Genomic DNA, 72,089 nt, shown 5'->3' with positions numbered 1-72,089 from the left:
TTGGCCATTTTCATTCACTTTTACCCATTCCTCAAATCTTGTGTTTAAGGCCCCTGGAAGCATGAAAATCACTTTAAACATCTAATTTTATCTCTAAAAGTGATTATCCACGTACAAATGTGAATTGTAGTTCAAAGACGCAACATTTGAAAATGGACCTTTTTTTTCGTTTCTGAAGCATGTCGTAAGGGGGGGTGGTTATCTCTTTCACCAAAAAACGGCGTTTTTGGTTGAACAATAAAGGCCTCCAAATGTTATTTAATTCACTTCCCATGGAGGAGAAACACTTTTTAAGGCCTCAGAGTGAGTATATTGGCCATTTTCATTCACTTTTACCCATTTCTCAAATCTTGTGTTTAGGGCCCCTGGAAACTTGAAAATCACTTTAAACATCTAATGTTATCTCTAAAAGTGATTATCCACGTACAAATGTGAATTGTCGTTCAAAGACGCAACATTTGAAAATGGACCATTTTTTTCGTTTCTGAAGCATGTCGTAAGGGGGGGTGGTTATCTCTTTCACCAAAAAACGGGCATTTTTGATTGAACAATAAATGCCTCCAAATGTTATTTTTTTCACTTCCCGTGGAGGAGAAACACTTTTAAGGCCGCAGAGTGAGTAAATTGGCCATTTTCATTCCCTTTTACCCATTCCTCAAATCTTGTGTTTAAGGCCCCCGGAAGCATGAAAATCACTTTAAACATCTCATTTTATGTTTAAAAGTGATTTTCCACCTACAAATGTGAATTGTAGTTCAAAGAGGCAACATTTGAAAATGGACCATTTTTTTAGTTTCTGAAGCATGTCGTAAGGGGGGTGGTTATCTCTTTCATCAAAAATCAGGCGTTTTTGATTGAACAATAAAGGCCTACAAATGTTATTTAATTCACTTTCTGGGGTGGAGAAAAACTTTTTAAGGCCTCAGAGTGAATAAATTGGCCATTTTCATTCACATTTACCCATTCCTCAAATCTTGTGTTTAGGGCCCCTGGAAGCTTGAAAATCACTTTAAACATCTAATTTTTTCTCTAAAAGTGATTATCCACGTACAAATGTGAATTGTAGTTCAAAGACGCAACATTTGAAAATGGACCTTTTTTTCGTTTCTGAAGCATGTCGTAAGGGGGGTGGTTATCGCTTTCATCAAAAATCAGGCGTTTTTGATTGAACAATAAAGGCCTACAAATGTTATTTAATTCACTTTCTGGGGTGGAGAAAAACTTTTTAAGGCCTCAGAGTGAATAAATTGGCCATTTTCATTCACATTTACCCATTCCTCAAATCTTGTGTTTAAGGCCCCTGGAAGCATGAAAATCACTTTAAACATCTCATTTTATGTTTAAAAGTGATTTTCCACGTACAAATGTGAATTGTAGTTCAAAGAGGCAACATTTGAAAATGAACCATTTTTTTAGTTTCTGAAGCATGTCGTAAGGGGGGTGTTATCTCTTTCATCAAAAATCGGGCGTTTTTGATTGAACAATAAAGGCCTACAAATGTTATTTAATTCACTTTCTGGGGTGGAGAAAAACTTTTTAAGGCCTCAGAATGAGTAAATTGGCAATTTTCATTCACTTTTACCCATTCCTCAAATCTTGTGTTTAGGGCCCCTGGAAGCTTGAAAATCACTTTAAACATCTAATTATATCTCTAAAAGTGATTATCCACGTACAAATGTGAATTGTAGTTCAAAGACGCAACATTTGAAAATGGACCTTTTTTTTGTTTCTGAAGCATGTCGTCAGGGGAGGTGGTTATCTCTTTCACCAAAAAACAGGCGTTTTTGATTGAACAATAAATGCCTCCAAATGTTATTTTTTTCACTTCCCGTGGAGGAGAAACACTTTTTAAGGCCGCAGAGTGAGTAAATTGGCCTTTTTCATTCACTTTTACCCATTCCTCAAATCTTGTGTTTAAGGCCCCTGGAAGCATGAAAATCACTTTAAACATCTCATTTTATGTTTAAAAGTGATTTTCCACGCACAAATGTGAATTGTGGTTCAAAGAGGCAATATTTGAAAATGGACCTTTTTTTTTGTTTCTGAAGCATGTCGTAAGGGGGGGTGGTTATCTCTTTCACCAAAAAACAGGCGTTTTTGATTGAACAATAAATGCCTCCAAATGGTATTTAATTCACTTCCCATGGAGGAGAAACACTTTTTAAGGCCTCAGAGTGAGTAAATTGGCCATTTTCATTCACATTTACCCATTCCTCAAATCTTGTGTTTAGGGCCCCTGGAAGCTTGAAAATCACTTTAAACATCTAATTTTATCTCTAAAAGTGATTATCCACGTACAAATGTGAATTGTAGTTCAAAGAGGCAACATTTGAAAATGGACCATTTTTTTAGTTTCTGAAGCATGTCGTAAGGGGGGATGGTTATCTCTTTCATCAAAAATCGGGCGTTTTTGATTGAACAATAAAGGCCTACAAATGTTATTTAATTCACTTTCTGGGGTGGAGAAAAACTTTTTAAGGCTTCAGAGTGAATAAATTGGCCATTTTCATTCACATTTACCCATTCCTCAAATCTTGTGTTTAGGGCCCCTGGAAGCTTGAAAATCACTTTAAACATCTAATTTTATCTCTAAAAGTGATTATCCACGTACAAATGTGAATTGTAGTTCAAAGACGCAACATTTGAAAATGGACCTTTTTTTTCGTTTCTGAAGCATGTCGTAAGGGGGGGTGGTTATCTCTTTCACCAAAAAACGGCGTTTTTGGTTGAACAATAAAGGCCTCCAAATGTTATTTAATTCACTTCCCATGGAGGAGAAACACTTTTTAAGGCCTCAGAATGAGTAAATTGGCCATTTTCATTCACTTTTACCCATTCCTCAAATCTTGTGTTTAGGGCCCCTGGAAGCTTGAAAATCACTTTAAACATCTAATGTTATCTCTAAAAGTGATTATCCACGTACAAATGTGAATTGTCGTTCAAAGACGCAACATTTAAAAATGGACCATTTTTTTCGTTTCTGAAGCATGTCGTAAGGGGGGGTGGTTATCTCTTTCACCAAAAAACGGGCATTTTTGATTGAACAATAAATGCCTCCAAATGTTATTTTTTTCACTTCCCGTGGAGAAGAAACACTTTTTAAGGCCGCAGAGTGAGTAAATTGGCCATTTTCATTCACTTTTACCCATTCCTCAAATCTTGTGTTTAGGGCCCCTGGAAGCTTGAAAATCACTTTAAACATCTAATTTTATCTCTAAAAGTGATTATCCACGTACAAATGTGAATTGTAGTTCAAAGACGCAACATTTGAAAATGGACCTTTTTTTCGTTTCTGAAGCATGTCGTAAGGGGGGGTGGTTATCGCTTTCATCAAAAATCAGGCGTTTTTGATTGAACAATAAAGGCCTACAAATGTTATTTAATTCACTTTCTGGGGTGGAGAAAAACTTTTTAAGGCCTCAGAGTGAATAAATTGGCCATTTTCATTCACATTTACCCATTCCTCAAATCTTGTGTTTAAGGCCCCTGGAAGCATGAAAATCACTTTAAACATCTCATTTTATGTTTAAAAGTGATTTTCCACGTACAAATGTGAATTGTAGTTCAAAGAGGCAACATTTGAAAATGAACCATTTTTTTAGTTTCTGAAGCATGTCGTAAGGGGGGGTGTTATCTCTTTCATCAAAAATCGGGCGTTTTTGATTGAACAATAAAGGCCTACAAATGTTATTTAATTCACTTTCTGGGGTGGAGAAAAACTTTTTAAGGCCTCAGAATGAGTAAATTGGCAATTTTCATTCACTTTTACCCATTCCTCAAATCTTGTGTTTAGGGCCCCTGGAAGCTTGAAAATCACTTTAAACATCTAATTATATCTCTAAAAGTGATTATCCACGTACAAATGTGAATTGTAGTTCAAAGACGCAACATTTGAAAATGGACCTTTTTTTTGTTTCTGAAGCATGTCGTAAGGGGGGGTGGTTATCTCTTTCACCAAAAAACAGGCGTTTTTGATTGAACAATAAATGCCTCCAAATGGTATTTAATTCACTTCCCGTGGAGGAGAAACACTTTTTAAGGCCTCAGAATGAGCAAATTGGCCATTTTCATTCACTTTTACCCATTCCTCAAATCTTGTGTTTAAGGCCCCTGGAAGCATGAAAATCACTTTAAACATCTAATTTTATCTCTAAAAGTGATTATCCACGTACAAATGTGAATTGTAGTTCAAAGACGCAACATTTGAAAATGGACCTTTTTTTTCGTTTCTGAAGCATGTCGTAAGGGGGGGTGGTTATCTCTTTCACCAAAAAACGGCGTTTTTGGTTGAACAATAAAGGCCTCCAAATGTTATTTAATTCACTTCCCATGGAGGAGAAACACTTTTTAAGGCCTCAGAGTGAGTATATTGGCCATTTTCATTCACTTTTACCCATTTCTCAAATCTTGTGTTTAGGGCCCCTGGAAACTTGAAAATCACTTTAAACATCTAATGTTATCTCTAAAAGTGATTATCCACGTACAAATGTGAATTGTCGTTCAAAGACGCAACATTTGAAAATGGACCATTTTTTTCGTTTCTGAAGCATCTCGTAAGGGGGGGTGGTTATCTCTTTCACCAAAAAACGGGCATTTTTGATTGAACAATAAATGCCTCCAAATGTTATTTTTTTCACTTCCCGTGGAGGAGAAACACTTTTAAGGCCGCAGAGTGAGTAAATTGGCCATTTTCATTCCCTTTTACCCATTCCTCAAATCTTGTGTTTAAGGCCCCCGGAAGCATGAAAATCACTTTAAACATCTCATTTTATGTTTAAAAGTGATTTTCCACCTACAAATGTGAATTGTAGTTCAAAGAGGCAACATTTGAAAATGGACCATTTTTTTAGTTTCTGAAGCATGTCGTAAGGGGGGGTGGTTATCTCTTTCATCAAAAATCAGGCGTTTTTGATTGAACAATAAAGGCCTACAAATGTTATTTAATTCACTTTCTGGGGTGGAGAAAAACTTTTTAAGGCCTCAGAGTGAATAAATTGGCCATTTTCATTCACATTTACCCATTCCTCAAATCTTGTGTTTAGGGCCCCTGGAAGCTTGAAAATCACTTTAAACATCTAATTTTTTCTCTAAAAGTGATTATCCACGTACAAATGTGAATTGTAGTTCAAAGACGCAACATTTGAAAATGGACCTTTTTTTCGTTTCTGAAGCATGTCGTAAGGGGGGTGGTTATCGCTTTCATCAAAAATCAGGCGTTTTTGATTGAACAATAAAGGCCTACAAATGTTATTTAATTCACTTTCTGGGGTGGAGAAAAACTTTTTAAGGCCTCAGAGTGAATAAATTGGCCATTTTCATTCACATTTACCCATTCCTCAAATCTTGTGTTTAAGGCCCCTGGAAGCATGAAAATCACTTTAAACATCTCATTTTATGTTTAAAAGTGATTTTCCACGTACAAATGTGAATTGTAGTTCAAAGAGGCAACATTTGAAAATGAACCATTTTTTTAGTTTCTGAAGCATGTCGTAAGGGGGGTGTTATCTCTTTCATCAAAAATCGGGCGTTTTTGATTGAACAATAAAGGCCTACAAATGTTATTTAATTCACTTTCTGGGGTGGAGAAAAACTTTTTAAGGCCTCAGAATGAGTAAATTGGCAATTTTCATTCACTTTTACCCATTCCTCAAATCTTGTGTTTAGGGCCCCTGGAAGCTTGAAAATCACTTTAAACATCTAATTATATCTCTAAAAGTGATTATCCACGTACAAATGTGAATTGTAGTTCAAAGACGCAACATTTGAAAATGGACCTTTTTTTTGTTTCTGAAGCATGTCGTCAGGGGGGGTGGTTATCTCTTTCACCAAAAAACAGGCGTTTTTGATTGAACAATAAATGCCTCCAAATGTTATTTTTTTCACTTCCCGTGGAGGAGAAACACTTTTTAAGGCCGCAGAGTGAGTAAATTGGCCTTTTTCATTCACTTTTACCCATTCCTCAAATCTTGTGTTTAAGGCCCCTGGAAGCATGAAAATCACTTTAAACATCTCATTTTATGTTTAAAAGTGATTTTCCACGCACAAATGTGAATTGTGGTTCAAAGAGGCAATATTTGAAAATGGACCTTTTTTTTTGTTTCTGAAGCATGTCGTAAGGGGGGGTGGTTATCTCTTTCACCAAAAAACAGGCGTTTTTGATTGAACAATAAATGCCTCCAAATGGTATTTAATTCACTTCCCATGGAGGAGAAACACTTTTTAAGGCCTCAGAGTGAGTAAATTGGCCATTTTCATTCACATTTACCCATTCCTCAAATCTTGTGTTTAGGGCCCCTGGAAGCTTGAAAATCACTTTAAACATCTAATTTTATCTCTAAAAGTGATTATCCACGTACAAATGTGAATTGTAGTTCAAAGAGGCAACATTTGAAAATGGACCATTTTTTTAGTTTCTGAAGCATGTCGTAAGGGGGGATGGTTATCTCTTTCATCAAAAATCGGGCGTTTTTGATTGAACAATAAAGGCCTACAAATGTTATTTAATTCACTTTCTGGGGTGGAGAAAAACTTTTTAAGGCTTCAGAGTGAATAAATTGGCCATTTTCATTCACATTTACCCATTCCTCAAATCTTGTGTTTAGGGCCCCTGGAAGCTTGAAAATCACTTTAAACATCTAATTTTATCTCTAAAAGTGATTATCCACGTACAAATGTGAATTGTAGTTCAAAGACGCAACATTTGAAAATGGACCTTTTTTTTCGTTTCTGAAGCATGTCGTAAGGGGGGGTGGTTATCTCTTTCACCAAAAAACGGCGTTTTTGGTTGAACAATAAAGGCCTCCAAATGTTATTTAATTCACTTCCCATGGAGGAGAAACACTTTTTAAGGCCTCAGAATGAGTAAATTGGCCATTTTCATTCACTTTTACCCATTCCTCAAATCTTGTGTTTAGGGCCCCTGGAAGCTTGAAAATCACTTTAAACATCTAATGTTATCTCTAAAAGTGATTATCCACGTACAAATGTGAATTGTCGTTCAAAGACGCAACATTTAAAAATGGACCATTTTTTTCGTTTCTGAAGCATGTTGTAAGGGGGGGTGGTTATCTCTTTCACCAAAAAACGGGCATTTTTGATTGAACAATAAATGCCTCCAAATGTTATTTTTTTCACTTCCCGTGGAGGAGAAACACTTTTTAAGGCCGCAGAGTGAGTAAATTGGCCATTTTCATTCACTTTTACCCATTCCTCAAATCTTGTGTTTAAGGCCCCTGGAAGCATGAAAATCACTTTAAACATCTCATTTTATGTTTAAAAGTGATTTTCCACGTACAAATGTGAATTGTAGTTCAAAGAGGCAACATTTGAAAATGGACTATTTTTTTAGTTTCTGAAGCATGTCGTAAGGGGGGGGTGGCTATCTCTTTCATCAAAAATCGGGCGTTTTTGATTGAACAATAAAGGCCTACAAATGTTATTTAATTCACTTTCTGGGGTGGAGAAAAACTTTTTAAGGCCTCAGAGTGAATAAATTGGCCATTTTCATTCACATTTACCCATTCCTCAAATCTTGTGTTTAGGGCCCCTGGAAGCTTGAAAATCACGTTAAACATCTAATTTTATCTCTAAAAGTGATTATCCACGTACAAATGTGAATTGTAGTTCAAAGACGCAACATTTGAAAATGGACCTTTTTTTTCGTTTCTGAAGCATGTCGTAAGGGGGGGTGGTTATCTCTTTCACCAATAAACGGCGTTTTGGTTGAACAATAAAGGCCTCCAAATGTTATTTAATTCACTTCCCATGGAGGAGAAACACTTTTTAAGGCCTCAGAGTGAGTATATTGGCCATTTTCATTCACTTTTACCCATTTCTCAAATCTTGTGTTTAGGGCCCCCGGAAGCATGAAAATCACTTTAAACATCTCATTTTATGTTTAAAAGTGATTTTCCACGTACAAATGTGAATTGTAGTTCAAAGAGGCAACATTTGAAAATGGACCATTTTTTTAGTTTCTGAAGCATGTCGTAAGGGGGGGTGGTTATCTCTTTCATCAAAAATCAGGCGTTTTTGATTGAACAATAACGGCCTACAAATGGTATTTAATTCACTTTCTGGGGTGGAGAAAAACTTTTTAAGGCCTCAGAGTGAATAAATTGGCCATTTTCATTCACATTTACCCATTCCTCAAATCTTGTGTTTAGGGCCCCTGGAAGCTTGAAAATCACTTTAAACATCTAATTTTTTCTCTAAAAGTGATTATCCACGTACAAATGTGAATTGTAGTTCAAAGATGCAACATTTGAAAATGGACCTTTTTTTCGTTTCTGAAGCATGTCGTAAGGGTGGGGGGTTATCTCTTTCACCAAAAAACAGGCGTTTTTGATTGAACAATAAATGCCTCCAAATGGTATTTAATTCACTTCCCATGGAGGAGAAACACTTTTTAAGGCCTCAGAGTGAGTAAATTGGCCATTTTCATTCACATTTACCCATTCCTCAAATCTTGTGTTTAAGGCCCCTGGAAGAATGAAAATCACTTTAAACATCTCATTTTATGTTTAAAAGTGATTTTCCACGTACAAATGTGAATTGTAGTTCAAAGAGGCAACATTTGAAAATGGACCATTTTTTTAGTTTCTGAAGCATGTCGTAAGGGGGGGTGGTTATCTCTTTCACCAAAAAACAGGCGTTTTTGATTGAACAATAAATGCCTCCAAATGGTTTTTTTTTCACTTCCCGTGGAGGAGAAACACTTTTTAAGGCCGCAGAGTGAGTAAATTGGCCATTTTCATTCACTTTTACCCATTCCTCCAATCTTGTGTTTAAGGCCCCTGGAAGCATGAAAATCACTTTAAACATCTCATTTTATGTTTAAAAGTGATTTTCCACGTACAAATGTGAATTGTAGTTCAAAGAGGCAACATTTGAAAATGGACCATTTTTTTAGTTTCTGAAGCATGTCGTAAGGGGGGGTGTTTATCTCTTTCATCAAAAATCGGGCGTTTTTGATTGAACAATAAAGGCCTACAAATGTTATTTAATTCACTTTCTGGGGTGGATAAAAACTTTTTAAGGCCTCAGAGTAAATAAATTGGCCATTTTCATTCACATTTACCCATTCCTCAAATCTTGTGTTTAGGGCCCCTGGAAGCTTGAAAATCACTTTAAACATCTAATTATATCTCCAAAAGTGATTATCCACGTACAAATGTGAATTGTAGTTCAAAGACGCAACATTTGAAAATGGACCTTATTTTTTTGTTTCTGAAGCATGTCGTAAGGGGGGGTGGTTATCTCTTTCACCAAAAAACAGGGTTTTTGATTGAACAATAAATGCCTCCAAATGTTATTTTTTTCACTTCCCGTGGAGGAGAAACACTTTTTAAGGCCGCAGAGTGAGTAAATTGGCCATTTTCATTCACTTTTACCCATTCCTCCAATCTTATGTTTAAGGCCCCTGGAAGCATGAAAATCACTTTAAACATCTCATTTTATGTTTAAAAGTGATTTTCCACGTACAAATGTGAATTGTAGTTCAAAGAGGCAACATTTGAAAATGGACCATTTTTTTAGTTTCTGAAGCATGTCGTAAGGGGGGATGGTTATCTCTTTCATCAAAAATCGGGCGTTTTTGGTTGAACAATAAAGGCCTCCAAATGTTATTTAATTCACTTCCCATGGACGAGAAACACTTTTTAAGGCCTCAGAGTGAGTAAATTGGCCATTTTCATTCACTTTTACCCATTTCTCAAATCTTGTGTTTAGGGCCCCTGGAAGCTTGAAAATCACTTTAAACATCTAATGTTATCTCTAAAAGTGATTATCCACATACAAATGTGAATTGTATTTCAAAGACGCAACATTTGAAAATGGACCATTTTTTTAGTTTCTGAAGCATGTCGTAAGGGGGGGATGGTTATCTCTTTCATCAAAAATCGGGCGTTTTTGATTGAACAATAAAGGCCTACAAATGTTATTTAATTCACTTTCTGGGGTGGAGAAAAACTTTTTAAGGCTTCAGAGTGAATAAATTGGCCATTTTCATTCACTTTTACCCATTCCTCAAATCTTGTGTTTAAGGCCCCTGGAATCATGAAAATCACTTTAAACATCTAATTTTATCTCTAAAAGTGATTATCCACGTACAAATGTGAATTGTAGTTCAAAGACGCAACATTTGAAAATGGACCTTTTTTTTCGTTTCTGAAGCATGTCGTAAGGGGGGGTGGTTATCTCTTTCACCAAAAAACGGCGTTTTTGGTTGAACAATAAAGGCCTCCAAATGTTATTTAATTCACTTCCCATGGAGGAGAAACACTTTTTAAGGCCTCAGAGTGAGTATATTGGCCATTTTCATTCACTTTTACCCATTTCTCAAATCTTGTGTTTAGGGCCCCTGGAAGCTTGAAAATCACTTTAAACATCTAATGTTATCTCTAAAAGTGATTATCCACGTACAAATGTGAATTGTCGTTCAAAGACGCAACATTTGAAAATGGACCATTTTTTTCGTTTCTGAAGCATGTCGTAAGGGGGGGTGGTTATCTCTTTCACCAAAAAACGGGCATTTTTGATTGAACAATAAATGCCTCCAAATGTTATTTTTTTCACTTCCCGTGGAGGAGAAACACTTTTAAGGCCGCAGAGTGAGTAAATTGGTCATTTTCATTCCCTTTTACCCATTCCTCAAATCTTGTGTTTAAGGCCCCCGGAAGCATGAAAATCACTTTAAACATCTCATTTTATGTTTAAAAGTGATTTTCCACCTACAAATGTGAATTGTAGTTCAAAGAGGCAACATTTGAAAATGGACCATTTTTTTAGTTTCTGAAGCATGTCGTAAGGGGGGGTGGTTATCTCTTTCATCAAAAATCAGGCGTTTTTGATTGAACAATAAAGGCCTACAAATGTTATTTAATTCACTTTCTGGGGTGGAGAAAAACTTTTTAAGGCCTCAGAGTGAATAAATTGGCCATTTTCATTCACATTTACCCATTCCTCAAATCTTGTGTTTAGGGCCCCTGGAAGCTTGAAAATCACTTTAAACATCTAATTTTATCTCTAAAAGTGATTATCCACGTACAAATGTGAATTGTAGTTCAAAGAGGCAACATTTGAAAATGGACCATTTTTTTAGTTTCTGAAGCATGTCGTAAGGGGGGGTGGTTATCTCTTTCATCAAAAATCAGGCGTTTTTGATTGAACAATAAAGGCCTACAAATGTTATTTAATTCACTTTCTGGGGTGGAGAAAAACTTTTTAAGGCCTCAGAGTGAATAAATTGGCCATTTTCATTCACATTTACCCATTCCTCAAATCTTGTGTTTAAGGCCCCTGGAAGCATGAAAATCACTTTAAACATCTCATTTTATGTTTAAAAGTGATTTTCCACGTACAAATGTGAATTGTAGTTCAAAGAGGCAACATTTGAAAATGAACCATTTTTTTAGTTTCTGAAGCATGTCGTAAGGGGGGGTGTTATCTCTTTCATCAAAAATCGGGCGTTTTTGATTGAACAATAAAGGCCTACAAATGTTATTTAATTCACTTTCTGGGGTGGAGAAAAACTTTTTAAGGCCTCAGAATGAGTAAATTGGCAATTTTCATTCACTTTTACCCATTCCTCAAATCTTGTGTTTAGGGCCCCTGGAAGCTTGAAAATCACTTTAAACATCTAATTATATCTCTAAAAGTGATTATCCACGTACAAATGTGAATTGTAGTTCAAAGACGCAACATTTGAAAATGGACCTTTTTTTTGTTTCTGAAGCATGTCGTCAGGGGGGGTGGTTATCTCTTTCACCAAAAAACAGGCGTTTTTGATTGAACAATAAATGCCTCCAAATGTTATTTTTTTCACTTCCCGTGGAGGAGAAACACTTTTTAAGGCCGCAGAGTGAGTAAATTGGCCTTTTTCATTCACTTTTACCCATTCCTCAAATCTTGTGTTTAAGGCCCCTGGAAGCATGAAAATCACTTTAAACATCTCATTTTATGTTTAAAAGTGATTTTCCACGCACAAATGTGAATTGTGGTTCAAAGAGGCAATATTTGAAAATGGACCTTTTTCTTTGTTTCTGAAGCATGTCGTAAGGGGGGGTGGTTATCTCTTTCACCAAAAAACAGGCGTTTTTGATTGAACAATAAATGCCTCCAAATGGTATTTAATTCACTTCCCATGGAGGAGAAACACTTTTTAAGGCCTCAGAGTGAGTAAATTGGCCATTTTCATTCACATTTACCCATTCCTCAAATCTTGTGTTTAGGGCCCCTGGAAGCTTGAAAATCACTTTAAACATCTAATTTTATCTCTAAAAGTGATTATCCACGTACAAATGTGAATTGTAGTTCAAAGAGGCAACATTTGAAAATGGACCATTTTTTTAGTTTCTGAAGCATGTCGTAAGGGGGGATGGTTATCTCTTTCATCAAAAATCGGGCGTTTTTGATTGAACAATAAAGGCCTACAAATGTTATTTAATTCACTTTCTGGGGTGGAGAAAAACTTTTTAAGGCTTCAGAGTGAATAAATTGGCCATTTTCATTCACATTTACCCATTCCTCAAATCTTGTGTTTAGGGCCCCTGGAAGCTTGAAAATCACTTTAAACATCTAATTTTATCTCTAAAAGTGATTATCCACGTACAAATGTGAATTGTAGTTCAAAGACGCAACATTTGAAAAAGGACCATTTTTTTCGTTTCTGAAGCATGTCGTAAGGGGGGGTGGTTATCTCTTTCACCAAAAAACGGGCATTTTTGATTGAACAATAAATGCCTCCAAATGTTATTTTTTTCACTTCCCGTGGAGGAGAAACACTTTTTAAGGCCGCAGAGTGAGTAAATTGGCCATTTTCATTCACTTTTACCCATTCCTCAAATCTTGTGTTTAAGGCCCCTGGAAGCATGAAAATCACTTTAAACATCTCATTTTATGTTTAAAAGTGATTTTCCACGTACAAATGTGAATTGTAGTTCAAAGAGGCAACATTTGAAAATGGACTATTTTTTTAGTTTCTGAAGCATGTCGTAAGGGGGGGGTGGTTATCTCTTTCATCAAAAATCGGGCGTTTTTGATTGAACAATAAAGGCCTACAAATGTTATTTAATTCACTTTCTGGGGTGGAGAAAAACTTTTTAAGGCCTCAGAGTGAATAAATTGGCCATTTTCATTCACATTTACCCATTCCTCAAATCTTGTGTTTAGGGCCCCTGGAAGCTTGAAAATCACGTTAAACATCTAATTTTATCTCTAAAAGTGATTATCCACGTACAAATGTGAATTGTAGTTCAAAGACGCAACATTTGAAAATGGACCTTTTTTTTCGTTTCTGAAGCATGTCGTAAGGGGGGGTGGTTATCTCTTTCACCAATAAACGGCGTTTTGGTTGAACAATAAAGGCCTCCAAATGTTATTTAATTCACTTCCCATGGAGGAGAAACACTTTTTAAGGCCTCAGAGTGAGTATATTGGCCATTTTCATTCACTTTTACCCATTTCTCAAATCTTGTGTTTAGGGCCCCCGGAAGCATGAAAATCACTTTAAACATCTCATTTTATGTTTAAAAGTGATTTTCCACGTACAAATGTGAATTGTAGTTCAAAGAGGCAACATTTGAAAATGGACCATTTTTTTAGTTTCTGAAGCATGTCGTAAGGGGGGGTGGTTATCTCTTTCATCAAAAATCAGGCGTTTTTGATTGAACAATAATGGCCTACAAATGTTATTTAATTCACTTTCTGGGGTGGAGAAAAACTTTTTAAGGCCTCAGAGTGAATAAATTGGCCATTTTCATTCACATTTACCCATTCCTCAAATCTTGTGTTTAGGGCCCCTGGAAGCTTGAAAATCACTTTAAACATCTAATTTTTTCTCTAAAAGTGATTATCCACGTACAAATGTGAATTGTAGTTCAAAGATGCAACATTTGAAAATGGACCTTTTTTTCGTTTCTGAAGCATGTCGTAAGGGGGGGTGGTTATCGCTTTCATCAAAAATCAGGCGTTTTTGATTGAACAATAAAGGCCTACAAATGTTATTTAATTCACTTTCTGGGGTGGAGAAAAACTTTTTAAGGCCTCAGAATGAGTAAATTGGCAATTTTCATTCACTTTTACCCGTTCCTCAAATCTTGTGTTTAGGGCCCCTGGAAGCTTGAAAATCACTTTAAACATCTAATTATATCTCCAAAAGTGATTATCCACGTACAAATGTGAATTGTAGTTCAAAGACGCAACATTTGAAAATGGACCTTATTTTTTTGTTTCTGAAGCATGTCGTAAGGGGGGGTGGTTATCTCTTTCACCAAAAAACAGGCGTTTTTGATTGAACAATAAATGCCTCCAAATGTTATTTTTTTCACTTCCCGTGGAGGAGAAACACTTTTTAAGGCCGCAGAGTGAGTAAATTGGCCATTTTCATTCACTTTTACCCATTCCTCCAATCTTGTGTTTAAGGCCCCTGGAAGCATGAAAATCACTTTAAACATCTCATTTTATGTTTAAAAGTGATTTTCCACGTACAAATGTGAATTGTAGTTCAAAGAGGCAACATTTGAAAATGGACCATTTTTTTAGTTTCTGAAGCATGTCGTAAGGGGGGGTGGTTATCTCTTTCATCAAAAATCGGGCGTTTTTGATTGAACAATAAAGGCCTACAAATGTTATTTAATTCACTTTCTGGGGTGGATAAAAACTTTTTAAGGCCTCAGAGTGAATAAATTGGCCATTTTCATTCACATTTACCCATTCCTCAAATCTTGTGTTTAGGGCCCCTGGAAGCTTGAAAATCACTTTAAACATCTAATTATATCTCCAAAAGTGATTATCCACGTACAAATGTGAATTGTAGTTCAAAGACGCAACATTTGAAAATGGACCTTATTTTTTTGTTTCTGAAGCATGTCGTAAGGGGGGGTGGTTATCTCTTTCACCAAAAAACAGGCGTTTTTGATTGAACAATAAATGCCTCCAAATGTTATTTTTTTCACTTCCCGTGGAGGAGAAACACTTTTTAAGGCCGCAGAGTGAGTAAATTGGCCATTTTCATTCACTTTTACCCATTCCTCCAATCTTGTGTTTAAGGCCTCTGGAAGCATGAAAATCACTTTAAACATCTCATTTTATGTTTAAAAGTGATTTTCCACGTACAAATGTGAATTGTAGTTCAAAGAGGCAACATTTGAAAATGGACCATTTTTTTAGTTTCTGAAGCATGTCGTAAGGGGGGATGGTTATCTCTTTCATCAAAAATCGGGCGTTTTTGATTGAACAATAAAGGCCTACAAATGTTATTTAATTCACTTTCTGGGGTGGAGAAAAACTTTTTAAGGCTTCAGAGTGAATAAATTGGCCATTTTCATTCACATTTACCCATTCCTCAAATCTTGTGTTTAGGGCCCCTGGAAGCTTGAAAATCACTTTAAACATCTAATTTTATCTCTAAAAGTGATTATCCACGTACAAATGTGAATTGTAGTTCAAAGACGCAGCATTTGAAAATGGACCTTTTTTTCGTTTCTGAAGCATGTCGTAAGGGGGGGTGGTTATCCCCTTCACCAAAAACTGGCGTTTTTGGTTGAACAATAAAGGCCTCCAAATGTTATTTAATTCACTTCCCGTGGAGGAGAAACACTTTTTAAGGCCTCAGAATGAGTAAATTGGCCATTTTCATTCACTTTTACCCATTCCTCCAATCTTGTGTTTAAGGCCCCTGGAAGCATGAAAATCACATTAAACATCTCATTTTATGTTTAAAAGTGATTTTCCACGTACAAATGTGAATTGTAGTTCAAAGAGGCAACATTTGAAAATGGACCATTTTTTTCGTTTCTGAAGCATGTCGTAAGGGGGGGTGGTTATCTCTTTCATCAAAAATCAGGCATTTTTGATTGAACAATAAAGGCCTACAAATGTTATTTAATTCACTTTCTGGGGTGGAGAAAAACTTTTTAAGGCCTCAGAGTGAATAAATTGGCCATTTTCATTCACATTTACCCATTCCTCAAATCTTGTGTTTAGGGCCCCTGGAAGCTTGAAAATCACTTTAAACATCTAATTTTTTCTCTAAAAGTGATTATCCACGTACAAATGTGAATTGTAGTTCAAAGACGCAACATTTGAAAATGGACCTTTTTTTCGTTTCTGAAGCATGTCGTAAGGGGGGGTGGTTATCGCTTTCATCAAAAATCAGGCGTTTTTGATTGAACAATAAAGGCCTACAAATGTTATTTAATTCACTTTCTGGGGTGGAGAAAAACTTTTTAAGGCCTCAGAGTGAATAAATTGGCCATTTTCATTCACATTTACCCATTCCTCAAATCTTGTGTTTAAGGCCCCTGGAAGCATGAAAATCACTTTAAACATCTCATTTTATGTTTAAAAGTGATTTTCCACGTACAAATGTGAATTGTAGTTCAAAGAGGCAACATTTGAAAATGAACCATTTTTTTAGTTTCTGAAGCATGTCGTAAGGGGGGGTGTTATCTCTTTCATCAAAAATCGGGCGTTTTTGATTGAACAATAAAGGACTACAAATGTTATTTAATTCACTTTCTGGGGTGGAGAAAAACTTTTTAAGGCCTCAGAATGAGTAAATTGGCAATTTTCATTCACTTTTACCCATTCCTCAAATCTTGTGTTTAGGGCCCCTGGAAGCTTGAAAATCACTTTAAACATCTAATTATATCTCTAAAAGTGATTATCCACGTACAAATGTGAATTGTAGTTCAAAGACGCAACATTTGAAAATGGACCTTTTTTTTGTTTCTGAAGCATGTCGTAAGGGGGGTGGTTATCTCTTTCACCAAAAAACAGGCGTTTTTGATTGAACAATAAATGCCTCCAAATGGTATTTAATTCACTTCCCATGGAGGAGAAACACTTTTTAAGGCCTCAGAGTGAGTAAATTGGCCATTTTCATTCACATTTACCCATTCCTCAAATCTTGTGTTTAAGGCCCCTGGAAGAATGAAAATCACTTTAAACATCTCATTTTATGTTTAAAAGTGATTTTCCACGTACAAATGTGAATTGTAGTTCAAAGAGGCAACATTTGAAAATGGACCATTTTTTTAGTTTCTGAAGCATGTCGTAAGGGGGGGTGGTTATCTCTTTCACCAAAAAACAGGCGTTTTTGATTGAACAATAAATGCCTCCAAATGTTATTTTTTTCACTTCCCGTGGAGGAGAAACACTTTTTAAGGCCGCAGAGTGAGTAAATTGGCCATTTTCATTCACTTTTACCCATTCCTCCAATCTTGTGTTTAAGGCCCCTGGAAGCATGAAAATCACTTTAAACATCTCATTTTATGTTTAAAAGTGATTTTCCACGTACAAATGTGAATTGTAGTTCAAAGAGGCAACATTTGAAAATGGACCATTTTTTTAGTTTCTGAAGCATGTCGTAAGGGGGGGTGTTTATCTCTTTCATCAAAAATCGGGCGTTTTTGATTGAACAATAAAGGCCTACAAATGTTATTTAATTCACTTTCTGGGGTGGATAAAAACTTTTTAAGGCCTCAGAGTAAATAAATTGGCCATTTTCATTCACATTTACCCATTCCTCAAATCTTGTGTTTAGGGCCCCTGGAAGCTTGAAAATCACTTTAAACATCTAATTATATCTCCAAAAGTGATTATCCACGTACAAATGTGAATTGTAGTTCAAAGACGCAACATTTGAAAATGGACCTTATTTTTTTGTTTCTGAAGCATGTCGTAAGGGGGGGTGGTTATCTCTTTCACCAAAAAACAGGGTTTTTGATTGAACAATAAATGCCTCCAAATGTTATTTTTTTCACTTCCCGTGGAGGAGAAACACTTTTTAAGGCCGCAGAGTGAGTAAATTGGCCATTTTCATTCACTTTTACCCATTCCTCCAATCTTATGTTTAAGGCCCCTGGAAGCATGAAAATCACTTTAAACATCTCATTTTATGTTTAAAAGTGATTTTCCACGTACAAATGTGAATTGTAGTTCAAAGAGGCAACATTTGAAAATGGACCATTTTTTTAGTTTCTGAAGCATGTCGTAAGGGGGGATGGTTATCTCTTTCATCAAAAATCGGGCGTTTTTGGTTGAACAATAAAGGCCTCCAAATGTTATTTAATTCACTTCCCATGGACGAGAAACACTTTTTAAGGCCTCAGAGTGAGTAAATTGGCCATTTTCATTCACTTTTACCCATTTCTCAAATCTTGTGTTTAGGGCCCCTGGAAGCTTGAAAATCACTTTAAACATCTAATTTTATCTCTAAAAGTGATTATCCACGTACAAATGTGAATTGTAGTTCAAAGACGCAACATTTGAAAATGGACCTTTTTTTTCGTTTCTGAAGCATGTCGTAAGGGGGGGTGGTTATCTCTTTCACCAAAAAACGGCGTTTTTGGTTGAACAATAAAGGCCTCCAAATGTTATTTAATTCACTTCCCATGGAGGAGAAACACTTTTTAAGGCCTCAGAGTGAGTATATTGGCCATTTTCATTCACTTTTACCCATTTCTCAAATCTTGTGTTTAGGGCCCCTGGAAGCTTGAAAATCACTTTAAACATCTAATGTTATCTCTAAAAGTGATTATCCACGTACAAATGTGAATTGTCGTTCAAAGACGCAACATTTGAAAATGGACCATTTTTTTCGTTTCTGAAGCATGTCGTAAGGGGGGGTGGTTATCTCTTTCACCAAAAAACGGGCATTTTTGATTGAACAATAAATGCCTCCAAATGTTATTTTTTTCACTTCCCGTGGAGGAGAAACACTTTTAAGGCCGCAGAGTGAGTAAATTGGTCATTTTCATTCCCTTTTACCCATTCCTCAAATCTTGTGTTTAAGGCCCCCGGAAGCATGAAAATCACTTTAAACATCTCATTTTATGTTTAAAAGTGATTTTCCACCTACAAATGTGAATTGTAGTTCAAAGAGGCAACATTTGAAAATGGACCATTTTTTTAGTTTCTGAAGCATGTCGTAAGGGGGGGTGGTTATCTCTTTCATCAAAAATCAGGCGTTTTTGATTGAACAATAAAGGCCTACAAATGTTATTTAATTCACTTTCTGGGGTGGAGAAAAACTTTTTAAGGCCTCAGAGTGAATAAATTGGCCATTTTCATTCACATTTACCCATTCCTCAAATCTTGTGTTTAGGGCCCCTGGAAGCTTGAAAATCACTTTAAACATCTAATTTTATCTCTAAAAGTGATTATCCACGTACAAATGTGAATTGTAGTTCAAAGAGGCAACATTTGAAAATGGACCATTTTTTTAGTTTCTGAAGCATGTCGTAAGGGGGGGTGGTTATCTCTTTCATCAAAAATCAGGCGTTTTTGATTGAACAATAAAGGCCTACAAATGTTATTTAATTCACTTTCTGGGGTGGAGAAAAACTTTTTAAGGCCTCAGAGTGAATAAATTGGCCATTTTCATTCACATTTACCCATTCCTCAAATCTTGTGTTTAAGGCCCCTGGAAGCATGAAAATCACTTTAAACATCTCATTTTATGTTTAAAAGTGATTTTCCACGTACAAATGTGAATTGTAGTTCAAAGAGGCAACATTTGAAAATGAACCATTTTTTTTAGTTTCTGAAGCATGTCGTAAGGGGGGGTGTTATCTCTTTCATCAAAAATCGGGCGTTTTTGATTGAACAATAAAGGCCTACAAATGTTATTTAATTCACTTTCTGGGGTGGAGAAAAACTTTTTAAGGCCTCAGAATGAGTAAATTGGCAATTTTCATTCACTTTTACCCATTCCTCAAATCTTGTGTTTAGGGCCCCTGGAAGCTTGAAAATCACTTTAAACATCTAATTATATCTCTAAAAGTGATTATCCACGTACAAATGTGAATTGTAGTTCAAAGACGCAACATTTGAAAATGGACCTTTTTTTTGTTTCTGAAGCATGTCGTCAGGGGGGGTGGTTATCTCTTTCACCAAAAAACAGGCGTTTTTGATTGAACAATAAATGCCTCCAAATGTTATTTTTTTCACTTCCCGTGGAGGAGAAACACTTTTTAAGGCCGCAGAGTGAGTAAATTGGCCTTTTTCATTCACTTTTACCCATTCCTCAAATCTTGTGTTTAAGGCCCCTGGAAGCATGAAAATCACTTTAAACATCTCATTTTATGTTTAAAAGTGATTTTCCACGCACAAATGTGAATTGTGGTTCAAAGAGGCAATATTTGAAAATGGACCTTTTTCTTTGTTTCTGAAGCATGTCGTAAGGGGGGGTGGTTATCTCTTTCACCAAAAAACAGGCGTTTTTGATTGAACAATAAAGGCCTACAAATGTTATTTAATTCACTTTCTGGGGTGGAGAAAAACTTTTTAAGGCCTCAGAGTGAATAAATTGGCCATTTTCATTCACATTTACCCATTCCTCAAATCTTGTGTTTAAGGCCCCTGGAAGCATGAAAATCACTTTAAACATCTCATTTTATGTTTAAAAGTGATTTTCCACGTACAAATGTGAATTGTAGTTCAAAGAGGCAACATTTGAAAATGAACCATTTTTTTAGTTTCTGAAGCATGTCGTAAGGGGGGGTGTTATCTCTTTCATCAAAAATCGGGCGTTTTTGATTGAACAATAAAGGCCTACAAATGTTATTTAATTCACTTTCTGGGGTGGAGAAAAACTTTTTAAGGCCTCAGAATGAGTAAATTGGCAATTTTCATTCACTTTTACCCATTCCTCAAATCTTGTGTTTAGGGCCCCTGGAAGCTTGAAAATCACTTTAAACATCTAATTATATCTCTAAAAGTGATTATCCACGTACAAATGTGAATTGTAGTTCAAAGACGCAACATTTGAAAATGGACCTTTTTTTTGTTTCTGAAGCATGTCGTAAGGGGGGGTGGTTATCTCTTTCACCAAAAAACAGGCGTTTTTGATTGAACAATAAATGCCTCCAAATGGTATTTAATTCACTTCCCATGGAGGAGAAACACTTTTTAAGGCCTCAGAGTGAGTAAATTGGCCATTTTCATTCACATTTACCCATTCCTCAAATCTTGTGTTTAAGGCCCCTGGAAGAATGAAAATCACTTTAAACATCTCATTTTATGTTTAAAAGTGATTTTCCACGTACAAATGTGAATTGTAGTTCAAAGAGGCAACATTTGAAAATGGACCATTTTTTTAGTTTCTGAAGCATGTCGTAAGGGGGGGTGGTTATCTCTTTCACCAAAAAACAGGCGTTTTTGATTGAACAATAAATGCCTCCAAATGTTATTTTTTTCACTTCCCGTGGAGGAGAAACACTTTTTAAGGCCGCAGAGTGAGTAAATTGGCCATTTTCATTCACTTTTACCCATTCCTCCAATCTTGTGTTTAAGGCCCCTGGAAGCATGAAAATCACTTTAAACATCTCATTTTATGTTTAAAAGTGATTTTCCACGTACAAATGTGAATTGTAGTTCAAAGAGGCAACATTTGAAAATGGACCATTTTTTTAGTTTCTGAAGCATGTCGTAAGGGGGGGTGTTTATCTCTTTCATCAAAAATCGGGCGTTTTTGATTGAACAATAAAGGCCTACAAATGTTATTTAATTCACTTTCTGGGGTGGATAAAAACTTTTTAAGGCCTCAGAGTAAATAAATTGGCCATTTTCATTCACATTTACCCATTCCTCAAATCTTGTGTTTAGGGCCCCTGGAAGCTTGAAAATCACTTTAAACATCTAATTATATCTCCAAAAGTGATTATCCACGTACAAATGTGAATTGTAGTTCAAAGACGCAACATTTGAAAATGGACCTTATTTTTTTGTTTCTGAAGCATGTCGTAAGGGGGGGTGGTTATCTCTTTCACCAAAAAACAGGGTTTTTGATTGAACAATAAATGCCTCCAAATGTTATTTTTTTCACTTCCCGTGGAGGAGAAACACTTTTTAAGGCCGCAGAGTGAGTAAATTGGCCATTTTCATTCACTTTTACCCATTCCTCCAATCTTATGTTTAAGGCCCCTGGAAGCATGAAAATCACTTTAAACATCTCATTTTATGTTTAAAAGTGATTTTCCACGTACAAATGTGAATTGTAGTTCAAAGAGGCAACATTTGAAAATGGACCATTTTTTTAGTTTCTGAAGCATGTCGTAAGGGGGGATGGTTATCTCTTTCATCAAAAATCGGGCGTTTTTGGTTGAACAATAAAGGCCTCCAAATGTTATTTAATTCACTTCCCATGGACGAGAAACACTTTTTAAGGCCTCAGAGTGAGTAAATTGGCCATTTTCATTCACTTTTACCCATTTCTCAAATCTTGTGTTTAGGGCCCCTGGAAGCTTGAAAATCACTTTAAACATCTAATTTTATCTCTAAAAGTGATTATCCACGTACAAATGTGAATTGTAGTTCAAAGACGCAACATTTGAAAATGGACCTTTTTTTTCGTTTCTGAAGCATGTCGTAAGGGGGGGTGGTTATCTCTTTCACCAAAAAACGGCGTTTTTGGTTGAACAATAAAGGCCTCCAAATGTTATTTAATTCACTTCCCATGGAGGAGAAACACTTTTTAAGGCCTCAGAGTGAGTATATTGGCCATTTTCATTCACTTTTACCCATTTCTCAAATCTTGTGTTTAGGGCCCCTGGAAGCTTGAAAATCACTTTAAACATCTAATGTTATCTCTAAAAGTGATTATCCACGTACAAATGTGAATTGTCGTTCAAAGACGCAACATTTGAAAATGGACCATTTTTTTCGTTTCTGAAGCATGTCGTAAGGGGGGGTGGTTATCTCTTTCACCAAAAAACGGGCATTTTTGATTGAACAATAAATGCCTCCAAATGTTATTTTTTTCACTTCCCGTGGAGGAGAAACACTTTTAAGGCCGCAGAGTGAGTAAATTGGTCATTTTCATTCCCTTTTACCCATTCCTCAAATCTTGTGTTTAAGGCCCCCGGAAGCATGAAAATCACTTTAAACATCTCATTTTATGTTTAAAAGTGATTTTCCACCTACAAATGTGAATTGTAGTTCAAAGAGGCAACATTTGAAAATGGACCATTTTTTTAGTTTCTGAAGCATGTCGTAAGGGGGGGTGGTTATCTCTTTCATCAAAAATCAGGCGTTTTTGATTGAACAATAAAGGCCTACAAATGTTATTTAATTCACTTTCTGGGGTGGAGAAAAACTTTTTAAGGCCTCAGAGTGAATAAATTGGCCATTTTCATTCACATTTACCCATTCCTCAAATCTTGTGTTTAGGGCCCCTGGAAGCTTGAAAATCACTTTAAACATCTAATTTTATCTCTAAAAGTGATTATCCACGTACAAATGTGAATTGTAGTTCAAAGAGGCAACATTTGAAAATGGACCATTTTTTTAGTTTCTGAAGCATGTCGTAAGGGGGGGTGGTTATCTCTTTCATCAAAAATCAGGCGTTTTTGATTGAACAATAAAGGCCTACAAATGTTATTTAATTCACTTTCTGGGGTGGAGAAAAACTTTTTAAGGCCTCAGAGTGAATAAATTGGCCATTTTCATTCACATTTACCCATTCCTCAAATCTTGTGTTTAAGGCCCCTGGAAGCATGAAAATCACTTTAAACATCTCATTTTATGTTTAAAAGTGATTTTCCACGTACAAATGTGAATTGTAGTTCAAAGAGGCAACATTTGAAAATGAACCATTTTTTTAGTTTCTGAAGCATGTCGTAAGGGGGGGTGTTATCTCTTTCATCAAAAATCGGGCGTTTTTGATTGAACAATAAAGGCCTACAAATGTTATTTAATTCACTTTCTGGGGTGGAGAAAAACTTTTTAAGGCCTCAGAATGAGTAAATTGGCAATTTTCATTCACTTTTACCCATTCCTCAAATCTTGTGTTTAGGGCCCCTGGAAGCTTGAAAATCACTTTAAACATCTAATTATATCTCTAAAAGTGATTATCCACGTACAAATGTGAATTGTAGTTCAAAGACGCAACATTTGAAAATGGACCTTTTTTTTGTTTCTGAAGCATGTCGTCAGGGGGGGTGGTTATCTCTTTCACCAAAAAACAGGCGTTTTTGATTGAACAATAAATGCCTCCAAATGTTATTTTTTTCACTTCCCGTGGAGGAGAAACACTTTTTAAGGCCGCAGAGTGAGTAAATTGGCCTTTTTCATTCACTTTTACCCATTCCTCAAATCTTGTGTTTAAGGCCCCTGGAAGCATGAAAATCACTTTAAACATCTCATTTTATGTTTAAAAGTGATTTTCCACGCACAAATGTGAATTGTGGTTCAAAGAGGCAATATTTGAAAATGGACCTTTTTCTTTGTTTCTGAAGCATGTCGTAAGGGGGGGTGGTTATCTCTTTCACCAAAAAACAGGCGTTTTTGATTGAACAATAAATGCCTCCAAATGGTATTTAATTCACTTCCCATGGAGGAGAAACACTTTTTAAGGCCTCAGAGTGAGTAAATTGGCCATTTTCATTCACATTTACCCATTCCTCAAATCTTGTGTTTAGGGCCCCTGGAAGCTTGAAAATCACTTTAAACATCTAATTTTATCTCTAAAAGTGATTATCCACGTACAAATGTGAATTGTAGTTCAAAGAGGCAACATTTGAAAATGGACCATTTTTTTAGTTTCTGAAGCATGTCGTAAGGGGGGATGGTTATCTCTTTCATCAAAAATCGGGCGTTTTTGATTGAACAATAAAGGCCTACAAATGTTATTTAATTCACTTTCTGGGGTGGAGAAAAACTTTTTAAGGCTTCAGAGTGAATAAATTGGCCATTTTCATTCACATTTACCCATTCCTCAAATCTTGTGTTTAGGGCCCCTGGAAGCTTGAAAATCACTTTAAACATCTAATTTTATCTCTAAAAGTGATTATCCACGTACAAATGTGAATTGTAGTTCAAAGACGCAACATTTGAAAATGGACCATTTTTTTCGTTTCTGAAGCATGTCGTAAGGGGGGGTGGTTATCTCTTTCACCAAAAAACGGGCATTTTTGATTGAACAATAAATGCCTCCAAATGTTATTTTTTTCACTTCCCGTGGAGGAGAAACACTTTTTAAGGCCGCAGAGTGAGTAAATTGGCCATTTTCATTCACTTTTACCCATTCCTCAAATCTTGTGTTTAAGGCCCCTGGAAGCATGAAAATCACTTTAAACATCTCATTTTATGTTTAAAAGTGATTTTCCACGTACAAATGTGAATTGTAGTTCAAAGAGGCAACATTTGAAAATGGACTATTTTTTTAGTTTCTGAAGCATGTCGTAAGGGGGGGTGGTTATCTCTTTCATCAAAAATCGGGCGTTTTTGATTGAACAATAAAGGCCTACAAATGTTATTTAATTCACTTTCTGGGGTGGAGAAAAACTTTTTAAGGCCTCAGAGTGAATAAATTGGCCATTTTCATTCACATTTACCCATTCCTCAAATCTTGTGTTTAGGGCCCCTGGAAGCTTGAAAATCACGTTAAACATCTAATTTTATCTCTAAAAGTGATTATCCACGTACAAATGTGAATTGTAGTTCAAAGACGCAACATTTGAAAATGGACCTTTTTTTTCGTTTCTGAAGCATGTCGTAAGGGGGGGTGGTTATCTCTTTCACCAATAAACGGCGTTTTGGTTGAACAATAAAGGCCTCCAAATGTTATTTAATTCACTTCCCATGGAGGAGAAACACTTTTTAAGGCCTCAGAGTGAGTATATTGGCCATTTTCATTCACTTTTACCCATTTCTCAAATCTTGTGTTTAGGGCCCCCGGAAGCATGAAAATCACTTTAAACATCTCATTTTATGTTTAAAAGTGATTTTCCACGTACAAATGTGAATTGTAGTTCAAAGAGGCAACATTTGAAAATGGACCATTTTTTTAGTTTCTGAAGCATGTCGTAAGGGGGGGTGGTTATCTCTTTCATCAAAAATCAGGCGTTTTTGATTGAACAATAATGGCCTACAAATGTTATTTAATTCACTTTCTGGGGTGGAGAAAAACTTTTTAAGGCCTCAGAGTGAATAAATTGGCCATTTTCATTCACATTTACCCATTCCTCAAATCTTGTGTTTAGGGCCCCTGGAAGCTTGAAAATCACTTTAAACATCTAATTTTTTCTCTAAAAGTGATTATCCACGTACAAATGTGAATTGTAGTTCAAAGATGCAACATTTGAAAATGGACCTTTTTTTCGTTTCTGAAGCATGTCGTAAGGGGGGGTGGTTATCGCTTTCATCAAAAATCAGGCGTTTTTGATTGAACAATAAAGGCCTACAAATGTTATTTAATTCACTTTCTGGGGTGGAGAAAAACTTTTTAAGGCCTCAGAATGAGTAAATTGGCAATTTTCATTCACTTTTACCCGTTCCTCAAATCTTGTGTTTAGGGCCCCTGGAAGCTTGAAAATCACTTTAAACATCTAATTATATCTCCAAAAGTGATTATCCACGTACAAATGTGAATTGTAGTTCAAAGACGCAACATTTGAAAATGGACCTTATTTTTTTGTTTCTGAAGCATGTCGTAAGGGGGGGTGGTTATCTCTTTCACCAAAAAACAGGCGTTTTTGATTGAACAATAAATGCCTCCAAATGTTATTTTTTTCACTTCCCGTGGAGGAGAAACACTTTTTAAGGCCGCAGAGTGAGTAAATTGGCCATTTTCATTCACTTTTACCCATTCCTCCAATCTTGTGTTTAAGGCCCCTGGAAGCATGAAAATCACTTTAAACATCTCATTTTATGTTTAAAAGTGATTTTCCACGTACAAATGTGAATTGTAGTTCAAAGAGGCAACATTTGAAAATGGACCATTTTTTTAGTTTCTGAAGCATGTCGTAAGGGGGGGTGGTTATCTCTTTCATCAAAAATCGGGCGTTTTTGATTGAACAATAAAGGCCTACAAATGTTATTTAATTCACTTTCTGGGGTGGATAAAAACTTTTTAAGGCCTCAGAGTGAATAAATTGGCCATTTTCATTCACATTTACCCATTCCTCAAATCTTGTGTTTAGGGCCCCTGGAAGCTTGAAAATCACTTTAAACATCTAATTATATCTCCAAAAGTGATTATCCACGTACAAATGTGAATTGTAGTTCAAAGACGCAACATTTGAAAATGGACCTTATTTTTTTGTTTCTGAAGCATGTCGTAAGGGGGGGTGGTTATCTCTTTCACCAAAAAACAGGCGTTTTTGATTGAACAATAAATGCCTCCAAATGTTATTTTTTTCACTTCCCGTGGAGGAGAAACACTTTTTAAGGCCGCAGAGTGAGTAAATTGGCCATTTTCATTCACTTTTACCCATTCCTCCAATCTTGTGTTTAAGGCCTCTGGAAGCATGAAAATCACTTTAAACATCTCATTTTATGTTTAAAAGTGATTTTCCACGTACAAATGTGAATTGTAGTTCAAAGAGGCAACATTTGAAAATGGACCATTTTTTTAGTTTCTGAAGCATGTCGTAAGGGGGGATGGTTATCTCTTTCATCAAAAATCGGGCGTTTTTGATTGAACAATAAAGGCCTACAAATGTTATTTAATTCACTTTCTGGGGTGGAGAAAAACTTTTTAAGGCTTCAGAGTGAATAAATTGGCCATTTTCATTCACATTTACCCATTCCTCAAATCTTGTGTTTAGGGCCCCTGGAAGCTTGAAAATCACTTTAAACATCTAATTTTATCTCTAAAAGTGATTATCCACGTACAAATGTGAATTGTAGTTCAAAGACGCAGCATTTGAAAATGGACCTTTTTTTCGTTTCTGAAGCATGTCGTAAGGGGGGGTGGTTATCCCCTTCACCAAAAACTGGCGTTTTTGGTTGAACAATAAAGGCCTCCAAATGTTATTTAATTCACTTCCCGTGGAGGAGAAACACTTTTTAAGGCCTCAGAATGAGTAAATTGGCCATTTTCATTCACTTTTACCCATTCCTCCAATCTTGTGTTTAAGGCCCCTGGAAGCATGAAAATCACATTAAACATCTCATTTTATGTTTAAAAGTGATTTTCCACGTACAAATGTGAATTGTAGTTCAAAGAGGCAACATTTGAAAATGGACCATTTTTTTCGTTTCTGAAGCATGTCGTAAGGGGGGGTGGTTATCTCTTTCATCAAAAATCAGGCATTTTTGATTGAACAATAAAGGCCTACAAATGTTATTTAATTCACTTTCTGGGGTGGAGAAAAACTTTTTAAGGCCTCAGAGTGAATAAATTGGCCATTTTCATTCACATTTACCCATTCCTCAAATCTTGTGTTTAGGGCCCCTGGAAGCTTGAAAATCACTTTAAACATCTAATTTTTTCTCTAAAAGTGATTATCCACGTACAAATGTGAATTGTAGTTCAAAGACGCAACATTTGAAAATGGACCTTTTTTTCGTTTCTGAAGCATGTCGTAAGGGGGGGTGGTTATCGCTTTCATCAAAAATCAGGCGTTTTTGATTGAACAATAAAGGCCTACAAATGTTATTTAATTCACTTTCTGGGGTGGAGAAAAACTTTTTAAGGCCTCAGAGTGAATAAATTGGCCATTTTCATTCACATTTACCCATTCCTCAAATCTTGTGTTTAAGGCCCCTGGAAGCATGAAAATCACTTTAAACATCTCATTTTATGTTTAAAAGTGATTTTCCACGTACAAATGTGAATTGTAGTTCAAAGAGGCAACATTTGAAAATGAACCATTTTTTTAGTTTCTGAAGCATGTCGTAAGGGGGGGTGTTATCTCTTTCATCAAAAATCGGGCGTTTTTGATTGAACAATAAAGGCCTACAAATGTTATTTAATTCACTTTCTGGGGTGGAGAAAAACTTTTTAAGGCCTCAGAATGAGTAAATTGGCAATTTTCATTCACTTTTACCCATTCCTCAAATCTTGTGTTTAGGGCCCCTGGAAGCTTGAAAATCACTTTAAACATCTAATTATATCTCTAAAAGTGATTATCCACGTACAAATGTGAATTGTAGTTCAAAGACGCAACATTTGAAAATGGACCTTTTTTTTGTTTCTGAAGCATGTCGTAAGGGGGGGTGGTTATCTCTTTCACCAAAAAACAGGCGTTTTTGATTGAACAATAAATGCCTCCAAATGGTATTTAATTCACTTCCCGTGGAGGAGAAACACTTTTTAAGGCCTCAGAATGAGTAAATTGGCCATTTTCATTCACTTTTACCCATTCCTCAAATCTTGTGTTTAAGGCCCCTGGAAGCATGAAAATCACTTTAAACATCTAATTTTATCTCTAAAAGTGATTATCCACGTACAAATGTGAATTGTAGTTCAAAGACGCAACATTTGAAAATGGACCTTTTTTTTCGTTTCTGAAGCATGTCGTAAGGGGGGGTGGTTATCTCTTTCACCAAAAAACGGCGTTTTTGGTTGAACAATAAAGGCCTCCAAATGTTATTTAATTCACTTCCCATGGAGGAGAAACACTTTTTAAGGCCTCAGAGTGAGTATATTGGCCATTTTCATTCACTTTTACCCATTTCTCAAATCTTGTGTTTAGGGCCCCTGGAAACTTGAAAATCACTTTAAACATCTAATGTTATCTCTAAAAGTGATTATCCACGTACAAATGTGAATTGTCGTTCAAAGACGCAACATTTGAAAATGGACCATTTTTTTCGTTTCTGAAGCATGTCGTAAGGGGGGGTGGTTATCTCTTTCACCAAAAAACGGGCATTTTTGATTGAACAATAAATGCCTCCAAATGTTATTTTTTTCACTTCCCGTGGAGGAGAAACACTTTTAAGGCCGCAGAGTGAGTAAATTGGCCATTTTCATTCCCTTTTACCCATTCCTCAAATCTTGTGTTTAAGGCCCCCGGAAGCATGAAAATCACTTTAAACATCTCATTTTATGTTTAAAAGTGATTTTCCACCTACAAATGTGAATTGTAGTTCAAAGAGGCAACATTTGAAAATGGACCATTTTTTTAGTTTCTGAAGCATGTCGTAAGGGGGGGTGGTTATCTCTTTCATCAAAAATCAGGCGTTTTTGATTGAACAATAAAGGCCTACAAATGTTATTTAATTCACTTTCTGGGGTGGAGAAAAACTTTTTAAGGCCTCAGAGTGAATAAATTGGCCATTTTCATTCACATTTACCCATTCCTCAAATCTTGTGTTTAGGGCCCCTGGAAGCTTGAAAATCACTTTAAACATCTAATTTTTTCTCTAAAAGTGATTATCCACGTACAAATGTGAATTGTAGTTCAAAGACGCAACATTTGAAAATGGACCTTTTTTTCGTTTCTGAAGCATGTCGTAAGGGGGGTGGTTATCGCTTTCATCAAAAATCAGGCGTTTTTGATTGAACAATAAAGGCCTACAAATGTTATTTAATTCACTTTCTGGGGTGGAGAAAAACTTTTTAAGGCCTCAGAGTGAATAAATTGGCCATTTTCATTCACATTTACCCATTCCTCAAATCTTGTGTTTAAGGCCCCTGGAAGCATGAAAATCACTTTAAACATCTCATTTTATGTTTAAAAGTGATTTTCCACGTACAAATGTGAATTGTAGTTCAAAGAGGCAACATTTGAAAATGAACCATTTTTTTAGTTTCTGAAGCATGTCGTAAGGGGGGGTGTTATCTCTTTCATCAAAAATCGGGCGTTTTTGATTGAACAATAAAGGCCTACAAATGTTATTTAATTCACTTTCTGGGGTGGAGAAAAACTTTTTAAGGCCTCAGAATGAGTAAATTGGCAATTTTCATTCACTTTTACCCATTCCTCAAATCTTGTGTTTAGGGCCCCTGGAAGCTTGAAAATCACTTTAAACATCTAATTATATCTCTAAAAGTGATTATCCACGTACAAATGTGAATTGTAGTTCAAAGACGCAACATTTGAAAATGGACCTTTTTTTTGTTTCTGAAGCATGTCGTCAGGGGGGGTGGTTATCTCTTTCACCAAAAAACAGGCGTTTTTGATTGAACAATAAATGCCTCCAAATGTTATTTTTTTCACTTCCCGTGGAGGAGAAACACTTTTTAAGGCCGCAGAGTGAGTAAATTGGCCTTTTTCATTCACTTTTACCCATTCCTCAAATCTTGTGTTTAAGGCCCCTGGAAGCATGAAAATCACTTTAAACATCTCATTTTATGTTTAAAAGTGATTTTCCACGCACAAATGTGAATTGTGGTTCAAAGAGGCAATATTTGAAAATGGACCTTTTTTTTTGTTTCTGAAGCATGTCGTAAGGGGGGGTGGTTATCTCTTTCACCAAAAAACAGGCGTTTTTGATTGAACAATAAATGCCTCCAAATGGTATTTAATTCACTTCCCATGGAGGAGAAACACTTTTTAAGGCCTCAGAGTGAGGAAATTGGCCATTTTCATTCACATTTACCCATTCCTCAAATCTTGTGTTTAGGGCCCCTGGAAGCTTGAAAATCACTTTAAACATCTAATTTTATCTCTAAAAGTGATTATCCACGTACAAATGTGAATTGTAGTTCAAAGAGGCAACATTTGAAAATGGACCATTTTTTTAGTTTCTGAAGCATGTCGTAAGGGGGGATGGTTATCTCTTTCATCAAAAATCGGGCGTTTTTGATTGAACAATAAAGGCCTACAAATGTTATTTAATTCACTTTCTGGGGTGGAGAAAAACTTTTTAAGGCCTCAGAATGAGTAAATTGGCAATTTTCATTCACTTTTACCCGTTCCTCAAATCTTGTGTTTAGGGCCCCTGGAAGCTTGAAAATCACTTTAAACATCTAATTATATCTCCAAAAGTGATTATCCACGTACAAATGTGAATTGTAGTTCAAAGACGCAACATTTGAAAATGGACCTTATTTTTTTGTTTCTGAAGCATGTCGTAAGGGGGGGTGGTTATCTCTTTCACCAAAAAACAGGCGTTTTTGATTGAACAATAAATGCCTCCAAATGTTATTTTTTTCACTTCCCGTGGAGGAGAAACACTTTTTAAGGCCGCAGAGTGAGTAAATTGGCCATTTTCATTCACTTTTACCCATTCCTCCAATCTTGTGTTTAAGGCCCCTGGAAGCATGAAAATCACTTTAAACATCTCATTTTATGTTTAAAAGTGATTTTCCACGTACAAATGTGAATTGTAGTTCAAAGAGGCAACATTTGAAAATGGACCATTTTTTTAGTTTCTGAAGCATGTCGTAAGGGGGGGTGGTTATCTCTTTCATCAAAAATCGGGCGTTTTTGATTGAACAATAAAGGCCTACAAATGTTATTTAATTCACTTTCTGGGGTGGATAAAAACTTTTTAAGGCCTCAGAGTGAATAAATTGGCCATTTTCATTCACATTTACCCATTCCTCAAATCTTGTGTTTAGGGCCCCTGGAAGCTTGAAAATCACTTTAAACATCTAATTATATCTCCAAAAGTGATTATCCACGTACAAATGTGAATTGTAGTTCAAAGACGCAACATTTGAAAATGGACCTTATTTTTTTGTTTCTGAAGCATGTCGTAAGGGGGGGTGGTTATCTCTTTCACCAAAAAACAGGCGTTTTTGATTGAACAATAAATGCCTCCAAATGTTATTTTTTTCACTTCCCGTGGAGGAGAAACACTTTTTAAGGCCGCAGAGTGAGTAAATTGGCCATTTTCATTCACTTTTACCCATTCCTCCAATCTTGTGTTTAAGGCCTCTGGAAGCATGAAAATCACTTTAAACATCTCATTTTATGTTTAAAAGTGATTTTCCACGTACAAATGTGAATTGTAGTTCAAAGAGGCAACATTTGAAAATGGACCATTTTTTTAGTTTCTGAAGCATGTCGTAAGGGGGGATGGTTATCTCTTTCATCAAAAATCGGGCGTTTTTGATTGAACAATAAAGGCCTACAAATGTTATTTAATTCACTTTCTGGGGTGGAGAAAAACTTTTTAAGGCTTCAGAGTGAATAAATTGGCCATTTTCATTCACATTTACCCATTCCTCAAATCTTGTGTTTAGGGCCCCTGGAAGCTTGAAAATCACTTTAAACATCTAATTTTATCTCTAAAAGTGATTATCCACGTACAAATGTGAATTGTAGTTCAAAGACGCAGCATTTGAAAATGGACCTTTTTTTCGTTTCTGAAGCATGTCGTAAGGGGGGGTGGTTATCCCCTTCACCAAAAACTGGCGTTTTTGGTTGAACAATAAAGGCCTCCAAATGTTATTTAATTCACTTCCCGTGGAGGAGAAACACTTTTTAAGGCCTCAGAATGAGTAAATTGGCCATTTTCATTCACTTTTACCCATTCCTCCAATCTTGTGTTTAAGGCCCCTGGAAGCATGAAAATCACATTAAACATCTCATTTTATGTTTAAAAGTGATTTTCCACGTACAAATGTGAATTGTAGTTCAAAGAGGCAACATTTGAAAATGGACCATTTTTTTCGTTTCTGAAGCATGTCGTAAGGGGGGGTGGTTATCTCTTTCATCAAAAATCAGGCATTTTTGATTGAACAATAAAGGCCTACAAATGTTATTTAATTCACTTTCTGGGGTGGAGAAAAACTTTTTAAGGCCTCAGAGTGAATAAATTGGCCATTTTCATTCACATTTACCCATTCCTCAAATCTTGTGTTTAGGGCCCCTGGAAGCTTGAAAATCACTTTAAACATCTAATTTTTTCTCTAAAAGTGATTATCCACGTACAAATGTGAATTGTAGTTCAAAGACGCAACATTTGAAAATGGACCTTTTTTTCGTTTCTGAAGCATGTCGTAAGGGGGGGTGGTTATCGCTTTCATCAAAAATCAGGCGTTTTTGATTGAACAATAAAGGCCTACAAATGTTATTTAATTCACTTTCTGGGGTGGAGAAAAACTTTTTAAGGCCTCAGAGTGAATAAATTGGCCATTTTCATTCACATTTACCCATTCCTCAAATCTTGTGTTTAAGGCCCCTGGAAGCATGAAAATCACTTTAAACATCTCATTTTATGTTTAAAAGTGATTTTCCACGTACAAATGTGAATTGTAGTTCAAAGAGGCAACATTTGAAAATGAACCATTTTTTTAGTTTCTGAAGCATGTCGTAAGGGGGGGTGTTATCTCTTTCATCAAAAATCGGGCGTTTTTGATTGAACAATAAAGGCCTACAAATGTTATTTAATTCACTTTCTGGGGTGGAGAAAAACTTTTTAAGGCCTCAGAATGAGTAAATTGGCAATTTTCATTCACTTTTACCCATTCCTCAAATCTTGTGTTTAGGGCCCCTGGAAGCTTGAAAATCACTTTAAACATCTAATTATATCTCTAAAAGTGATTATCCACGTACAAATGTGAATTGTAGTTCAAAGACGCAACATTTGAAAATGGACCTTTTTTTTGTTTCTGAAGCATGTCGTAAGGGGGGGTGGTTATCTCTTTCACCAAAAAACGGCGTTTTTGGTTGAACAATAAAGGCCTCCAAATGTTATTTAATTCACTTCCCATGGAGGAGAAACACTTTTTAAGGCCTCAGAGTGAGTATATTGGCCATTTTCATTCACTTTTACCCATTTCTCAAATCTTGTGTTTAGGGCCCCTGGAAACTTGAAAATCACTTTAAACATCTAATGTTATCTCTAAAAGTGATTATCCACGTACAAATGTGAATTGTCGTTCAAAGACGCAACATTTGAAAATGGACCATTTTTTTCGTTTCTGAAGCATGTCGTAAGGGGGGGTGGTTATCTCTTTCACCAAAAAACGGGCATTTTTGATTGAACAATAAATGCCTCCAAATGTTATTTTTTTCACTTCCCGTGGAGGAGAAACACTTTTAAGGCCGCAGAGTGAGTAAATTGGCCATTTTCATTCCCTTTTACCCATTCCTCAAATCTTGTGTTTAAGGCCCCCGGAAGCATGAAAATCACTTTAAACATCTCATTTTATGTTTAAAAGTGATTTTCCACCTACAAATGTGAATTGTAGTTCAAAGAGGCAACATTTGAAAATGGACCATTTTTTTAGTTTCTGAAGCATGTCGTAAGGGGGGGTGGTTATCTCTTTCATCAAAAATCAGGCGTTTTTGATTGAACAATAAAGGCCTACAAATGTTATTTAATTCACTTTCTGGGGTGGAGAAAAACTTTTTAAGGCCTCAGAGTGAATAAATTGGCCATTTTCATTCACATTTACCCATTCCTCAAATCTTGTGTTTAGGGCCCCTGGAAGCTTGAAAATCACTTTAAACATCTAATTTTTTCTCTAAAAGTGATTATCCACGTACAAATGTGAATTGTAGTTCAAAGACGCAACATTTGAAAATGGACCTTTTTTTCGTTTCTGAAGCATGTCGTAAGGGGGGTGGTTATCGCTTTCATCAAAAATCAGGCGTTTTTGATTGAACAATAAAGGCCTACAAATGTTATTTAATTCACTTTCTGGGGTGGAGAAAAACTTTTTAAGGCCTCAGAGTGAATAAATTGGCCATTTTCATTCACATTTACCCATTCCTCAAATCTTGTGTTTAAGGCCCCTGGAAGCATGAAAATCACTTTAAACATCTCATTTTATGTTTAAAAGTGATTTTCCACGTACAAATGTGAATTGTAGTTCAAAGAGGCAACATTTGAAAATGAACCATTTTTTTAGTTTCTGAAGCATGTCGTAAGGGGGGGTGTTATCTCTTTCATCAAAAATCGGGCGTTTTTGATTGAACAATAAAGGCCTACAAATGTTATTTAATTCACTTTCTGGGGTGGAGAAAAACTTTTTAAGGCCTCAGAATGAGTAAATTGGCAATTTTCATTCACTTTTACCCATTCCTCAAATCTTGTGTTTAGGGCCCCTGGAAGCTTGAAAATCACTTTAAACATCTAATTATATCTCTAAAAGTGATTATCCACGTACAAATGTGAATTGTAGTTCAAAGACGCAACATTTGAAAATGGACCTTTTTTTTGTTTCTGAAGCATGTCGTCAGGGGGGGTGGTTATCTCTTTCACCAAAAAACAGGCGTTTTTGATTGAACAATAAATGCCTCCAAATGTTATTTTTTTCACTTCCCGTGGAGGAGAAACACTTTTTAAGGCCGCAGAGTGAGTAAATTGGCCTTTTTCATTCACTTTTACCCATTCCTCAAATCTTGTGTTTAAGGCCCCTGGAAGCATGAAAATCACTTTAAACATCTCATTTTATGTTTAAAAGTGATTTTCCACGCACAAATGTGAATTGTGGTTCAAAGAGGCAATATTTGAAAATGGACCTTTTTTTTTGTTTCTGAAGCATGTCGTAAGGGGGGGTGGTTATCTCTTTCACCAAAAAACAGGCGTTTTTGATTGAACAATAAATGCCTCCAAATGGTATTTAATTCACTTCCCATGGAGGAGAAACACTTTTTAAGGCCTCAGAGTGAGGAAATTGGCCATTTTCATTCACATTTACCCATTCCTCAAATCTTGTGTTTAGGGCCCCTGGAAGCTTGAAAATCACTTTAAACATCTAATTTTATCTCTAAAAGTGATTATCCACGTACAAATGTGAATTGTAGTTCAAAGAGGCAACATTTGAAAATGGACCATTTTTTTAGTTTCTGAAGCATGTCGTAAGGGGGGATGGTTATCTCTTTCATCAAAAATCGGGCGTTTTTGATTGAACAATAAAGGCCTACAAATGTTATTTAATTCACTTTCTGGGGTGGAGAAAAACTTTTTAAGGCTTCAGAGTGAATAAATTGGCCATTTTCATTCACATTTACCCATTCCTCAAATCTTGTGTTTAGGGCCCCTGGAAGCTTGAAAATCACTTTAAACATCTAATTTTATCTCTAAAAGTGATTATCCACGTACAAATGTGAATTGTAGTTCAAAGACGCAACATTTGAAAATGGACCTTTTTTTTCGTTTCTGAAGCATGTCGTAAGGGGGGGTGGTTATCTCTTTCACCAAAAAACGGCGTTTTTGGTTGAACAATAAAGGCCTCCAAATGTTATTTAATTCACTTCCCATGGAGGAGAAACACTTTTTAAGGCCTCAGAATGAGTAAATTGGCCATTTTCATTCACTTTTACCCATTCCTCAAATCTTGTGTTTAGGGCCCCTGGAAGCTTGAAAATCACTTTAAACATCTAATGTTATCTCTAAAAGTGATTATCCACGTACAAATGTGAATTGTCGTTCAAAGACGCAACATTTAAAAATGGACCATTTTTTTCGTTTCTGAAGCATGTCGTAAGGGGGGGTGGTTATCTCTTTCACCAAAAAACGGGCATTTTTGATTGAACAATAAATGCCTCCAAATGTTATTTTTTTCACTTCCCGTGGAGGAGAAACACTTTTTAAGGCCGCAGAGTGAGTAAATTGGCCATTTTCATTCACTTTTACCCATTCCTCAAATCTTGTGTTTAAGGCCCCTGGAAGCATGAAAATCACTTTAAACATCTCATTTTATGTTTAAAAGTGATTTTCCACGTACAAATGTGAATTGTAGTTCAAAGAGGCAACATTTGAAAATGGACTATTTTTTTAGTTTCTGAAGCATGTCGTAAGGGGGGGGTGGTTATCTCTCATCAAAAATCGGGCGTTTTTGATTGAACAATAAAGGCCTACAAATGTTATTTAATTCACTTTCTGGGGTGGAGAAAAACTTTTTAAGGCCTCAGAGTGAATAAATTGGCCATTTTCATTCACATTTACCCATTCCTCAAATCTTGTGTTTAGGGCCCCTGGAAGCTTGAAAATCACGTTAAACATCTAATTTTATCTCTAAAAGTGATTATCCACGTACAAATGTGAATTGTAGTTCAAAGACGCAACATTTGAAAATGGACCTTTTTTTTCGTTTCTGAAGCATGTCGTAAGGGGGGGTGGTTATCTCTTTCACCAATAAACGGCGTTTTGGTTGAACAATAAAGGCCTCCAAATGTTATTTAATTCACTTCCCATGGAGGAGAAACACTTTTTAAGGCCTCAGAGTGAGTATATTGGCCATTTTCATTCACTTTTACCCATTTCTCAAATCTTGTGTTTAGGGCCCCCGGAAGCATGAAAATCACTTTAAACATCTCATTTTATGTTTAAAAGTGATTTTCCACGTACAAATGTGAATTGTAGTTCAAAGAGGCAACATTTGAAAATGGACCATTTTTTTAGTTTCTGAAGCATGTCGTAAGGGGGGGTGGTTATCTCTTTCATCAAAAATCAGGCGTTTTTGATTGAACAATAACGGCCTACAAATGTTATTTAATTCACTTTCTGGGGTGGAGAAAAACTTTTTAAGGCCTCAGAGTGAATAAATTGGCCATTTTCATTCACATTTACCCATTCCTCAAATCTTGTGTTTAGGGCCCCTGGAAGCTTGAAAATCACTTTAAACATCTAATTTTTTCTCTAAAAGTGATTATCCACGTACAAATGTGAATTGTAGTTCAAAGATGCAACATTTGAAAATGGACCTTTTTTTCGTTTCTGAAGCATGTCGTAAGGGGGGGTGGTTATCTCTTTCACAAAAAACAGGCGTTTTTGATTGAACAATAAATGCCTCCAAATGTTATTTTTTTCACTTCCCGTGGAGGAGAAACACTTTTTAAGGCCGCAGAGTGAGTAAATTGGCCATTTTCATTCACTTTTACCCATTCCTCAAATCTTGTGTTTAGGGCCCCTGGAAGCTTGAAAATCACTTTAAACATCTAATTATATCTCCAAAAGTGATTATCCACGTACAAATGTGAATTGTAGTTCAAAGACGCAACATTTGAAAATGGACCTTAGTTTTTTTGTTTCTGAAGCATGTCGTAAGGGTGGGGGGTTATCTCTTTCACCAAAAAACAGGCGTTTTTGATTGAACAATAAATGCCTCCAAATGGTATTTAATTCACTTCCCATGGAGGAGAAACACTTTTTAAGGCCTCAGAGTGAGTAAATTGGCCATTTTCATTCACATTTACCCATTCCTCAAATCTTGTGTTTAAGGCCCCTGGAAGAATGAAAATCACTTTAAACATCTCATTTTATGTTTAAAAGTGATTTTCCACGTACAAATGTGAATTGTAGTTCAAAGAGGCAACATTTGAAAATGGACCATTTTTTTAGTTTCTGAAGCATGTCGTAAGGGGGGGTGGTTATCTCTTTCACCAAAAAACAGGCGTTTTTGATTGAACATAAATGCCTCCAAATGTTATTTTTTTCACTTCCCGTGGAGGAGAAACACTTTTTAAGGCCGCAGAGTGAGTAAATTGGCCATTTTCATTCACTTTTACCCATTCCTCAAATCTTGTGTTTAGGGCCCCTGGAAGCTTGAAAATCACTTTAAACATCTAATTATATCTCCAAAAGTGATTATCCACGTACAAATGTGAATTGTAGTTCAAAGACGCAACAATTGAAAATGGACCTTATTTTTTTGTTTCTGAAGCATGTCGTAAGGGGGGGTGGTTATCTCTTTCACCAAAAAACAGGCGTTTTTGATTGAACAATAAATGCCTCCAAATGTTATTTTTTTCACTTCCCGTGGAGGAGAAACACTTTTTAAGGCCGCAGAGTGAGTAAATTGGCCATTTTCATTCACTTTTACCCATTCCTCCAATCTTGTGTTTAAGGCCCCTGGAAGCATGAAAATCACTTTAAACATCTCATTTTATGTTTAAAAGTGATTTTCCACGTACAAATGTGAATTGTAGTTCAAAGAGGCAACATTTGAAAATGGACCATTTTTTTAGTTTCTGAAGCATGTCGTAAGGGGGGGTGTTTATCTCTTTCATCAAAAATCGGGCGTTTTTGATTGAACAATAAAGGCCTACAAATGTTATTTAATTCACTTTCTGGGGTGGATAAAAACTTTTTAAGGCCTCAGAGTAAATAAATTGGCCATTTTCATTCACATTTACCCATTCCTCAAATCTTGTGTTTAGGGCCCCTGGAAGCTTGAAAATCACTTTAAACATCTAATTATATCTCCAAAAGTGATTATCCACGTACAAATGTGAATTGTAGTTCAAAGACGCAACATTTGAAAATGGACCTTATTTTTTTGTTTCTGAAGCATGTCGTAAGGGGGGGTGGTTATCTCTTTCACCAAAAAACAGGGTTTTTGATTGAACAATAAATGCCTCCAAATGTTATTTTTTTCACTTCCCGTGGAGGAGAAACACTTTTTAAGGCCGCAGAGTGAGTAAATTGGCCATTTTCATTCACTTTTACCCATTCCTCCAATCTTATGTTTAAGGCCCCTGGAAGCATGAAAATCACTTTAAACATCTCATTTTATGTTTAAAAGTGATTTTCCACGTACAAATGTGAATTGTAGTTCAAAGAGGCAACATTTGAAAATGGACCATTTTTTTAGTTTCTGAAGCATGTCGTAAGGGGGGATGGCTATCTCTTTCATCAAAAATCGGGCGTTTTTGGTTGAACAATAAAGGCCTCCAAATGTTATTTAATTCACTTCCCATGGACGAGAAACACTTTTTAAGGCCTCAGAGTGAGTAAATTGGCCATTTTCATTCACTTTTACCCATTTCTCAAATCTTGTGTTTAGGGCCCCTGGAAGCTTGAAAATCACTTTAAACATCTAATGTTATCTCTAAAAGTGATTATCCACATACAAATGTGAATTGTATTTCAAAGACGCAACATTTGAAAATGGACCATTTTTTTAGTTTCTGAAGCATGTCGTAAGGGGGGGATGGTTATCTCTTTCATCAAAAATCGGGCGTTTTTGATTGAACAATAAAGGCCTACAAATGTTATTTAATTCACTTTCTGGGGTGGAGAAAAACTTTTTAAGGCTTCAGAGTGAATAAATTGGCCATTTTCATTCACTTTTACCCATTCCTCAAATCTTGTGTTTAAGGCCCCTGGAATCATGAAAATCACTTTAAACATCTAATTTTATCTCTAAAAGTGATTATCCACGTACAAATGTGAATTGTAGTTCAAAGACGCAACATTTGAAAATGGACCTTTTTTTTCGTTTCTGAAGCATGTCGTAAGGGGGGGTGGTTATCTCTTTCACCAAAAAACGGCGTTTTTGGTTGAACAATAAAGGCCTCCAAATGTTATTTAATTCACTTCCCATGGAGGAGAAACACTTTTTAAGGCCTCAGAGTGAGTATATTGGCCATTTTCATTCACTTTTACCCATTTCTCAAATCTTGTGTTTAGGGCCCCTGGAAGCTTGAAAATCACTTTAAACATCTAATGTTATCTCTAAAAGTGATTATCCACGTACAAATGTGAATTGTCGTTCAAAGACGCAACATTTGAAAATGGACCATTTTTTTCGTTTCTGAAGCATGTCGTAAGGGGGGGTGGTTATCTCTTTCACCAAAAAACGGGCATTTTTGATTGAACAATAAATGCCTCCAAATGTTATTTTTTTCACTTCCCGTGGAGGAGAAACACTTTTAAGGCCGCAGAGTGAGTAAATTGGTCATTTTCATTCCCTTTTACCCATTCCTCAAATCTTGTGTTTAAGGCCCCCGGAAGCATGAAAATCACTTTAAACATCTCATTTTATGTTTAAAAGTGATTTTCCACCTACAAATGTGAATTGTAGTTCAAAGAGGCAACATTTGAAAATGGACCATTTTTTTAGTTTCTGAAGCATGTCGTAAGGGGGGGTGGTTATCTCTTTCATCAAAAATCAGGCGTTTTTGATTGAACAATAAAGGCCTACAAATGTTATTTAATTCACTTTCTGGGGTGGAGAAAAACTTTTTAAGGCCTCAGAGTGAATAAATTGGCCATTTTCATTCACATTTACCCATTCCTCAAATCTTGTGTTTAGGGCCCCTGGAAGCTTGAAAATCACTTTAAACATCTAATTTTTTCTCTAAAACTGATTATCCACGTACAAATGTGAATTGTAGTTCAAAGACGCAACATTTGAAAATGGACCTTTTTTTTGTTTCTGAAGCATGTCGTAAGGGGGGGTGGTTATCTCTTTCACCAAAAAACAGGCGTTTTTGATTGAACAATAAATGCCTCCAAATGTTATTTTTTTCACTTCCCGTGGAGGAGAAACACTTTTTAAGGCCGCAGAGTGAGTAAATTGGCCATTTTCATTCACTTTTACCCATTCCTCAAATCTTGTGTTTAAGGCCCCTGGAAGCATGAAAATCACTTTAAACATCTCATTTTATGTTTAAAAGTGATTTTCCGCGCACAAATGTGAATTGTGGTTCAAAGAGGCAATATTTGAAAATGGACCTTTTTTTTTGTTTCTGAAGCATGTCGTAAGGGGGGGTGGTTATCTCTTTCACCAAAAAACAGGCGTTTTTGATTGAACAATAAATGCCTCCAAATGGTATTTAATTCACTTCCCATGGAGGAGAAACACTTTTTAAGGCCTCAGAGTGAGTAAATTGGCCATTTTCATTCACATTTACCCATTCCTCAAATCTTGTGTTTAGGGCCCCTGGAAGCTTGAAAATCACTTTAAACATCTAATTTTATCTCTAAAAGTGATTATCCACGTACAAATGTGAATTGTAGTTCAAAGAGGCAACATTTGAAAATGGACCATTTTTTTAGTTTCTGAAGCATGTCGTAAGGGGGGGTGGTTATCTCTTTCATCAAAAATCAGGCGTTTTTGATTGAACAATAAAGGCCTACAAATGTTATTTAATTCACTTTCTGGGGTGGAGAAAAACTTTTTAAGGCCTCAGAGTGAATAAATTGGCCATTTTCATTCACATTTACCCATTCCTCAAATCTTGTGTTTAGGGCCCCTGGAAGCTTGAAAATCACTTTAAACATCTAATTTTTTCTCTAAAACTGATTATCCACGTACAAATGTGAATTGTAGTTCAAAGACGCAACATTTGAAAATGGACCTTTTTTTCGTTTCTGAAGCATGTCGTAAGGGGGGGTGGTTATCGCTTTCATCAAAAATCAGGCGTTTTTGATTGAACAATAAAGGCCTACAAATGTTATTTAATTCACTTTCTGGGGTGGAGAAAAACTTTTTAAGGCCTCAGAGTGAATAAATTGGCCATTTTCATTCACATTTACCCATTCCTCAAATCTTGTGTTTAAGGCCTCTGGAAGCATGAAAATCACTTTAAACATCTCATTTTATGTTTAAAAGTGATTTTCCACGTACAAATGTGAATTGTAGTTCAAAGAGGCAACATTTGAAAATGAACCATTTTTTTAGTTTCTGAAGCATGTCGTAAGGGGGGGTGTTATCTCTTTCATCAAAAATCGGGCGTTTTTGATTGAACAATAAAGGCCTACAAATGTTATTTAATTCACTTTCTGGGGTGGAGAAAAACTTTTTAAGGCCTCAGAATGAGTAAATTGGCAATTTTCATTCACTTTTACCCATTCCTCAAATCTTGTGTTTAGGGCCCCTGGAAGCTTGAAAATCACTTTAAACATCTAATTATATCTCTAAAAGTGATTATCCACGTACAAATGTGAATTGTAGTTCAAAGACGCAACATTTGAAAATGGACCTTTTTTTTGTTTCTGAAGCATGTCGTAAGGGGGGGTGGTTATCTCTTTCACCAAAAAACAGGCGTTTTTGATTGAACAATAAATGCCTCCAAATATTATTTTTTTCACTTCCCGTGGAGGAGAAACACTTTTTAAGGCCGCAGAGTGAGTAAATTGGCCATTTTCATTCACTTTTACCCATTCCTCAAATCTTGTGTTTAAGGCCCCTGGAAGCATGAAAATCACTTTAAACATCTCATTTTATGTTTAAAAGTGATTTTCCACGCACAAATGTGAATTGTGGTTCAAAGAGGCAATATTTGAAAATGGACCTTTTTTTTTGTTTCTGAAGCATGTCGTAAGGGGGGGTGGTTATCTCTTTCACCAAAAAACAGGCGTTTTTGATTGAACAATAAATGCCTCCAAATGGTATTTAATTCATTCCCATGGAGGAGAAACACTTTTTAAGGCCTCAGAGTGAGTAAATTGGCCATTTTCATTCACATTTACCCATTCCTCAAATCTTGTGTTTAGGGCCCCTGGAAGCTTGAAAATCACTTTAAACATCTAATTTTATCTCTAAAAGTGATTATCCACGTACAAATGTGAATTGTAGTTCAAAGAGGCAACATTTGAAAATGGACCATTTTTTTAGTTTCTGAAGCATGTCGTAAGGGGGGATGGTTATCTCTTTCATCAAAAATCGGGCGTTTTTGATTGAACAATAAAGGCCTACAAATGTTATTTAATTCACTTTCTGGGGTGGAGAAAAACTTTTTAAGGCTTCAGAGTGAATAAATTGGCCATTTTCATTCACATTTACCCATTCCTCAAATCTTGTGTTTAGGGCCCCTGGAAGCTTGAAAATCACTTTAAACATCTAATTATATCTCCAAAAGTGATTATCCACGTACAAATGTGAATTGTAGTTCAAAGACGCAACATTTGAAAATGGACCTTATTTTTTTGTTTCTGAAGCATGTCGTAAGGGGGGATGGTTATCTCTTTCATCAAAAATCGGGCGTTTTTGATTGAACAATAAATGCCTCCAAATGTTTATTTTTTTCACTTCCCGCGGAGGAGAAACACTTTTTAAGGCCGCAGAGTGAGTAAATTGGCCATTTTCATTCACTTTTACCCATTCCTCTAATCTTGTGTTTAAGGCCCCTGGAAGCATGAAAATCACTTTAAACATCTCATTTTATGTTTAAAATTGATTTTCCACGTACAAATGTGAATTGTAGTTCAAAGAGGCAACATTTGAAAATGGACCATTTTTTTAGTTTCTGAAGCATGTCGTAAGGGGGGATGGTTATCTCTTTCATCAAAAATCGGGCGTTTTTGGTTGAACAATAAAGGCCTCCAAATGTTATTTAATTCACTTCCCATGGAGGAGAAACACTTTTTAAGGCCTCAGAGTGAGTAAATTGGCCATTTTCATTCACTTTTACCCATTTCTCAAATCTTGTGTTTAGGGCCCCTGGAAGCTTGAAAATCACTTTAAACATCTAATGTTATCTCTAAAAGTGATTATCCACGTACAAATGTGAATTGTAGTTCAAAGACTCAACATTTGAAAATGGACCTTTTTTTCGTTTCTGAAGCATGTCGTAATGGGGGGTGGTTATCGCTTTCATCAAAAATCAGGCGTTTTTGATTGAACAATAAAGGCCTACAAATGTTATTTAATTCACTTTCTGGGGTGGAGAAAAACTTTTTAAGGCCTCAGAGTGAATAAATTGGCCATTTTCATTCACATTTACCCATTCCTCAAATCTTGTGTTTAAGGCCCCTGGAAGCATGAAAATCACTTTAAACATCTCATTTTATGTTTATAAGTGATTTTCCATGTACAAATGTGAATTGTAGTTCAAAGAGGCAACATTTGAAAATGAACCATTTTTTTAGTTTCTGAAGCATGTCGTAAGGGGGGGTGTTATCTCTTTCATCAAAAATCGGGCGTTTTTGATTGAACAATAAAGTCCTACAAATGTTATTTAATTCACTTTCTGGGGTGGAGAAAAACTTTTTAAGGCCTCAGAATGAGTAAATTGGCAATTTTCATTCACTTTTACCCATTCCTCAAATCTTGTGTTTAGGGCCCCTGGAAGCTTGAAAATCACTTTAAACATCTAATTATATCTCTAAAAGTGATTATCCACGTACAAATGTGAATTGTAGTTCAAAGACGCAACATTTGAAAATGGACCTTTTTTTTTTGTTTCTGAAGCATGTCGTAAGGGGGGGTGGTTATCTCTTTCACCAAAAAACAGGCGTTTTTGATTGAACAATAAATGCCTCCAAATGTTATTTTTTTCACTTCCCGTGGAGGAGAAACACTTTTTAAGGCCGCAGAGTGAGTAAATTGGCCATTTTCATTCACTTTTACCCATTCCTCCAATCTTGTGTTTAAGGCCCCTGGAAGCATGAAAATCACTTTAAACATCTCATTTTATGTTTAAAAGTGATTTTCCACGTACAAATGTGAATTGTAGTTCAAAGAGGCAACATTTGAAAATGGACCATTTTTTTAGTTTCTGAAGCATGTCGTAAGGGGGGGTGGTTATCTCTTTCATCAAAAATCGGGCGTTTTTGATTGAACAATAAAGGCCTACAAATGTTATTTAATTCACTTTCTGGGGTGGATAAAAACTTTTTAAGGCCTCAGAGTGAATAAATTGGCCATTTTCATTCACATTTACCCATTCCTCAAATCTTGTGTTTAGGGCCCCTGGAAGCTTGAAAATCACTTTAAACATCTAATTATATCTCCAAAAGTGATTATCCACGTACAAATGTGAATTGTAGTTCAAAGACGCAACATTTGAAAATGGACCTTATTTTTTTGTTTCTGAAGCATGTCGTAAGGGGGGGTGGTTATCTCTTTCACCAAAAAACAGGCGTTTTTGATTGAACAATAAATGCCTCCAAATGTTATTTTTTTCACTTCCCGTGGAGGAGAAACACTTTTTAAGGCCGCAGAGTGAGTAAATTGGCCATTTTCATTCACTTTTACCCATTCCTCCAATCTTGTGTTTAAGGCCTCTGGAAGCATGAAAATCACTTTAAACATCTCATTTTATGTTTAAAAGTGATTTTCCACGTACAAATGTGAATTGTAGTTCAAAGAGGCAACATTTGAAAATGGACCATTTTTTTAGTTTCTGAAGCATGTCGTAAGGGGGGATGGTTATCTCTTTCATCAAAAATCGGGCGTTTTTGATTGAACAATAAAGGCCTACAAATGTTATTTAATTCACTTTCTGGGGTGGAGAAAAACTTTTTAAGGCTTCAGAGTGAATAAATTGGCCATTTTCATTCACATTTACCCATTCCTCAAATCTTGTGTTTAGGGCCCCTGGAAGCTTGAAAATCACTTTAAACATCTAATTTTATCTCTAAAAGTGATTATCCACGTACAAATGTGAATTGTAGTTCAAAGACGCAGCATTTGAAAATGGACCTTTTTTTCGTTTCTGAAGCATGTCGTAAGGGGGGGTGGTTATCCCCTTCACCAAAAACTGGCGTTTTTGGTTGAACAATAAAGGCCTCCAAATGTTATTTAATTCACTTCCCGTGGAGGAGAAACACTTTTTAAGGCCTCAGAATGAGTAAATTGGCCATTTTCATTCACTTTTACCCATTCCTCCAATCTTGTGTTTAAGGCCCCTGGAAGCATGAAAATCACATTAAACATCTCATTTTATGTTTAAAAGTGATTTTCCACGTACAAATGTGAATTGTAGTTCAAAGAGGCAACATTTGAAAATGGACCATTTTTTTCGTTTCTGAAGCATGTCGTAAGGGGGGGTGGTTATCTCTTTCATCAAAAATCAGGCATTTTTGATTGAACAATAAAGGCCTACAAATGTTATTTAATTCACTTTCTGGGGTGGAGAAAAACTTTTTAAGGCCTCAGAGTGAATAAATTGGCCATTTTCATTCACATTTACCCATTCCTCAAATCTTGTGTTTAGGGCCCCTGGAAGCTTGAAAATCACTTTAAACATCTAATTTTTTCTCTAAAAGTGATTATCCACGTACAAATGTGAATTGTAGTTCAAAGACGCAACATTTGAAAATGGACCTTTTTTTCGTTTCTGAAGCATGTCGTAAGGGGGGGTGGTTATCGCTTTCATCAAAAATCAGGCGTTTTTGATTGAACAATAAAGGCCTACAAATGTTATTTAATTCACTTTCTGGGGTGGAGAAAAACTTTTTAAGGCCTCAGAGTGAATAAATTGGCCATTTTCATTCACATTTACCCATTCCTCAAATCTTGTGTTTAAGGCCCCTGGAAGCATGAAAATCACTTTAAACATCTCATTTTATGTTTAAAAGTGATTTTCCACGTACAAATGTGAATTGTAGTTCAAAGAGGCAACATTTGAAAATGAACCATTTTTTTAGTTTCTGAAGCATGTCGTAAGGGGGGGTGTTATCTCTTTCATCAAAAATCGGGCGTTTTTGATTGAACAATAAAGGCCTACAAATGTTATTTAATTCACTTTCTGGGGTGGAGAAAAACTTTTTAAGGCCTCAGAATGAGTAAATTGGCAATTTTCATTCACTTTTACCCATTCCTCAAATCTTGTGTTTAGGGCCCCTGGAAGCTTGAAAATCACTTTAAACATCTAATTATATCTCTAAAAGTGATTATCCACGTACAAATGTGAATTGTAGTTCAAAGACGCAACATTTGAAAATGGACCTTTTTTTTGTTTCTGAAGCATGTCGTAAGGGGGGGTGGTTATCTCTTTCACCAAAAAACAGGCGTTTTTGATTGAACAATAAATGCCTCCAAATGGTATTTAATTCACTTCCCGTGGAGGAGAAACACTTTTTAAGGCCTCAGAATGAGTAAATTGGCCATTTTCATTCACTTTTACCCATTCCTCAAATCTTGTGTTTAAGGCCCCTGGAAGCATGAAAATCACTTTAAACATCTAATTTTATCTCTAAAAGTGATTATCCACGTACAAATGTGAATTGTAGTTCAAAGACGCAACATTTGAAAATGGACCTTTTTTTTCGTTTCTGAAGCATGTCGTAAGGGGGGGTGGTTATCTCTTTCACCAAAAAACGGCGTTTTTGGTTGAACAATAAAGGCCTCCAAATGTTATTTAATTCACTTCCCATGGAGGAGAAACACTTTTTAAGGCCTCAGAGTGAGTATATTGGCCATTTTCATTCACTTTTACCCATTTCTCAAATCTTGTGTTTAGGGCCCCTGGAAACTTGAAAATCACTTTAAACATCTAATGTTATCTCTAAAAGTGATTATCCACGTACAAATGTGAATTGTCGTTCAAAGACGCAACATTTGAAAATGGACCATTTTTTTCGTTTCTGAAGCATGTCGTAAGGGGGGGTGGTTATCTCTTTCACCAAAAAACGGGCATTTTTGATTGAACAATAAATGCCTCCAAATGTTATTTTTTTCACTTCCCGTGGAGGAGAAACACTTTTAAGGCCGCAGAGTGAGTAAATTGGCCATTTTCATTCCCTTTTACCCATTCCTCAAATCTTGTGTTTAAGGCCCCCGGAAGCATGAAAATCACTTTAAACATCTCATTTTATGTTTAAAAGTGATTTTCCACCTACAAATGTGAATTGTAGTTCAAAGAGGCAACATTTGAAAATGGACCATTTTTTTAGTTTCTGAAGCATGTCGTAAGGGGGGGTGGTTATCTCTTTCATCAAAAATCAGGCGTTTTTGATTGAACAATAAAGGCCTACAAATGTTATTTAATTCACTTTCTGGGGTGGAGAAAAACTTTTTAAGGCCTCAGAGTGAATAAATTGGCCATTTTCATTCACATTTACCCATTCCTCAAATCTTGTGTTTAGGGCCCCTGGAAGCTTGAAAATCACTTTAAACATCTAATTTTTTCTCTAAAAGTGATTATCCACGTACAAATGTGAATTGTAGTTCAAAGACGCAACATTTGAAAATGGACCTTTTTTTCGTTTCTGAAGCATGTCGTAAGGGGGGTGGTTATCGCTTTCATCAAAAATCAGGCGTTTTTGATTGAACAATAAAGGCCTACAAATGTTATTTAATTCACTTTCTGGGGTGGAGAAAAACTTTTTAAGGCCTCAGAGTGAATAAATTGGCCATTTTCATTCACATTTACCCATTCCTCAAATCTTGTGTTTAAGGCCCCTGGAAGCATGAAAATCACTTTAAACATCTCATTTTATGTTTAAAAGTGATTTTCCACGTACAAATGTGAATTGTAGTTCAAAGAGGCAACATTTGAAAATGAACCATTTTTTTAGTTTCTGAAGCATGTCGTAAGGGGGGGTGTTATCTCTTTCATCAAAAATCGGGCGTTTTTGATTGAACAATAAAGGCCTACAAATGTTATTTAATTCACTTTCTGGGGTGGAGAAAAACTTTTTAAGGCCTCAGAATGAGTAAATTGGCAATTTTCATTCACTTTTACCCATTCCTCAAATCTTGTGTTTAGGGCCCCTGGAAGCTTGAAAATCACTTTAAACATCTAATTATATCTCTAAAAGTGATTATCCACGTACAAATGTGAATTGTAGTTCAAAGACGCAACATTTGAAAATGGACCTTTTTTTTGTTTCTGAAGCATGTCGTCAGGGGGGGTGGTTATCTCTTTCACCAAAAAACAGGCGTTTTTGATTGAACAATAAATGCCTCCAAATGTTATTTTTTTCACTTCCCGTGGAGGAGAAACACTTTTTAAGGCCGCAGAGTGAGTAAATTGGCCTTTTTCATTCACTTTTACCCATTCCTCAAATCTTGTGTTTAAGGCCCCTGGAAGCATGAAAATCACTTTAAACATCTCATTTTATGTTTAAAAGTGATTTTCCACGCACAAATGTGAATTGTGGTTCAAAGAGGCAATATTTGAAAATGGACCTTTTTTTTTGTTTCTGAAGCATGTCGTAAGGGGGGGTGGTTATCTCTTTCACCAAAAAACAGGCGTTTTTGATTGAACAATAAATGCCTCCAAATGGTATTTAATTCACTTCCCATGGAGGAGAAACACTTTTTAAGGCCTCAGAGTGAGTAAATTGGCCATTTTCATTCACATTTACCCATTCCTCAAATCTTGTGTTTAGGGCCCCTGGAAGCTTGAAAATCACTTTAAACATCTAATTTTATCTCTAAAAGTGATTATCCACATACAAATGTGAATTGTAGTTCAAAGACGCAACATTTGAAAATGGACCTTTTTTTTCGTTTCTGAAGCATGTCGTAAGGGGGGGTGGTTATCTCTTTCACCAAAAAACTGCGTTTTTGGTTGAACAATAAAGGCCTCCAAATGTTATTTAATTCACTTCCCATGGAGGAGAAACACTTTTTAAGGCCTCAGAATGAGTAAATTGGCCATTTTCATTCACTTTTACCCATTCCTCAAATCTTGTGTTTAGGGCCCCTGGAAGCTTGAAAATCACTTTAAACATCTAATGTTATCTCTAAAAGTGATTATCCACGTACAAATGTGAATTGTCGTTCAAAGACGCAACATTTAAAAATGGACCATTTTTTTCGTTTCTGAAGCATGTCGTAAGGGGGGGTGGTTATCTCTTTCACCAAAAAACGGGCATTTTTGATTGAACAATAAATGCGTCCAAATGTTATTTTTTTCACTTCCCGTGGAGGAGAAACACTTTTTAAGGCCGCAGAGTGAGTAAATTGGCCATTTTCATTCACTTTTACCCATTCCTCAAATCTTGTGTTTAAGGCCCCTGGAAGCATGAAAATCACTTTAAACATCTCATTTTATGTTTAAAAGTGATTTTCCACGTACAAATGTGAATTGTAGTTCAAAGAGGCAACATTTGAAAATGGACTATTTTTTTAGTTTCTGAAGCATGTCGTAAGGGGGGGGTGGTTATCTCTTTCATCAAAAATCGGGCGTTTTTGATTGAACAATAAAGGCCTACAAATGTTATTTAATTCACTTTCTGGGGTGGAGAAAAACTTTTTAAGGCCTCAGAGTGAATAAATTGGCCATTTTCATTCACATTTACCCATTCCTCAAATCTTGTGTTTAGGGCCCCTGGAAGCTTGAAAATCACGTTAAACATCTAATTTTATCTCTAAAAGTGATTATCCACGTACAAATGTGAATTGTAGTTCAAAGACGCAACATTTGAAAATGGACCTTTTTTTTCGTTTCTGAAGCATGTCGTAAGGGGGGGTGGTTATCTCTTTCACCAATAAACGGCGTTTTGGTTGAACAATAAAGGCCTCCAAATGTTATTTAATTCACTTCCCATGGAGGAGAAACACTTTTTAAGGCCTCAGAGTGAGTATATTGGCCATTTTCATTCACTTTTACCCATTTCTCAAATCTTGTGTTTAGGGCCCCCGGAAGCATGAAAATCACTTTAAACATCTCATTTTATGTTTAAAAGTGATTTTCCACGTACAAATGTGAATTGTAGTTCAAAGAGGCAACATTTGAAAATGGACCATTTTTTTAGTTTCTGAAGCATGTCGTAAGGGGGGGTGGTTATCTCTTTCATCAAAAATCAGGCGTTTTTGATTGAACAATAACGGCCTACAAATGTTATTTAATTCACTTTCTGGGGTGGAGAAAAACTTTTTAAGGCCTCAGAGTGAATAAATTGGCCATTTTCATTCACATTTACCCATTCCTCAAATCTTGTGTTTAGGGCCCCTGGAAGCTTGAAAATCACTTTAAACATCTAATTTTTTCTCTAAAAGTGATTATCCACGTACAAATGTGAATTGTAGTTCAAAGATGCAACATTTGAAAATTGACCTTTTTTTCGTTTCTGAAGCATGTCGTAAGGGGGGGTGGTTATCGCTTTCATCAAAAATCAGGCGTTTTTGATTGAACAATAAAGGCCTACAAATGTTATTTAATTCACTTTCTGGGGTGGAGAAAAACTTTTTAAGGCCTCAGAGTGAATAAATTGGCCATTTTCATTCACATTTACCCATTCCTCAATTCTTGTGTTTAAGGCCCCTGGAAGCATGAAAATCACTTTAAACATCCCATTTTATGTTTAAAAGTGATTTTCCACGTACAAATGTGAATTGTAGTTCAAAGAGGCAACATTTGAAAATGGACCTTTTTTTAGTTTCTGAAGCATGTCGTAAGGGGGGGTGGTTATCTCTTTCACAAAAAACAGGCGTTTTTGATTGAACAATAAATGCCTCCAAATGTTATTTTTTTCACTTCCCGTGGAGGAGAAACACTTTTTAAGGCCGCAGAGTGAGTAAATTGGCCATTTTCATTCACTTTTACCCATTCCTCAAATCTTGTGTTTAGGGCCCCTGGAAGCTTGAAAATCACTTTAAACATCTAATTATATCTCCAAAAGTGATTATCCACGTACAAATGTGAATTGTAGTTCAAAGAGGCAACATTTGAAAATGGACCATTTTTTTAGTTTCTGAAGCATGTCGTAAGGGGGGGTGGTTATCTCTTTCACCAAAAAACAGGCGTTTTTGATTGAACAATAAATGCCTCCAAATGTAATTTTTTTCACTTCCCGTGGAGGAGAAACACTTTTTAAGGCCGCAGAGTGAGTAAATTGGCCATTTTCATTCACTTTTACCCATTCCTCCAATCTTGTGTTTAAGGCCTCTGGAAGCATGAAAATCACTTTAAACATCTCATTTTATGTTTAAAAGTGATTTTCCACGTACAAATGTGAATTGTAGTTCAAAGAGGCAACATTTGAAAATGGACCATTTTTTTAGTTTCTGAAGCATGTCGTAAGGGGGGATGGTTATCTCTTTCATCAAAAATCGGGCGTTTTTGATTGAACAATAAAGGCCTACAAATGTTATTTAATTCACTTTCTGGGGTGGAGAAAAACTTTTTAAGGCTTCAGAGTGAATAAATTGGCCATTTTCATTCACATTTACCCATTCCTCAAATCTTGTGTTTAGGGCCCCTGGAAGCTTGAAAATCACTTTAAACATCTAATTTTATCTCTAAAAGTGATTATCCACGTACAAATGTGAATTGTAGTTCAAAGACGCAGCATTTGAAAATGGACCTTTTTTTCGTTTCTGAAGCATGTCGTAAGGGGGGGTGGTTATCCCCTTCACCAAAAACTGGCGTTTTTGGTTGAACAATAAAGGCCTCCAAATGTTATTTTTTTCACTTCCCGTGGAGGAGAAACACTTTTTAAGGCCTCAGAATGAGTAAATTGGCCATTTTCATTCACTTTTACCCATTCCTCCAATCTTGTGTTTAAGGCCCCTGGAAGCATGAAAATCACATTAAACATCTCATTTTATGTTTAAAAGTGATTTTCCACGTACAAATGTGAATTGTAGTTCAAAGAGGCAACATTTGAAAATGGACCATTTTTTTCGTTTCTGAAGCATGTCGTAAGGGGGGGTGGTTATCTCTTTCATCAAAAATCAGGCGTTTTTGATTGAACAATAAAGGCCTACAAATGTTATTTAATTCACTTTCTGGGGTGGAGAAAAACTTTTTAAGGCCTCAGAGTGAATAAATTGGCCATTTTCATTCACATTTACCCATTCCTCAAATCTTGTGTTTAGGGCCCCTGGAAGCCTGAAAATCACTTTAAACATCTAATTTTTTCTCTAAAAGTGATTATCCACGTACAAATGTGAATTGTAGTTCAAAGACGCAACATTTGAAAATGGACCTTTTTTTCGTTTCTGAAGCATGTCGTAAGGGGGGGTGGTTATCGCTTTCATCAAAAATCAGGCGTTTTTGATTGAACAATAAAGGCCTACAAATGTTATTTAATTCACTTTCTGGGGTGGAGAAAAACTTTTTAAGGCCTCAGAGTGAATAAATTGGCCATTTTCATTCACATTTACCCATTCCTCAAATCTTGTGTTTAAGGCCCCTGGAAGCATGAAAATCACTTTAAACATCTCATTTTATGTTTAAAAGTGATTTTCCACGTACAAATGTGAATTGTAGTTCAAAGAGGCAACATTTGAAAATGAACCATTTTTTTAGTTTCTGAAGCATGTCGTAAGGGGGGGTGTTATCTCTTTCATCAAAAATCGGGCGTTTTTGATTGAACAATAAAGGCCTACAAATGTTATTTAATTCACTTTCTGGGGTGGAGAAAAACTTTTTAAGGCCTCAGAATGAGTAAATTGGCAATTTTCATTCACTTTTACCCATTCCTCAAATCTTGTGTTTAGGGCCCCTGGAAGCTTGAAAATCACTTTAAACATCTAATTATATCTCTAAAAGTGATTATCCACGTACAAATGTGAATTGTAGTTCAAAGACGCAACATTTGAAAATGGACCTTTTTTTTGTTTCTGAAGCATGTCGTAAGGGGGGGTGGTTATCTCTTTCACCAAAAAACAGGCGTTTTTGATTGAACAATAAATGCCTCCAAATGGTATTTAATTCACTTCCCGTGGAGGAGAAACACTTTTTAAGGCCTCAGAATGAGTAAATTGGCCATTTTCATTCACTTTTACCCATTCCTCAAATCTTGTGTTTAAGGCCCCTGGAAGCATGAAAATCACTTTAAACATCTAATTTTATCTCTAAAAGTGATTATCCACGTACAAATGTGAATTGTAGTTCAAAGACGCAACATTTGAAAATGGACCTTTTTTTTCGTTTCTGAAGCATGTCGTAAGGGGGGGTGGTTATCTCTTTCACCAAAAAACGGCGTTTTTGGTTGAACAATAAATGCCTCCAAATGTTATTTAATTCACTTCCCATGGAGGAGAAACACTTTTTAAGGCCTCAGAGTGAGTATATTGGCCATTTTCATTCACTTTTACCCATTTCTCAAATCTTGTGTTTAGGGCCCCTGGAAACTTGAAAATCACTTTAAACATCTAATGTTATCTCTAAAAGTGATTATCCACGTACAAATGTGAATTGTCGTTCAAAGACGCAACATTTGAAAATGGACCATTTTTTTCGTTTCTGAAGCATGTCGTAAGGGGGGGTGGTTATCTCTTTCACCAAAAAACGGGCATTTTTGATTGAACAATAAATGCCTCCAAATGTTATTTTTTTCACTTCCCGTGGAGGAGAAACACTTTTAAGGCCGCAGAGTGAGTAAATTGGCCATTTTCATTCCCTTTTACCCATTCCTCAAATCTTGTGTTTAAGGCCCCCGGAAGCATGAAAATCACTTTAAACATCTCATTTTATGTTTAAAAGTGATTTTCCACCTACAAATGTGAATTGTAGTTCAAAGAGGCAACATTTGAAAATGGACCATTTTTTTAGTTTCTGAAGCATGTCGTAAGGGGGGGTGGTTATCTCTTTCATCAAAAATCAGGCGTTTTTGATTGAACAATAAAGGCCTACAAATGTTATTTAATTCACTTTCTGGGGTGGAGAAAAACTTTTTAAGGCCTCAGAGTGAATAAATTGGCCATTTTCATTCACATTTACCCATTCCTCAAATCTTGTGTTTAGGGCCCCTGGAAGCTTGAAAATCACTTTAAACATCTAATTTTTTCTCTAAAAGTGATTATCCACGTACAAATGTGAATTGTAGTTCAAAGACGCAACATTTGAAAATGGACCTTTTTTTCGTTTCTGAAGCATGTCGTAAGGGGGGTGGTTATCGCTTTCATCAAAAATCAGGCGTTTTTGATTGAACAATAAAGGCCTACAAATGTTATTTAATTCACTTTCTGGGGTGGAGAAAAACTTTTTAAGGCCTCAGAGTGAATAAATTGGCCATTTTCATTCACATTTACCCATTCCTCAAATCTTGTGTTTAAGTCCCCTGGAAGCATGAAAATCACTTTAAACATCTCATTTTATGTTTAAAAGTGATTTTCCACGTACAAATGTGAATTGTAGTTCAAAGAGGCAACATTTGAAAATGAACCATTTTTTTAGTTTCTGAAGCATGTCGTAAGGGGGGGGTGTTATCTCTTTCATCAAAAATCGGGCGTTTTTGATTGAACAATAAAGGCCTACAAATGTTATTTAATTCACTTTCTGGGGTGGAGAAAAACTTTTTAAGGCCTCAGAATGAGTAAATTGGCAATTTTCATTCACTTTTACCCATTCCTCAAATCTTGTGTTTAGGGCCCCTGGAAGCTTGAAAATCACTTTAAACATCTAATTATATCTCTAAAAGTGATTATCCACGTACAAATGTGAATTGTAGTTCAAAGACGCAACATTTGAAAATGGACCTTTTTTTTGTTTCTGAAGCATGTCGTCAGGGGGGGTGGTTATCTCTTTCACCAAAAAACAGGCGTTTTTGATTGAACAATAAATGCCTCCAAATGTTATTTTTTTCACTTCCCGTGGAGGAGAAACACTTTTTTAGGCCGCAGAGTGAGTAAATTGGCCTTTTTCATTCACTTTTACCCATTCCTCAAATCTTGTGTTTAAGGCCCCTGGAAGCATGAAAATCACTTTAAACATCTCATTTTATGTTTAAAAGTGATTTTCCACGCACAAATGTGAATTGTGGTTCAAAGAGGCAATATTTGAAAATGGACCTTTTTTTTTGTTTCTGAAGCATGTCGTAAGGGGGGGTGGTTATCTCTTTCACCAAAAAACAGGCGTTTTTGATTGAACAATAAATGCCTCCAAATGGTATTTAATTCACTTCCCATGGAGGAGAAACACTTTTTAAGGCCTCAGAGTAAGTAAATTGGCCATTTTCATTCACATTTACCCATTCCTCAAATCTTGTGTTTAGGGCCCCTGGAAGCTTGAAAATCACTTTAAACATCTAATTTTATCTCTAAAAGTGATTATCCACGTACAAATGTGAATTGTAGTTCAAAGACGCAACATTTGAAAATGGACCTTTTTTTTCGTTTCTGAAGCATGTCGTAAGGGGGGGTGGTTATCTCTTTCACCAAAAAACGGCGTTTTTGGTTGAACAATAAAGGCCTCCAAATGTTATTTAATTCACTTCCCATGGAGGAGAAACACTTTTTAAGGCCTCAGAATGAGTAAATTGGCCATTTTCATTCACTTTTACCCATTCCTCAAATCTTGTGTTTAGGGCCCCTGGAAGCTTGAAAATCACTTTAAACATCTAATGTTATCTCTAAAAGTGATTATCCACGTACAAATGTGAATTGTCGTTCAAAGACGCAACATTTAAAAATGGACCATTTTTTTCGTTTCTGAAGCATGTCGTAAGGGGGGGTGGTTATCTCTTTCACCAAAAAACGGGCATTTTTGATTGAACAATAAATGCGTCCAAATGTTATTTTTTTCACTTCCCGTGGAGGAGAAACACTTTTTAAGGCCGCAGAGTGAGTAAATTGGCCATTTTCATTCACTTTTACCCATTCCTCAAATCTTGTGTTTAAGGCCCCTGGAAGCATGAAAATCACTTTAAACATCTCATTTTATGTTTAAAAGTGATTTTCCACGTACAAATGTGAATTGTAGTTCAAAGAGGCAACATTTGAAAATGGACTATTTTTTTAGTTTCTGAAGCATGTCGTAAGGGGGGGGTGGTTATCTCTTTCATCAAAAATCGGGCGTTTTTGATTGAACAATAAAGGCCTACAAATGTTATTTAATTCACTTTCTGGGGTGGAGAAAAACTTTTTAAGGCCTCAGAGTGAATAAATTGGCCATTTTCATTCACATTTACCCATTCCTCAAATCTTGTGTTTAGGGCCCCTGGAAGCTTGAAAATCACGTTAAACATCTAATTTTATCTCTAAAAGTGATTATCCACGTACAAATGTGAATTGTAGTTCAAAGACGCAACATTTGAAAATGGACCTTTTTTTTCGTTTCTGAAGCATGTCGTAAGGGGGGGTGGTTATCTCTTTCACCAATAAACGGCGTTTTGGTTGAACAATAAAGGCCTCCAAATGTTATTTAATTCACTTCCCATGGAGGAGAAACACTTTTTAAGGCCTCAGAGTGAGTATATTGGCCATTTTCATTCACTTTTACCCATTTCTCAAATCTTGTGTTTAGGGCCCCCGGAAGCATGAAAATCACTTTAAACATCTCATTTTATGTTTAAAAGTGATTTTCCACGTACAAATGTGAATTGTAGTTCAAAGAGGCAACATTTGAAAATGGACCATTTTTTTAGTTTCTGAAGCATGTCGTAAGGGGGGGTGGTTATCTCTTTCATCAAAAATCAGGCGTTTTTGATTGAACAATAACGGCCTACAAATGTTATTTAATTCACTTTCTGGGGTGGAGAAAAACTTTTTAAGGCCTCAGAGTGAATAAATTGGCCATTTTCATTCACATTTACCCATTCCTCAAATCTTGTGTTTAGGGCCCCTGGAAGCTTGAAAATCACTTTAAACATCTAATTTTTTCTCTAAAAGTGATTATCCACGTACAAATGTGAATTGTAGTTCAAAGATGCAACATTTGAAAATTGACCTTTTTTTCGTTTCTGAAGCATGTCGTAAGGGGGGGTGGTTATCGCTTTCATCAAAAATCAGGCGTTTTTGATTGAACAATAAAGGCCTACAAATGTTATTTAATTCACTTTCTGGGGTGGAGAAAAACTTTTTAAGGCCTCAGAGTGAATAAATTGGCCATTTTCATTCACATTTACCCATTCCTCAATTCTTGTGTTTAAGGCCCCTGGAAGCATGAAAATCACTTTAAACATCCCATTTTATGTTTAAAAGTGATTTTCCACGTACAAATGTGAATTGTAGTTCAAAGAGGCAACATTTGAAAATGGACCATTTTTTTAGTTTCTGAAGCATGTCGTAAGGGGGGGTGGTTATCTCTTTCACAAAAAACAGGCGTTTTTGATTGAACAATAAATGCCTCCAAATGTTATTTTTTTCACTTCCCGTGGAGGAGAAACACTTTTTAAGGCCGCAGAGTGAGTAAATTGGCCATTTTCATTCACTTTTACCCATTCCTCAAATCTTGTGTTTAGGGCCCCTGGAAGCTTGAAAATCACTTTAAACATCTAATTATATCTCCAAAAGTGATTATCCACGTACAAATGTGAATTGTAGTTCAAAGACGCAACATTTGAAAATGGACCTTAGTTTTTTTGTTTCTGAAGCATGTCGTAAGGGGGGGTGGTTATCTCTTTCACCAAAAAACAGGCGTTTTTGATTGAACAATAAATGCCTCCAAATGGTATTTAATTCACTTCCCATGGAGGAGAAACACTTTTTAAGGCCTCAGAGTGAGTAAATTGGCCATTTTCATTCACATTTACCCATTCCTCAAATCTTGTGTTTAAGGCCCCTGGAAGAATGAAAATCACTTTAAACATCTCATTTTATGTTTAAAAGTGATTTTCCACGTACAAATGTGAATTGTAGTTCAAAGAGGCAACATTTGAAAATGGACCATTTTTTTAGTTTCTGAAGCATGTCGTAAGGGGGGGTGGTTATCTCTTTCACCAAAAAACAGGCGTTTTTGATTGAACATAAATGCCTCCAAATGTTATTTTCTTCACTTCCCGTGGAGGAGAAACACTTTTTAAGGCCGCAGAGTGAGTAAATTGGCCATTTTCATTCACTTTTACCCATTCCTCAAATCTTGTGTTTAGGGCCCCTGGAAGCTTGAAAATCACTTTAAACATCTAATTATATCTCCAAAAGTGATTATCCACGTACAAATGTGAATTGTAGTTCAAAGACGCAACAATTGAAAATGGACCTTATTTTTTTGTTTCTGAAGCATGTCGTAAGGGGGGGTGGTTATCTCTTTCACCAAAAAACAGGCGTTTTTGATTGAACAATAAATGCCTCCAAATGTTATTTTTTTCACTTCCCGTGGAGGAGAAACACTTTTTAAGGCCGCAGAGTGAGTAAATTGGCCATTTTCATTCACTTTTACCCATTCCTCCAATCTTGTGTTTAAGGCCCCTGGAAGCATGAAAATCACTTTAAACATCTCATTTTATGTTTAAAAGTGATTTTCCACGTACAAATGTGAATTGTAGTTCAAAGAGGCAACATTTGAAAATGGACCATTTTTTTAGTTTCTGAAGCATGTCGTAAGGGGGGGTGTTTATCTCTTTCATCAAAAATCGGGCGTTTTTGATTGAACAATAAAGGCCTACAAATGTTATTTAATTCACTTTCTGGGGTGGATAAAAACTTTTTAAGGCCTCAGAGTAAATAAATTGGCCATTTTCATTCACATTTACCCATTCCTCAAATCTTGTGTTTAGGGCCCCTGGAAGCTTGAAAATCACTTTAAACATCTAATTATATCTCCAAAAGTGATTATCCACGTACAAATGTGAATTGTAGTTCAAAGACGCAACATTTGAAAATGGACCTTATTTTTTTGTTTCTGAAGCATGTCGTAAGGGGGGGTGGTTATCTCTTTCACCAAAAAACAGGGTTTTTGATTGAACAATAAATGCCTCCAAATGTTATTTTTTTCACTTCCCGTGGAGGAGAAACACTTTTTAAGGCCGCAGAGTGAGTAAATTGGCCATTTTCATTCACTTTTACCCATTCCTCCAATCTTATGTTTAAGGCCCCTGGAAGCATGAAAATCACTTTAAACATCTCATTTTATGTTTAAAAGTGATTTTCCACGTACAAATGTGAATTGTAGTTCAAAGAGGCAACATTTGAAAATGGACCATTTTTTTAGTTTCTGAAGCATGTCGTAAGGGGGGATGGTTATCTCTTTCATCAAAAATCGGGCGTTTTTGGTTGAACAATAAAGGCCTCCAAATGTTATTTAGATCACTTCCCATGGACGAGAAACACTTTTTAAGGCCTCAGAGTGAGTAAATTGGCCATTTTCATTCACTTTTACCCATTTCTCAAATCTTGTGTTTAGGGCCCCTGGAAGCTTGAAAATCACTTTAAACATCTAATGTTATCTCTAAAAGTGATTATCCACATACAAATGTGAATTGTAGTTCAAAGACGCAACATTTGAAAATGGACCTTTTTTTTCGTTTCTGAAGCATGTCGTAAGGGGGGGTGGTTATCTCTTTCACCAAAAAACGGCGTTTTTGGTTGAACAATAAAGGCCTCCAAATGTTATTTAATTCACTTCCCATGGAGGAGAAACACTTTTTAAGGCCTCAGAGTGAGTATATTGGCCATTTTCATTCACTTTTACCCATTTCTCAAATCTTGTGTTTAGGGCCCCTGGAAGCTTGAAAATCACTTTAAACATCTAATGTTATCTCTAAAAGTGATTATCCACGTACAAATGTGAATTGTCGTTCAAAGACGCAACATTTGAAAATGGACCATTTTTTTCGTTTCTGAAGCATGTCGTAAGGGGGGGTGGTTATCTCTTTCACCAAAAAACGGGCATTTTTGATTGAACAATAAATGCCCCCAAATGTTATTTTTTTCACTTCCCGTGGAGGAGAAACACTTTTAAGGCCGCAGAGTGAGTAAATTGGCCATTTTCATTCCCTTTTACCCATTCCTCAAATCTTGTGTTTAAGGCCCCCGGAAGCATGAAAATCACTTTAAACATCTCATTTTATGTTTAAAAGTGATTTTCCACCTACAAATGTGAATTGTAGTTCAAAGAGGCAACATTTGAAAATGGACCATTTTTTTAGTTTCTGAAGCATGTCGTAAGGGGGGGTGGTTATCTCTTTCATCAAAAATCAGGCGTTTTTGATTGAACAATAAAGGCCTACAAATGTTATTTAATTCACTTTCTGGGGTGGAGAAAAACTTTTTAAGGCCTCAGAGTGAATAAATTGGCCATTTTCATTCACATTTACCCATTCCTCAAATCTTGTGTTTAGGGCCCCTGGAAGCTTGAAAATCACTTTAAACATCTAATTTTTTCTCTAAAACTGATTATCCACGTACAAATGTGAATTGTAGTTCAAAGACGCAACATTTGAAAATGGACCTTTTTTTCGTTTCTGAAGCATGTCGTAAGGGGGGGTGGTTATCGCTTTCATCAAAAATCAGGCGTTTTTGATTGAACAATAAAGGCCTACAAATGTTATTTAATTCACTTTCTGGGGTGGAGAAAAACTTTTTAAGGCCTCAGAGTGAATAAATTGGCCATTTTCATTCACATTTACCCATTCCTCAAATCTTGTGTTTAAGGCCTCTGGAAGCATGAAAATCACTTTAAACATCTCATTTTATGTTTAAAAGTGATTTTCCACGTACAAATGTGAATTGTAGTTCAAAGAGGCAACATTTGAAAATGAACCATTTTTTTAGTTTCTGAAGCATGTCGTAAGGGGGGGTGTTATCTCTTTCATCAAAAATCGGGCGTTTTTGATTGAACAATAAAGGCCTACAAATGTTATTTAATTCACTTTCTGGGGTGGAGAAAAACTTTTTAAGGCCTCAGAATGAGTAAATTGGCAATTTTCATTCACTTTTACCCATTCCTCAAATCTTGTGTTTAGGGCCCCTGGAAGCTTGAAAATCACTTTAAACATCTAATTATATCTCTAAAAGTGATTATCCACGTACAAATGTGAATTGTAGTTCAAAGACGCAACATTTGAAAATGGACCTTTTTTTTGTTTCTGAAGCATGTCGTAAGGGGGGGTGGTTATCTCTTTCACCAAAAAACAGGCGTTTTTGATTGAACAATAAATGCCTCCAAATGGTATTTTTTTCACTTCCCGTGGAGGAGAAACACTTTTTAAGGCCGCAGAGTGAGTAAATTGGCCATTTTCATTCACTTTTACCCATTCCTCAAATCTTGTGTTTAAGGCCCCTGGAAGCATGAAAATCACTTTAAACATCTCATTTTATGTTTAAAAGTGATTTTCCACGCACAAATGTGAATTGTGGTTCAAAGAGGCAATATTTGAAAATGGACCTTTTTTTTTGTTTCTGAAGCATGTCGTAAGGGGGGGTGGTTATCTCTTTCACCAAAAAACAGGCGTTTTTGATTGAACAATAAATGCCTCCAAATGGTATTTAATTCACTTCCCATGGAGGAGAAACACTTTTTAAGGCCTCAGAGTGAGTAAATTGGCCATTTTCATTCACATTTACCCATTCCTCAAATCTTGTGTTTAGGGCCCCTGGAAGCTTGAAAATCACTTTAAACATCTAATTTTATCTCTAAAAGTGATTATCCACGTACAAATGTGAATTGTAGTTCAAAGAGGCAACATTTGAAAATGGACCATTTTTTAGTTTCTGAAGCATGTCGTAAGGGGGGATGGTTATCTCTTTCATCAAAAATCGGGCGTTTTTGATTGAACAATAAAGGCCTACAAATGTTATTTAATTCACTTTCTGGGGTGGAGAAAAACTTTTTAAGGCTTCAGAGTGAATAAATTGGCCATTTTCATTCACATTTACCCATTCCTCAAATCTTGTGTTTAGGGCCCCTGGAAGCTTGAAAATCACTTTAAACATCTAATTATATCTCCAAAAGTGATTATCCACGTACAAATGTGAATTGTAGTTCAAAGACGCAACATTTGAAAATGGACCTTATTTTTTTGTTTCTGAAGCATGTCGTAAGGGGGGATGGTTATCTCTGTCATCAAAAATCGGGCGTTTTTGATTGAACAATAAATGCCTCCAAATGTTTATTTTTTTCACTTCCCGCGGAGGAGAAACACTTTTTAAGGCCGCAGAGTGAGTAAATTGGCCATTTTCATTCACTTTTACCCATTCCTCCAATCTTGTGTTTAAGGCCCCTGGAAGCATGAAAATCACTTTAAACATCTCATTTTATGTTTAAAATTGATTTTCCACGTACAAATGTGAATTGTAGTTCGAAGAGGCAACATTTGAAAATGGACCATTTTTTTAGTTTCTGAAGCATGTCGTAAGGGGGGATGGTTATCTCTTTCATCAAAAATCGGGCGTTTTTGGTTGAACAATAAAGGCCTCCAAATGTTATTTAATTCACTTCCCATGGAGGAGAAACACTTTTTAAGGCCTCAGAGTGAGTAAATTGGCCATTTTCATTCACTTTTACCCATTTCTCAAATCTTGTGTTTAGGGCCCCTGGAAGCTTGAAAATCACTTTAAACATCTAATGTTATCTCTAAAAGTGATTATCCACGTACAAATGTGAATTGTAGTTCAAAGACGCAACATTTGAAAATGGACCATTTTTTTCGTTTCTGAAGCATGTCGTAAGGGGGGGTGGTTATCTCTTTCACCAAAAAACAGGCGTTTTTGATTGAACAATAAATGCCTCCAAATGGTTTTTTTTTCACTTCCCGTGGAGGAGAAACACTTTTTAAGGCCGCAGAGTGAGTAAATTGGCCATTTTCATTCACTTTTACCCATTCCTCAAATCTTGTGTTTAAGGCCCCTGGAAGCATGAAAATCACTTTAAACATATCATTTTATGTTTAAAAGTGATTTTCCACGTACAAATGTGAATTGTAGTTCAAAGAGGCAACATTTGAAAATGGACCATTTTTTTAGTTTCTGAAGCATGTCGTAAGGGGGGATGGTTATCTCTTTCATCAAAAATCGGGTGTTTTTGATTGAACAATAAAGGCCTACAAATGTTATTTAATTCACTTTCTGGGGTGGAGAAAAACTTTTTAAGGCTTCAGAGTGAATAAATTGGCCATTTTCATTCACATTTACCCATTCCTCAAATCTTGTGTTTAGGGCCCCTGGAAGCTTGAAAATCACTTTAAACATCTAATTTTATCTCTAAAAGTGATTATCCACGTACAAATGTGAATTGTAGTTCAAAGACGCAACATTTGAAAATGGACCTTTTTTTCGTTTCTGAAGCATGTCGTAAGGGGGGGTGGTTATCTCTTTCACCAAAAACTGGCGTTTTTGGTTGAACAATAAAGGCCTCCAAATGTTATTTAATTCACTTCCCGTGGAGGAGAAACACTTTTTAAGGGCTCAGAATGAGTAAATTGGCCATTTTCATTCACTTTTACCCATTCCTCAAATCTTGTGTTTAAGGCCCCTGGAAGCATGAAAATCACTTTAAACATCTCATTTTATGTTTAAAAGTGATTTTCCACGTACAAATGTGAATTGTAGTTCAAAGAGGCAACATTTGAAAATGGACCATTTTTTTAGTTTCTGAAGCATGTCGTAAGGGGGGGTGGTTATCTCTTTCATCAAAAATCGTGTGTTTTTGATTGAACAATAAAGGCCTACAAATGTTATTTAATTCACTTTCTGGGGTGGAGAAAAACTTTTTAAGGCCTCAGAGTGAATAAATTGGCCATTTTCATTCACATTTACCCATTCCTCAAATCTTGTGTTTAGGGCCCCTGGAAGCTTGAAAATCACTTTAAACATCTAATTATATCTCCAAAAGTGATTATCCACGTACAAATGTGAATTGTAGTTCAAAGACGCAACATTTGAAAATGGACCTTATTTTTTTGTTTCTGAAGCATGTCGTAAGGGGGGGTGGTTATCTCTTTCACCAAAAAACAGGCGTTTTTGATTGAACAATAAATGCCTCCAAATGTTATTTTTTTCACTTCCCGTGGAGGAGAAACACTTTTTAAGGCCGCAGAGTGAGTAAATTGGCCATTTTCATTCACTTTTACCCATTCCTCCAATCTTGTGTTTAAGGCCCCTGGAAGCATGAAAATCACTTTAAACATCTCATTTTATGTTTAAAAGTGATTTTCCACGTACAAATGTGAATTGTAGTTCAAAGAGGCAACATTTGAAAATGGACCATTTTTTTAGTTTCTGAAGCATGTCGTAAGGGGGGGTGGTTATCTCTTTCACCAAAAAACAGGCGTTTTTGATTGAACAATAAATGCCTCCAAATGTTATTTTTTTCACTTCCCGTGGAGGAGAAACACTTTTTAAGGCCGCAGAGTGAGTAAATTGGCCATTTTCATTCACTTTTACCCATTCCTCCAATCTTGTGTTTAAGGCCTCTGGAAGCATGAAAATCACTTTAAACATCTCATTTTATGTTTAAAAGTGATTTTCCACGTACAAATGTGAATTGTAGTTCAAAGAGGCAACATTTGAAAATGGACCATTTTTTTAGTTTCTGAAGCATGTCGTAAGGGGGGATGGTTATCTCTTTCATCAAAAATCGGGCGTTTTTGGTTGAACAATAAAGGCCTCCAAATGTTATTTAATTCACTTCCCATGGAGGAGAAACACTTTTTAAGGCCTCAGAGTGAGTAAATTGGCCATTTTCATTCACTTTTACCCATTTCTCAAATCTTGTGTTTAAGGCCCCTGGAAGCATGAAAATCACTTTAAACATATCATTTTATGTTTAAAATTGATTTTCCACGTACAAATGTGAATTGTAGTTGAAAGAGGCAACATTTGAAAATGGACCATTTTTTTAGTTTCTGAAGCATGTCGTAAGGGGGGTGGTTATCTCTTTCACCAAAAAACAGGCGTTTTTGATTGAACAATAAATGCCTCCAAATGTTATTTTTTTCACTTCCCGTGGAGGAGAAACACTTTTTAAGGCCGCAGAGTGAGTAAATTGGCCATTTTTATTCACTTTTACCCATTCCTCAAATCTTGTGTTTAAGGCCCCTGGAAGCATGAAAATCACTTTAAACATATCATTTTATGTTTAAAATTGATTTTCCACGTACAAATGTGAATTGTAGTTGAAAGAGGCAACATTTGAAAATGGACCATTTTTTTAGTTTCTGAAGCATGTCGTAAGGGGGGATGGTTATCTCTTTCATCAAAAATCGGGCGTTTTTGATTGAACAATAAAGGCCTACAAATGTTATTTAATTCACTTTCTGGGGTGGAGAAAAACTTTTTAAGGCTTCAGAGTGAATAAATTGGCCATTTTCATTCACATTTACCCATTCCTCAAATCTTGTGTTTAGGGCCCCTGGAAGCTTGAAAATCACTTTAAACATCTAATTTTATCTCTAAAAGTGATTATCCACGTACAAATGTGAATTGTAGTTCAAAGACGCAGCATTTGAAAATGGACCTTTTTTTCGTTTCTGAAGCATGTCGTAAGGGGGGGTGGTTATCCCCTTCACCAAAAACTGGCGTTTTTGGTTGAACAATAAAGGCCTCCAAATGTTATTTAATTCACTTCCCGTGGAGGAGAAACACTTTTTAAGGCCTCAGAATGAGTAAATTGGCCATTTTCATTCACTTTTACCCATTCCTCAAATCTTGTGTTTAAGGCCCCTGGAAGCATGAAAATCACTTTAAACATCTAATTTTATCTCTAAAAGTGATTATCCACGTACAAATGTGAATTGTAGTTCAAAGACGCAACATTTGAAAATGGACCTTTTTTTTCGTTTCTGAAGCATGTCGTAAGGGGGGGTGGTTATCTCTTTCACCAAAAAACAGGCGTTTTTGATTGAACAATAAATGCCTCCAAATGGTATTTAATTCACTTCCCGTGGAGGAGAAACACTTTTTAAGGCCTCAGAGTGAGTAAATTGGCCATTTTCATTCACATTTACCCATTCCTCAAATCTTGTGTTTAGGGCCCCTGGAAGCTTGAAAATCACTTTAAACATCTAATTTTATCTCTAAAAGTGATTATCCACGTACAAATGTGAATTGTAGTTCAAAGAGGCAACATTTGAAAATGGACCATTTTTTTAGTTTCTGAAGCATGTCGTAAGGGGGGATGGTTATCTCTTTCATCAAAAATCGGGCGTTTTTGATTGAACAATAAAGGCCTACAAATGTTATTTAATTCACTTTCTGGGGTGGAGAAAAACTTTTTAAGGCTTCAGAGTGAATAAATTGGCCATTTTCATTCACATTTACCCATTCCTCAAATCTTGTGTTTAGGGCCCCTGGAAGCTTGAAAATCACTTTAAACATCTAATTATATCTCCAAAAGTGATTATCCACGTACAAATGTGAATTGTAGTTCAAAGACGCAACATTTGAAAATGGACCTTATTTTTTTGTTTCTGAAGCATGTCGTAAGGGGGGATGGTTATCTCTTTCATCAAAAATCGGGCGTTTTTGATTGAACAATAAATGCCTCCAAATGTTTATTTTTTTCACTTCCCGCGGAGGAGAAACACTTTTTAAGGCCGCAGAGTGAGTAAATTGGCCATTTTCATTCACTTTTACCCATTCCTCCAATCTTGTGTTTAAGGCCCCTGGAAGCATGAAAATCACATTAAACATCTCATTTTATGTTTAAAAGTGATTTTCCTCGTACAAATGTGAATTGTAGTTCAAAGAGGCAACATTTGAAAATGGACCATTTTTTTAGTTTCTGAAGCATGTCGTAAGGGGGGGTGGTTATCTCTTTCACCAAAAAACAGGCGTTTTTGATTGAACAATAAATGCCTCCAAATGTTATTTTTTTCACTTCCCGTGGAGGAGAAACACTTTTTAAGGCCGCAGAGTGAGTAAATTGGCCATTTTCATTCACTTTTACCCATTCCTCCAATCTTGTGTTTAAGGCCCCTGGAAGCATGAAAATCACTTTAAACATCTCATTTTATGTTTAAAAGTGATTTTCCACGTACAAATGTGAATTGTAGTTCAAAGAGGCAACATTTGAAAATGGACCATTTTTTTAGTTTCTGAAGCATGTCGTAAGGGGGGATGGTTATCTCTTTCATCAAAAATCGGGCGTTTTTGGTTGAACAATAAAGGCCTCCAAATGTTATTTAATTCACTTCCCATGGAGGAGAAACACTTTTTAAGGCCTCAGAGTGAGTAAATTGGCCATTTTCATTCACTTTTACCCATTTCTCAAATCTTGTGTTTAGGGCCCCTGGAAGCTTGAAAATCACTTTAAACATCTAATGTTATCTCTAAAAGTGATTATCCACGTACAAATGTGAATTGTAGTTCAAAGACGCAACATTTGAAAATGGACCATTTTTTTAGTTTCTGAAGCATGTCGTAAGGGGGGATGGTTATCTCTTTCATCAAAAATCGGGTGCTTTTGATTGAACAATAAAGGCCTACAAATGTTATTTAGTTCACTTTCTGGGGTGGAGAAAAACTTTTTAAGGCTTCAGAGTGAATAAATTGGCCATTTTCATTCACATTTACCCATTCCTCAAATCTTGTGTTTAGGGCCCCTGGAAGCTTGAAAATCACTTTAAACATCTAATTTTATCTCTAAAAGTGATTATCCACGTACAAATGTGAATTGTAGTTCAAAGACGCAACATTTGAAAATGGACCTTTTTTTCGTTTCTGAAGCATGTCGTAAGGGGGGGTGGTTATCTCTTTCACCAAAAACTGGCGTTTTTGGTTGAACAATAAAGGCCTCCAAATGTTATTTAATTCACTTCCCGTGGAGGAGAAACACTTTTTAAGGGCTCAGAATGAGTAAATTGGCCATTTTCATTCACTTTTACCCATTCCTCAAATCTTGTGTTTAAGGCCCCTGGAAGCATGAAAATCACTTTAAACATCTCATTTTATGTTTAAAAGTGATTTTCCACGTACAAATGTGAATTGTAGTTCAAAGAGGCAACATTTGAAAATGGACCATTTTTTTAGTTTCTGAAGCATGTCGTAAGGGGGGGTGGTTATCTCTTTCATCAAAAATCTTGTGTTTTTGATTGAACAATAAAGGCCTACAAATGTTATTTAATTCACTTTCTGGGGTGGAGAAAAACTTTTTAAGGCCTCAGAGTGAATAAATTGGCCATTTTCATTCACATTTACCCATTCCTCAAATCTTGTGTTTAGGGCCCCTGGAAGCTTGAAAATCACTTTAAACATCTAATTATATCTCCAAAAGTGATTATCCACGTACAAATGTGAATTGTAGTTCAAAGACGCAACATTTGAAAATGGACCTTATTTTTTTGTTTCTGAAGCATGTCGTAAGGGGGGGTGGTTATCTCTTTCACCAAAAAACAGGCGTTTTTGATTGAACAATAAATGCCTCCAAATGTTATTTTTTTCACTTCCCGTGGAGGAGAAACACTTTTTAAGGCCGCAGAGTGAGTAAATTGGCCATTTTCATTCACTTTTACCCATTCCTCCAATCTTGTGTTTAACGCCCCTGGAAGCATGAAAATCACTTTAAACATCTCATTTTATGTTTAAAAGTGATTTTCCACGTACAAATGTGAATTGTAGTTCAAAGAGGCAACATTTGAAAATGGACCATTTTTTTAGTTTCTGAAGCATGTCGTAAGGGGGGGTGGTTATCTCTTTCACCAAAAAACAGGCGTTTTTGATTGAACAATAAATGCCTCCAAATGTTATTTTTTTCACTTCCCGTGGAGGAGAAACACTTTTTAAGGCCGCAGAGTGAGTAAATTGGCCATTTTCATTCACTTTTACCCATTCCTCCAATCTTGTGTTTAAGGCCTCTGGAAGCATGAAAATCACTTTAAACATCTCATTTTATGTTTAAAAGTGATTTTCCACGTACAAATGTGAATTGTAGTTCAAAGAGGCAACATTTGAAAATGGACCATTTTTTTAGTTTCTGAAGCATGTCGTAAGGGGGGATGGTTATTTCTTTCATCAAAAATCGGGCGTTTTTGGTTGAACAATAAAGGCCTCCAAATGGTATTTAATTCACTTCCCATGGAGGAGAAACACTTTTTAAGGCCTCAGAGTGAGTAAATTGGCCATTTTCATTCACTTTTACCCATTTCTCAAATCTTGTGTTTAGGGCCCCTGGAAGCTTGAAAATCACTTTAAACATCTAATGTTATCTCTAAAAGTGATTATCCACGTACAAATGTGAATTGTAGTTCAAAGACGCAACATTTGAAAATGGACCATCTTTTTTCGTTTCTGAAGCATGTCGTAAGGGGGGGTGGTTATCTCTTTCACCAAAAAACAGGCGTTTTTGATTGAACAATAAATGCCTCCAAATGTTATTTTTTTCACTTCCCGTGGAGGAGAAACACTTTTTAAGGCCGCAGAGTGAGTAAATTGGCCATTTTTATTCACTTTTACCCATTCCTCAAATCTTGTGTTTAAGGCCCCTGGAAGCATGAAAATCACTTTAAACATATCATTTTATGTTTAAAATTGATTTTCCACGTACAAATGTGAATTGTAGTTGAAAGAGGCAACATTTGAAAATGGACCATTTTTTTAGTTTCTGAAGCATGTCGTAAGGGGGGATGGTTATCTCTTTCATCAAAAATCGGGCGTTTTTGATTGAACAATAAAGGCCTACAAATGTTATTTAATTCACTTTCTGGGGTGGAGAAAAACTTTTTAAGGCTTCAGAGTGAATAAATTGGCCATTTTCATTCACATTTACCCATTCCTCAAATCTTGTGTTTAGGGCCCCTGGAAGCTTGAAAATCACTTTAAACATCTAATTTTATCTCTAAAAGTGATTATCCACATACAAATGTGAATTGTAGTTCAAAGACGCAGCATTTGAAAATGGACCTTTTTTTCGTTTCTGAAGCATGTCGTAAGGGGGGGTGGTTATCCCCTTCACCAAAAACTGGCATTTTTGGTTGAACAATAAAGGCCTCCAAATGTTATTTAATTCACTTCCCGTGGAGGAGAAACACTTTTTAAGGCCTCAGAATGAGTAAATTGGCCATTTTCATTCACTTTTACCCATTCCTCAAATCTTGTGTTTAAGGCCCCTGGAAGCATGAAAATCACTTTAAACATCTAATTTTATCTCTAAAAGTGATTATCCACGTACAAATGTGAATTGTAGTTCAAAGACGCAACATTTGAAAATGGACCTTTTTTTTCGTTTCTGAAGCATGTCGTAAGGGGGGGTAGTTATCTCTTTCACCAAAAAACGGCGTTTTTGGTTGAACAATAAAGGCCTCCAAATGTTATTTAATTCACTTCCCATGGAGGAGAAACACTTTTTATGGCCTCAGAGTGAGTATATTGGCCATTTTCATTCACTTTTACCCATTTCTCAAATCTTGTGTTTAGGGCCCCTGGAAGCTTGAAAATCACTTTAAACATCTAATGTTGTCTCTAAAAGTGATTATCCACGTACAAATGTGAATTGTCGTTCAAAGACGCAACATTTGAAAATGGACCATTTTTTTCGTTTCTGAAGCATGTCGTAAGGGGGGTGGTTATCTCT

This window comes from Triturus cristatus, chromosome 6 (assembly GCF_964204655.1).
Source record: "Triturus cristatus chromosome 6, aTriCri1.1, whole genome shotgun sequence".
NCBI lineage: Eukaryota > Metazoa > Chordata > Amphibia > Caudata > Salamandridae > Triturus > Triturus cristatus.
The sequence above is the reverse complement of the archived record's forward strand: the minus strand, read 5'-3'. Positions refer to the sequence as shown.